This window comes from Lathyrus oleraceus, chromosome 4 (genome assembly GCF_024323335.1).
Source record: "Lathyrus oleraceus cultivar Zhongwan6 chromosome 4, CAAS_Psat_ZW6_1.0, whole genome shotgun sequence".
In the NCBI taxonomy this organism is placed as follows: domain Eukaryota; kingdom Viridiplantae; phylum Streptophyta; class Magnoliopsida; order Fabales; family Fabaceae; genus Lathyrus; species Lathyrus oleraceus.
This window is the reverse complement of record NC_066582.1, coordinates 5,054,306-5,126,394: the sequence shown is the minus strand read 5'-3', so window position 1 is coordinate 5,126,394 and position 72,089 is coordinate 5,054,306. Positions and strand designations below refer to the sequence as shown.

Below are 72,089 nucleotides of genomic sequence, written 5' to 3'. Positions count from 1 at the left end.
CTATTAGTAACTTATTAGTAAAAAAAGATATAATTATAATTAAAAAAATAAAATAAAATAAAAACATCAGATAATCATCATGTGGTTTGGAAAAATAAAAAAAAGTAAAAAATAATTTTAACATGAAAAATTGGGACTTTGTAATTCTCGGCGAAAGTGTCTAATTAAATAATTTTTATAAGAAAAAATAAAAAAGAAAGAGCCATCAGAAATTATCATATGGTTTGGATAAAATAAAAGAACAAACGAGAGAGAAAACAATTTATTTAAAAGAAAATATTAAGACTCTAAAAAAGGTTTGGGACTATGTAAAACTCTGTAAAAAAATTTGGGTAAAATTCTCTCTAATTGGTGTCTAATTATTGTTAAAATAACTTATCAAATAATTACAAGAAAAAGATAGAGCTATCAGAAATCATCATATGGTCAAAAGATTAAATTAAAAAGACGTAAAAAGAATTAAAACGTAAAAATAAAGTTTGGGACCCTTGAGCAAAAAGTTTCAGACTCTGTAAGACTCGTGTGAAATTTTGTGTAAAACTCCGTGTCATTCTCCCAAGTTAGAAAAATGTTACTCTATTTATAGTAAAATTTTAGGTCGATTCTAAAATGAATAAAAATTAAGATTAACCTAATAAAAAAATCAAAGCAAATACCATTTAAATTGAACTTTTTTACCAATCTTATTTAAAACCTTCCTAAAATTTATTTCTTGTTCCTTAAGAATGAAAAAATGTTAAAAACAAACAAACAAAATTGAAATTTATTTTTTTGTGAATTTTTATGACTCTTTTTGATAAAAATGCATGAAATAAATTTAAAATGATTATTTAAAAAATGCCTAAAATAGTAAAACGAAAATTAAACTTAAATAACAAAAAAATACAATTTTGTAATTTTTGAATAAAATAAAAATAAAAGTAAAGTTAGAAACAAATAAAAGGGAAAAAAGTCACAAGTGGTAAATGTTAGATTCAAACCAAGACCATGTGCTTATAACTCCATATACACATTTTCTTCATTTCATTTATTTGAAATAAAACAACATTAACAAGTATATAATAATAATAATAATGTTAGTAATAATATTAATAACTCCATTATAACCCTAATTAGATAATATATCAATTAATGATAATTTGATTAATAAAAAAAATAATTTAACTCTAACTAATCCCAATATTGATCTACTCCTAAATAATAATAATATAACTTAACATTAATATGTAAAAATGATAATAATAATAATAATAATAATAATAATAATAATAATAATAATATTATAATAATAATAATAATAATAATAATAATATTCTAATATTAATCTATCTTTATTTAACTAATGACGTTATTATAATTTACTCTACCCCTGCTATTAAAACAAACAATCTCCTTAATTATTATTTTTTACTAATGTGTTTTATTAAGATAAAATGTCCTAGTTACTAATGGTAATATCTCTCTAGTATAACTCCGCAAATTATTTCGTTTCAAGCAACATCGCTGAATTAAAACAAATCTCTAAGAGGGACTAAAAAGTCAAAATGGTCATCCTTTGACTTTTTAGGTCATTGGGATTGACCAGACGCCTTATAAAGGGTCCTGAGCATGTTAATCACCTAGATTCTAAGTCAAAAATAAGAAAGAAATAGTTGTTAAAAATTGGGGTACGGCACCTTGTTATATATCTTTTAATAAATAAATAAAACTAAAATTGTAGGTGTTAAGATTCAAACTCATGACCAAGCCACTTTTCACGACAATTGTAAGTTTCAACCGTGGTGAAAAGTGGCTTAAAAATAAATAAAAACAAAATTGTGTATGCTAGGATTCGAACTCATGACCAGGCGCCACTTTTCATTTTGAATAAAATAAAAATAAAAATAAAGTTAGAAATAAATAAAAGGGGGAAAAAGTCACAAGTGGTAAATGTTAGATTCAAACCCAAGACCATGTGCTTATAACTCTATACACATTCTCTTCTATCAAGTGTGTCATTTCATTTATGTGAAATAAAGCAACATTATCGAGTATATAATAATAATGTTAGTAATAATATTAATAATTCCATTATGACCCTAATTAGATAATATATCAATTAATGATAATTTGATTAATAAAAAATAACTTAACTCTAACTAATCCCAATATTGATCTACTCCTAAATAATAATAATATAACTTAACATTAATATGCAAAAAATGATAATAATAATAATAATAATAATAATAATAATAACAATAATAATAATAATAATAATAATAATAATAATAATCTAATATTAATCTATCTCTATTTAACTAATGACGTTATTATAATTTACTCTACCCCTGCTATTAAAACAAACAATCTCCTTAATTATTATTTTTTACTAATGTGTTTTATTAAGATAAAATGTTCTAGTTACTAATGGTAACATCTCTCTAGTATAACTCCGCAAATTATTACGTTACAAGCAACATCCCTGAATTAAAACAAATCTCTAAGAGGGACTAAAAAGTCAAAATGGTCCCCCTTTGACTTTTTAGGTCATTGGGATTGACCAGACGCCTTATAAAGGGTCTTGAGCATGTCAATCACCTAGATTCTAAGTCAATAATAAGAAAGAAATAGTTGTTAAAATTTGGGGTACGACACCTTGTTATATGTCTTTTAATAAATAAATAAAACTAAAGTTGTAGGTGCTAAGATTCAAACTCATGACCAACCACTTTTCACGACAATGGTAAGTTTCAACCGTGGTGAAAAGTGGCTTAAAAATAAATAAAAACAAAATTGTGGATGCTAGGATTCGAACTCATGACCAGGCGCCACTTTTCACCAGGGTTGGTACCTACGATCATTGTGAAATGTCTTTAGTAAATACCAAAAAAAAATCATTATCACAGTTAACAGGAAGACCATTGTAAAATAAGTGTTACAAAAGGTCTATTTTGTAATAGTGATGGTTTATGTGTAAAAATGCTTAAACTTAGAAAAAGTATAAGAAAGTTTAGAACGAAACCAAGAAGACGATGAGTGAAGCAATAATCCAAGCTTTTGACGTATTGTACAAATATTTAGGAACCAAGGAGGGAGAAAATCTATATATAGGCTGGTTAAGGGAAGAGAAAGAAAGACAAGAGCTTTGGATCAAATGAAGTGTGTTAAAGATGAAGATATGGCAAAGTTTTGGTTCAAGAAAAAGATATAAAGGATTGGTGGAAGATGTATTTCTACAACTTATCACCATACTCTAGCAAACTCAACATTATATAAGAGGAGTGAAACTATAATACTACAGTGGGATTCATAAACAAGAGGTAAAGGATGCGTTGAAAAGGATGAGTAACGGTAAGGTGGATGGGTCAGACAACATAATATATGTTGTATATTAGATTGCGGTAAGACTTGCGATGTTGTATGAGACAAAATATTGGACGCTTAAAAATCAACTCGAGAATAAAGTAAGTATAGCAGAGGTGAAGATGTTACGCTGGATGTGTGGTAAGACTAGACATGATAAGATTAGAAAAGACAATATTAGAAAAAGTGTTGGGGTAGCACTTATAATAGAAAAGATGGTGGAAAATAGAATTTAGTGGTTTAGGCATGTAGAGAAAAGACATATAGATTTTGTGGTAAGGAAAGTAGATCAGATAAAAAGGAGTCAGATAGCTAGAGGCAGAGGAAAAGCTAAGAAAACTATAGAGAAGTTATTAAGAAAGATCTTGAGATTAACAATTTGGATAAAAGCATGACCCTAGATAGAATATTATGGCGGAAGTTGATCCATATAGCGGATCCCACTTAGTGGTAAGAGACTTGGTTGTTGTTTTTGCTTTGTTATTATTTTTAAATTTAATAAAAAAATCTATAAAAAAATCAATTAAAAAGGTTGATTTATTTAATTAATTAATTGAACACAAACATTTCAAAAATAGATGGTAATATTTTTTTAACTTAATGACATTCTATGTTTTTATTAATTTTCTCCTAGAGTCTAAAAATGGCATTCTATGTTCTTATTAATTTTCTCCTAAAATCTAAAAAAATATAAAATATCTTTTTATTTTAAATAATAATCTCAAATTAAAAGAAATTTTAAAATGACATAACAAAACAAATTTGTTGAAATAGCTTCATTGTATATTTTATTTATTTTTCATGCACAAAACCATTTTAGATTTCAAACCAAAAGGAAGAATCTGATTAGAGAAGCAAACAGTCAATCTAATGACCTTAAATAGGAGTTTAATGGGATGCAACCCATCATTTATGGCTTTTTGCAGTTTTACTATTTTTCGGTTTGTGCTTTATTTTCCTTTTATATTATGATCCAAAGAATAGCACTTGCCAGAACTTGAGAAACTCTTTCCCTTATACTTTTTTTGTTTGAAATTAATAAACTTGTTTGCTTCTGATGTTTCTTTTAATTTTAATTTGCTAACTTACTAGTGTCAACATGAAAAAGAAAAGAAAAATCACCAGAAAAAAATGAACAAAGGAGATCAACAGTGAAGTACTCTTGTAGATAAAAGTTGATGAAGAAAAGGGAAATTGACTACTTATACTTAATCTTTAGATACCTCAGCTTGTAAGGTTTGAGCCAAATATTTCCATTGTTTACTTTTGTTTCTTATGAGAGTATTCGTACATGAGTTATTTTCTATAATTTTATTGTTTCTAATTTGAGTTTATTGGTCTGATAAATACACATTGAGGCAGTTGTTTGTGAAAATTCTGAACTTCTTTAAGCCGTCATGTTTTAATTTGGTTATATCCCTTACTAAACACTTTGAGTTTTAGTCATTCTTTCGGTGACATAGCCTTTATTATATAGTTATTTGATTTGAAATATAAATTTTTTCCACCCTCTTTGGAGTTAGGTAGAAATAATTGTTTTACTTGTCTGATGCAAAAGAAAAAGTTTGGGGTTGCTCTTAAAAGTTAACAACGAATAATTTTGGGTTTGGGATACTAGAGAAATTTGGTCAAAAAGAAATAAAAAATAAAATGAAAAACAAGAAATAAAAAAACGACTTCTTCAAAAAAAAAGGACCAACAAAAAAAATTCTCTAGTACCAAGCAAATTAGAAAAGAGTGATATGGATGGATTCTGGTAACAAAAAGAAAATAAGGTACCTAACTCCAAAGGTGTAAGCCTATTGTCCTAAATTAACCTACCCAAACATAAGTCACGTTACAACCTTGAAAAGACAAAAAAAAAATTATGTTTAGATATGACTTTGATTGATTTGATTAGAAATTTTACAAATTCATCGTTAAATACTTTTGTATGTTGATTGAGTGAAAACTATGTCAAGTTGAGTGCATATATATATATATATATATATATATATATGTATATATATATGTATATATATATATATATATATACATATATATATATATATATATATATATATATATATATATATATATGAGATGAGAGACAGGTTTAGTACTTATATGTTCGGAAGAATTTTTCCAAGTTATTTAGATTGAAGCAGTGAGCTAAAGTGTTGGCTAGAGAAAATAAAGGTGACATTCATTAGTAAGGGTGAGCATTTTAATTTTGACAAAATATTATGTGTGCAGACATGTCACTTGAGGACAAGCAACATATTAAGTTTGGGATTATGATTGAAGGTAAGAAAAACACAAGAATGGGGTTTAATTATGTTGGCCATTTCTTTCTTTCCATGCTCTTAAGTCTGATACTAAACACAAGTTTAGATGAAATTAAGGAAGCTCTTATCTTCTCAAGGCCAAAGCCTAAACCCTAAAGCCTCTCCCAGACCAAACATAAACCAGAAAAAGAAAGGAACCCCTAAGAAGTCGAAAATCAAGAAGGATACCACTACCTTGATTGTCGATCCCTCCAACGAGAAGAAGTAGAGGTATGAAAACAAAACAATAAGAAAGAAAAGAATCAAGAGAAAGCTTAAGATCTTCCTTCAACTGAAATTAAAAAACCAAACGCACCTCAAAGCGAACCGGTCTAAGAACCAGAAAAAGATGACTTTGAGGTACTTCTCAATTCACCCATTAATCTCCTTTTTGTACCTTATTTTAGGCTTCGACTCATTATTCTTTCCTTCTTTTCATGGAACAACAGAAACAAACCAGAATGAAGCAGAAAATCCACCAGATATCCCTCGTTAAATTCCTTGTGAAACAACATCTCATATACATTGGTCAAATTTCCTTGATTCCCGCATTTCATTTGTTCATCTAGACAACCAACCCATCAACAAAACAACAGACGTTTCTCCACAACCTGAAGTAGAACTTAACTTCGACTAGAATTCTCCATAATGCAATGACAATTGGACGACACCACTATATTTGTTCAAGATAACATGACTCAAAATGCCCCACAATCTGATAGCCTAACAAAAAATAAATAAGAGCATGTTATGCATAAAGTTGAAACTTCCCCAATCATAAAAAATAATCAACCTGCCACTAAAGAACCATGGCAAACTCATGTTGACATCCATGATCCAGTGTTGAACACGTCTTTGAGCCAAGAGGAAATCCTTGCTCTCAAAAGAAAAAAATCATACTAAATCTCTCAAGAGACTCCAAAAGCTTCGCAAGATGTCAACAGACTCCAGGTCAAGTCAATATTCTGATGTCTCGTTAGATGATACTGGCAATGAATTAATCAGCTTCCTGATTCAACAATTGAAAGCCAATATCTTCGAGGTTGACCTTCTCAACACCATCGAAGGAGATGCTCGACTTGGGGATGATATTCATCACTTCTTGGCTGAACTCAATAAGCAATGAATGTCTGATACCTTGGTTCAGTATCTCTTTGAATTCGAGGCTAACTTTGAGAAAGTATACAAAGACATTTATCTCAAACGAACTAACAACTCTCGGCTTCAAAAGGTTAAATACACCATGGCAGTAGCTTGTGATGCAAATAGTTCATCTAAACAAGAGGTCGACAAGCTCGAAGTCAAACTTTAAGAATACAATGACAAAACCTCACTAGAAAACCAAATTGCACAAAGTCGAGCCAAGATTCTTGAGCTAAACAAATAAATTGGTAACCTGGAAAAAGAGAAAACTGAGTTAGCCTGGGAGAAATCACTTCCCTCCAGGAGATGATTGATGAAGAAGCCACCAGAGGTGTCGAACATGGTGAAGTTTCTCTTAACTTAGGGCTTGAAATTAAATCCCTGGAAGAAATCTATGATCGACCGGTTCCCAGATTCGACTTCTCCAAGACCAAACTTGAGGAATTCATATCAAAATTTCCAGTTTAAATTGCATTTCTCTTATTTTCCTTGCTTTGACATTTTGTAACGACAATGCCATTTTGGCACCCTTTAATACCATTTTGGCGCTTTTTCTTTCCTACTGCATATTATTCTTTAGCAATTTGAATTTCTTGTAGCATAGGCTTATACCTCTTAAGGTATTTACCATTTACTCTTAAAATTCGTTTATCAACTGCTAATTCTTTAATTTCATAAGCATTATTCGAAAATGCTTGAATAACCTAAAATGGGTCTTCCCAATTAGAAGAGCACTTGCCTAGAGTTCTATCTTTTTTATCCATAGGTAATATAACCTTCCAAACATAGTCTCCAATCGAAAAATGCTTTCAACTTTACTTTCCCATTATAATCGTTGGCTACTCGTTCCTTTTTTCTTATTAAGGCATCTAACGTTGTCAATCTTTCTTCATCTTAATAGACCATTTCATCCAACATCATGCTCCAATAATGATCATATGGAATTTATCCCTGCCTCTGAATTTGAATTGATTGTAAATAGACTTCAACCGGCAAGACAACTTCATGTCCATAAGTCAATCGAAATGGAGTCGTGTTTGTTGCCTCTTAGGGAGAGGTTCGACATGCCCATAAAACCTGGTCTAACATTTTATGCCAATTATTTGGTTTCTTCCCAACATGTTTCTTGATCAAACTAATGAAAATATTATTAGCTTCTTTGACCTGGCCATTTTCTTGAGCATAATAAGGTGTTGAACTCAAGAACTTAATCCCCATTTCAGAGGCAAATTCCTGCATCTTCCAACCAATGAACACCAACCCTTGATCTGTCGTAATGGTATCAGGAATTCCAAACCTATAGATAATATTTATCTAGATAAACTCTATTATAGCATCTTGGTCAGTATTGACTAAAGGAACTACTTTGATCCACTTTGTAAAATAATTAATGCCTATTAAAATATACTTTTGACCTTCAGAAGACGTTGGTCGAATTTCCCCAATCAAATCCAAAGACCATCCTCTGAATATCCATGGCTTTACGAACGCGTGCAGTTCACTTGCAGGAACATGTTAATTTCCTGAATGGATCTGGCACTCTTGACAACCCTTAGTAAAGTCGATACAATCCTTAAGCATCGTAGGCCAATAAACACCTTAGCAACACAACAACCATCTCATCTTGTGCCTTACCTGATGAGCACCACATGCTCCACCATGGACATTCGACGCGACCATATATGTCTCATTTTCACCAAGGCATTTAAGTAAAACCCCATCAGGCGGTTTTTTAAACATTTTGTTTCTTATGACCACGTAGCTCAAAGATCTATATTTAACTTTTCTATCAGTTGAACATACTAGATTTTCTAAGTAGTTGACTATTGGCTTTCTCTAATCAGTGTCAACCAAATTTTCAATAGTCAGGATCTCAAAGTTCTCTGGATCTACTGACCCTAACTTGGTCATTGTTAAATTCGATGGGGATAATCTCTCCAACTTCACTCTCCCTCGAACTTCAATAAAATCCTTTAGTTTCTCTTTAGACACTTTATACCTTGAGGAAGCTTGCGCCAGTTCATATGCCTCTTGATTTTCAAGTCTAGGGACATGTTGGATATCAATAAAATTGAAACACCTGATGAGTTGATTCACTATAACAAAATACATGATTAAGTTTTCATTAATACACTTGTGTTCCTTCGTTATCAACTTCACTACAAATTCAAAGTCTCCTCTTATTTCGACCCGATTTGCCACCAAATATAACAAGATCTCAAGCCCAGTTATCAAAGCCTCGTACTCAGCTTTGTTATTTGAGCAAGGCCCCTCAGTTTTATATTTGAACTTGGTCGGAATCTTGTTTGGAGAAATAATCAAAATCCTGACACTAGTCTCATTCTTATGACTGGAACCATCGAAGTATAACTTCCAAGGTTCTGTTTCCAAATAGTTCAAAGGCATCTCGACTATCGCATGATCTACAATAAATTCAGCGACCACCTACCCCTTCATGTCCTTTAAAGGAACATATGTAACGGAGTATTATGTTAGGGCAAGAGCCCATTTCCCAATTCGACTATGTAAGATTGGTTTAAACAACATATGCTTGATAATATCAAAATGAGAAGATACATAGACATCAACTGGATTTATGTAATGCTTCAATTTCATATAAGAAATGTACAAACAAAGGCACATCTTTTCAATAAGACTATACCTAGTTTCTGCGTCATTCAAGACTCGACTGAGGTATGGCCCTTTCGACACCATTATCATCCTCATGTGCTAACATACTTCCTATAGTCTGAGGGAGAAGGGCGATCTAAAACGCAGCGGAATTTAAAATTTCTCCTTTAATGATCCTTACGAATGGGCATGATCAGTGATAGAATCGTTACCTCTTGTGGCGATTATAACCTTTGATGCAGATCTACGGAGCGATCACGAACGTTGAACGATGACAACGCCTCTACTCAGTCCACACGAACGGATTCCTTCAATCTCAGTGCTAGCTGCTGTCGCAACCTGAAAAAATACAGTGCGCGAAAAAACAACCGGCGAAAGAAAAAGACAGAAGAGTCGCCACCGTGCGTTATTTATCCCAAAGGAGGAAAAGGAAACGCTCGAAGTAAACCTGAAAAAGGAAAGGACATGACGGGGTCTCGCAACCAAATCTTGGGTTCGGGAGTCGGTTATGCGAAGGGAAGGTATTAGCACCCCTACGCATCCGTAGTACTCCACAGGATCCACTTTTGTGGTTCTTGTCTAAAGGGTGTGAGTTTTCCTAATGTGTTTATTTACTAAAAGGTTAAGGGAAATGACTCGCGCGGATGTCGCATCCACTGCATACGTATCTCATCTGAATATGAGAATCAGAGTCTTCGTAGCTCGGCTGGCCTATGGGTTGAGGGGATGTGTGCTCGCTAAGACATCGCGTCTTATGCCTACGTATCTCATCTGGAATGAGAATCAGAGCAAGCCGTAGTTCGGTTAACTACGGGGTTATGGATTGGGTTTTGGACGAACAACGTTACAACGCAATCTACCGGATGCTCGACCTTTGGAGACTTACTCACCTGTAGTAGAAGGAGTTAACGTGTTGCTTTGGGTTTTAGGGTTTGGGATGCTCGAGGGCAAACAGGCAGTCCTTGACGAAGGAACCGCGCTACCTGTGGGGATATGAATACAAAACACAAAACATGTATCTCAAAGTAAAATGCCACCAAGGGGCTGAAACATTGCCTCCTATCGAGGTCTTCCAGCTAAGAAAGCGGTAAAGTACGAGAAAGGGAAAAAATTACCACACGGATAAAGATCCGAAGTTACAGCAATTAAAGGATTAGCAACCCCGAGGTCTCTCCAACTAGACCATCAAAGAAAATCAATCAATACGATTAATCAGGATAAACCTCCGGATGGTATCCCTGCAAGAGTATGTGAGCCCTCACGAAAACTCAACAGAAAGGTTAGACAAACAAGATGAAATCCAGGGAAAACAACGCCATGGCAACACAAAGACAGGTTAGAACAAAACAGAACAAAAAGAGCGAATGCTGTCATATTCGCGACTGCATCGCCTAGCGAAAGCTTAGCGAAGCTTCGCTGCGTGCTCGCCTAGCGAAGCGGCTAGCGAGCGCCTGCGGGTTTCGGGTTTCTCATTGATAACAGTCCGATGTTAAGGATTCCAGACCCTATGGCATTCATCTCAGGAACGAAATTATCAAACATTCAAGGCATTATTCACATATTCATACACAAATATAAACCCGTGGGCAAAACCTGATGTTACCTCATACATTCATAGTATTCAAATTCAAGGCATAAAGTAATAGGAACAAAGGCATACCTGATGAGGGAGACCGATTAAGATTGAATGGTATGGCTGGATCTGCAAAGTAATACTAGGGCTTGTGTGAGGCGGCGTGAACTTCTCAGAGCTGCCTGAAGATTGCTGCAGAGTAGTTCCTAGGTCTCCTTCTCTCAAGTCTCTGGTCTTTTCTGTTCAGCCAGTGTTCAGGGTTTATTTCATTGACCACTCTGGTATTTATAGACCAAATTTCGCAGCTTGTGGGCTCAAATGAGGGCAACTCAGGCCCAAAATCCCTCTGATATTTTCTGAAGTGCGCGCCCTTCGCCTAGCGAAGGACCTGCTCGCCTAGCGAGCATGACAATACTTTTCGCTAGGTGAAGCATCTGCTCGCCTGACGAGCATGACAGCTCAGCAGCAGATTCTTGCTCCTTCCAGCTTGGCGATTTGTACGGTGAATAGACCCCATTTGATCCTGTTGGTAGTACCTCAAGTCTTTTCCTTGTGTTGACTGATCGTCTAAGTGGAACCCACAAAGTGTCCTGGATGATGTCTGAGCTTCTTGAAGCTAATTCCGATTGACATGATGTAATGTGGTATGAAATGCTAAATGACCTAAAAAGTGAATGCATGAATGAGGAGGGCAAATTTTGGGGTGTTACAGCTGCCCCTATTCAATCAACTGGAGACCCGGAAAGAAGATGGCAACGACTTTCGTACTTTCGAGGTATCAAGGGATTGAATACAATAAAAGCCCAAAAATTTGCACTGAAGTGAAGTGAAGTGACAATGCCTGTCAGAATCGGCAAAGAGGTGGACTTGAAAGAAGAATCCGTCTGGTACGGTGAGAGTCAGTCTGAATACCGAAAAAGAATGTTAAACTGGATACCAAAATAAATGGTAACACAGAAATAACCATGGCCTGAATGCCGCTCATCAGTCCGAATACTGGAAATGACTTCGATCTGAACATCGGAAAATTGGCCTGAATGCCACAAGTCGCATCGACCTGAACGTCGGAAACTTCTTCGATCTGAATATCGGGAAAACTGGCCTGAATGCCACTTCGATCTGAATATCGGAACACTGGCCTGAATGCCACTTCGATCTGAATATCGGAAATTGGCCTAAATGCCACTTCGATCTGAATATCGGAAATTGGCCTGAACGCCACTTCGGTCTGGATACCGGAAAACTGGCCTGAACGCCACTTCGGTCTGGATACCGGAAAACTAGCCTGAATGCCACTTCGGTCTGGATACCGGAAATTTCATGTCCGTCAGCATCGGCAGAAATAGGAAAGAATAATAGAGGTGGCGCATGGGCTAATGACACTTGCTGGGGATAATAAAGGTGAGTCATGAACAATCTTCAGTCTGAGTACTGGAAACAACTTCTAGCTTATCACTCGGGATACCGAGAATGTTTTATGCCTACATGCGTATGTTTGAATTTTTCAATGGCGTAATGCTCCATGAAAATGGAAATGCTACGCGATTTGGAAGGATGCAATGCAATATGATTCTACATGCAGGGATGCGAAATGCTGGGTAGAATGCCAAGCTGAGGCAAGGGGATCTGCTGGGGAAACGATCACCATCCTCTGGACCCTGGCAAGGCTGCTGGAGATGCACAGCGCAAAGAAATATGTGGGGAAATGACCCGCCACACGGTGTTCTAGCAATGATGAAATGCCGAGATTCTGACTAGAGAGAACGACACTGAAAACCTGTTGTTGGGGAAAGCGATGGTGGTTCTGGAAACCACGATCTGCGGGAGATGACTCAGCAGGGGAAGCAAACACTGATACGGTACCGAGGTTCTGCTTCAAGGAAAGAAATCATGGATCTGGCATTGGGATTATCGATCTGGCCTCGAACTCTAAGGAGCAGCCACTTCTGCTGGGAAGATACAGTCTGGCACTGTCAACTCCGCTGGGGAGTGTATGTCCTGAAACAAACGCTTGGGGAAGTACAGTGGTGAGAACCTGCTGGGGATTGAAGAATCCAACACTCTGATCAGCTCTGCAGGGATAAGACACCGAATTCGTCTGTTGACGACTTCATTGGAGAAGATATTCATGATCATCTACAGGGGATTGTAAGGAAATGCCCCGAGGGTATCTGTTCTGAATAGACAATCCAAAGCACTTAAAATTTACAGCAATTTTAAATGTTTATTAAGCATGTACCTGTAAAGCCCTTATGTGTCATGATGCAATGTTTATCAAAAATTCGGACGTCATTTTTGCAAACAAAACAGTAAAATGAAAATGGAAACAGAGATATGCTGAATAACATGATTTTATTGATTGAATGGCCTCTGAATAGGCATTTACATCAGGAAGCAATCCCTGGAAAGAGGTAATCGCATAAAAGATAAAAACAGAAATTAATCTAATGGCAATGTGAAATGGATTTCTATTGGGTTCCAATTCTGCTATGACTTGCCCGTCTTCAAGATCCTCCAGATGACCAGCCTTCTGAAAAGGTGATTGGACTGTTTCCTACCTTTCGAAAATTTCCAGTCATCGACATGAGATGAGATTCAGAACTAACTCAGAACGCAGTCATTCGCTTAATCCCTAACTTTTGCTTGGATCGCCCTTTTCGGGTTTTCAATCCACCGGGATACCCATTTTTGCATAAGTTGCCTTTTCAGGTTTTCAACTTACCGGGTGTACGATCTTTTCATTTTTAATCCCTAATTTTTGCCCGAACCTTTTCATTTTCTTGGTTCGTCGGGATGCCCATTTTTGCCTGGACTATTCTTTTTACTATCCAGCGGGTCTATTTTATGCGAAGTATTTTTTAACTGCGTCTGAGTTCACAGGGGAAGTGAAGTTTTCACCATCCATAGTTGCAAGCATTAAGGCCCCACCATCAAAAACCTTGGTGACAATATACGGTCCATCATAGTTAGGAGTCCACTTGCCCCTGTGATCTGTCTGAGGAGGAAGGATCCTTTTCAACACTAAATCTCCGACTTGGAAACAGCGAGGACGCACCTTCTGATCAAAGGCTCTCTTCATCCGACTCTGATACAACTGCCCATGACAAATGGCTGCCATTCGCTTCTCTTCGATTAGACTCAACTCATTGAACCTTGTCCGAATCCATTCGGCTTCGTCTAACTTGACATCCAACAAGACTCTTAGAGAAGGAATCTCTACTTCAACAGGTAGGACTGCTTCCATACCATACACCAGGGAGTAAGGGGTTGCCCCAATCGACGTACGTACTGAAGTACGGTACCCATGCAAGGCGAAGGGTAGCATCTCATGCCAATCTCTGTACGTGACGACCATCTTCTGCACAATCTTCTTTATGTTCTTATTTGCCGCCTCAACAGCGCCGTTCATCTTAGGGCGGTAAGGGGAAGAATTGTGATGCTGAATATTGAAGTTCTGACACAACTCCTTCATCATTTTGTTGTTGAGATTAGAACCATCATCAGTAATGATTCTTTCGGGAATCCCATAGTGACAAATGATTTCTTTCTTGATGAAACGGGCAACCACATGTCTGGTGACATTCGCGAACGACGCTGCTTCGACCCACTTGGTGAAATAGTCGATGGCAACAAGGATGAAGCGATGCCCATTGGAAGTTGTCGGCTCAATCTTTCCAATCATGTCAATGCCCCACATAGCAAACGGCCACGGCGAAGACATCACATTCAGAGGATTTGGCGGCACATGCACCTTATCAGCATAAATCTGGCATTTATGACACTTCCGAGCATACTTGAAACAATCTGATTCCATGGTCATCCAATAATAACCCGCTCTCAACAATTTCTTAGCCATTGCATGTCCGCCGGCATGAGTACCGAAGGAACCTTCATGAACTTCCTGCATTAACATGTCCGCCTCGTGTCTGTTCACGCATCTGAGCAAAACCATGTCAAAGTTTCTCTTGTACAACACATCATCTTTGTTCAAGAAGAAACTGCCTGCCAATCTTCTCAAAGTCTTTTTGTCATTGTTGGATGCCCCTGCAGGGTACTCTTGATTCTTCAGAAAGCACTTGATATCGTGATACCAAGGCTTGTCATCGACTACCAGTTCAGCAGCAAACACATATGCGGCCCTGTCAAGGCGCATCACGTCGATCCTGGGAGCATGGTTCCAACTAATTACTTTGATCATGGAGGATAGAGTAGCGAGTGCGTCTGCCATCTGGTTCTCATCACGAGGTATATGATACAATTTTACTGTTGTGAAGAAAGTCAACAGTCTTCTCGTGTAATCTCTGTAGGGGACCAGAGTGGGCTAGAGAGTATTCCAATCACCATTCACTTGATTGATTACCAGAGCTGAATCTCCGAAGATGTCCAGAGTCTTGATTCTCAGATCAATGGCTTGCTCAATACCCAAGATACAGGCCTCGTACTCAGCTTCATTATTTGTGCACTCAAAAGTCAATCGAGCGGTGAAAGGTATGTGGGCACCTTTCGGGGTTGTAATGACAGCGCCAATTCCACTTCCTCTGGCGTTGACAGCCCCATCAAACAACAAAGTCCACTTTTCGTTTGGATCAGGTCCCTCCTCAACAACTGGCTCTTCACAGTCCTTCATCTTGAGGAACATGATGTCTTCATCTGGAAAATCAAACTTCATCGGCTCATAATCATCAATCGGCTGTTGAGCAAGATAGTCTGACAGAATACTCCCTTTGATGGCTTTCTGGGATGTATACTGGATATCGTACTCTGTCAGTACCATTTGCCAACGAGCCACCCTTCTAGTGAGAGTTGGCTTCTCGAATATGTATTTGACTGGATCCGTCTTAGAAATCAACAAGGTAGTATGGTTCAACATATACTGCCTCAGTCGGCGAGCAGCCCAGGCCAAAGCACAACAAGTTTTCTCAAGCTGCGAATATTTGATTTCACAGTCGGTAAACTTTTTGCTAAGGTAGTATATGGCATGCTCTTTTCGACCAGACTCGTCATGCTGTCCCAATACACACCCCATCGAGTTCTCAGTCACTGACAGGTACATTATCAGAGGTCTCCCAGGAATTGGAGGTATAAGGATTGGAGGTTTCTATAGATACTCTTTTATCTTCTCGAAAGCCCTTTGACAATCTTCATTCCACCTGATAGCCTGATCTTTCCTCAGCAATTTGGAAATTGGCTCACACGTGGTTGTCAGGTGAGAGATGAACCTTGCAATGTAGTTCAACCTCCCTAAGAAACTACGGACTTGCTTCTCTGTTCTTGGCTCAGGCATTTCCTGTATTGCTTTCACTTTGTCAGGATCCACCTCAATCCCTTTTCCGCTAACAATAAAACCCAACAATTTTCCCGATCTCACCCCGAAAGTGCACTTGTTCGGGTTAAGTCTCAGTTTGAATTTCCTCAAACGCTCAAACAGTTTCTGCAAATTCACCAAATGTTCTTCTTCTGTCTGAGATTTGGCAATCATATCATCCACATAAACCTCGACTTCATGATGAATCATATCGTGGAACAGAGTCACCATAGCTCGTTGATATGTTGCTCCGGCATTTTTCAGACCAAACGGCATCACCTTGTAGCAGAAGATGCCCCATGGGGTTATGAAAGTTGTCTTTTCCATGTCTTCTGGTGCCATCTTGATTTGGTTATAGCCAGAAAAGCCATCCATGAAGGAGAATACCGAGAACTGAGCTGTATTATCCACCAAAACGTCGATGTGAGGTAATGGGAAATCATCTTTAGGGCTAGCTCTGTTCAGATCCCGGTAGTCGACACACATCCGTACCTTCCCATCCTTCTTAGGTACTGGGACGATGTTTGCAACCCATGGCGGATAATTAGTGACTGCTAGAAACCCTGCATCCAACTGCTTTTGCACTTCTTCCTTTATCTTGACAGCCATCTCTGGTCTTGTTCTTCTGAGCTTCTGCTTGACCGGAGGACAACCTTCTTTGAGAGGCAAGCGGTGTACCACGATGTCTGTGTCCAGCCCAGGCATGTCCTGGTAAGACCAGGCGAAGATGTCAACGTATTCTTGCAGCAATTCAATCAACCCCTTCTTCACATTGTCTTCTAAAGCAACCCCTATCTTGATTTCTCTCTTGGCGTCCTCGGTGTCGAGATTAATCACTTCAACAGACTCTTGATGCGGTTGAATAACCCTTTCCTCTTGTTTTAATAACCTGGTAAGCTCTTCAGGGAGTTCACAGTCTTCATCACCCTCTTCTTCAGCTTGAAAGATTGGATTTTCAAAGTCGAAGCGAGCCATAGCAGAACCATTATCAATAGGATCTGGTGACGTGCATCTGCACGAGTGATGGTATGTGCTTATGAGTGTGAAAGAAAAGTGAAAACTAAACAAAACATTGCCATTTTTATTTTGGAAAACTGCAAAAATAGAAAGACAGGGAACGAAATATTTGAATGCAAAAATACGTCCTTTATTTATGATAAAAATGCAAGTGTCACATAGATGGGCCCTACAATGAGTCATTACGCTCTGGGCGGAACGTAAGACTTGGATATGCATGAATAAACAAAGAAAATTACTCTTCAAGAAGAGTGACTTGGATAATCTCTTCAGAAGACCAATTATTGATGACTTCACCCGGGATCCTCGGACGCACCCAGTTGTCAATGTCGCAATCACTATCCCCATCTTCTTCGTTGACCGCAGAGACTTGGCCATACTGAATGATGCCAGCACTGGAGAAAGTGATCGGCCCCTGAAGTGTTGTAGAAGTCGGAACTGGCTGATACCTAATCCCGAACTTATCTTCTTTCATTGGTAATTCCAACAGACGCCCCCAACCGGGAGCAACACCTGAATCCACCACGGCCCGTGCCTGCTTAAAGGATGAGATGGAGGCACCCGCCTTAACCTCTTCCACCGGCGCTGCATCCTTGACTTGAACTGACTCAAAGGCCTGACACAGAGTCTCATGAATTTCACCCTCTACTTCTACATACTTGAATATAGACAGGTTATTGACCAGGATGTCCTCCTCACCACAGACGGTGATAATTCGTCCGTTGACCGGAAACTTAATCTTCTGATGTAGAGTTGAAGAGACTGCCCCAGCATTATGGATCCAAGGACGACCCATCAGGCAACTGTAGGAAGGACTGATATCCATCACGTAGAAGACAGTGTTGAAGGTTTGTGATCCAATCAGAATTGGCAATTCTACCTCTCCAAACACCGATCTCTTAGAACCATCGAAGGCTCTCACAATAAGATCTGAAGGTTTCAAGACCAAACCCTCTACTTCTAACCTCGACAGGGCTCTCTTGGGTAGCACATTGAGAGAGGAGCTTGTATCCACCAGAACATGCGATAGCACGGTGTCTCTGCATTCCATCGAGATGTGCAGAGCCTTGTTATGATTGCGTCCGGCTGGTGTCAAGTCAGAATCGGTAAAACCCAACCCGTTGCTTGCATGCACATTGGCGACGATCCCTTCTAGTTGGTTTACCGAGATTTCTTGAGGTACATATGCAGCATTAAGAACCTTCAGAAGTGCCTCCCTGTGTGCCTCCAAACACAACAGGAGTGAGAGAATGGATATCTTGGACGGAGTCTGAATCAACTGATCGACTACCTTGTAGTCGCTTTTCTTTATGATTCTCAGAAGCTCGTCCACATCCTTTGCAAAAGTGGGCTCATAACCATCCTGGGGTGCAGAGGTACCCTCATTCACGACTTGCTTGCCTTTGGTTTTCGCCATAGCCTCATCATTATCAGCTTGGGTAACCGGTGGTGAGAACAATCTACCACTCCTGGTGAATCGGCCGATTCCACCGACATTATCCACTGCGGGACCGTCAAGTTCAGGCTTCTGACCCTCTTCTACTTTCAGTGGTCGTTCCACCCTATGATCGTGCGTATACACGCTCCCCCCGTAATGCCACGGAATGGCCCTTTCACTGGTGAAAGGTAAAGGACCAGGGGTTGTGATGGTCATAGTAGATTGTCGCACCAGTGGCACGGGTTGCGCTTCTGGCACACTGATCTGATTAGTTGGGTAGAAAATAGTGATAGTAGCAATATCACAGTCGTACTCGGAAATCTCCTTCATTAAAATGCAAGCATCCGAAACATCGGGATCAAGTTCAATTACATCAGGATCATCCACATTGGAAAAAATAAATACATCATCATGGATTACCGAATCAGTAGGAACAACATCTGCGAATTCATCAGTAGCATCTTCAAACCCTTCTTCCACAACCCCTTCCACAAACTCTTGGACAGACAAATATTCAACCTGGAGGATATCTTTGTCGAGCAAGGCCTGGATACCCTGCTGTAGCTTCAAACAACCTCCACTCTAAGTGGCACAATCCAAACAACCCTTCCCACAACCGGGGAAAACATCGGCCTTCAGCAAGCATCCTTTGATATCCAACAATGGAGTCTTCAACTTCAGCACATCTTTGACGGATCTGGCTTCCCCTTCCATCATATTAACGTTCCCACCACCATCACTACAACAAACAAGACCTTAGACAGCGCTTTTTTTAGCCTTAGACAGCGCTTTAAAGCGCTGTCTAAACCTCCGCTGCTAAAGGTTTAGACAGCGCTTTTTTAAATCTTAAAAGTGTTGTCTAAGCCCCCCCCCCCCCTTAGACAGCGCTTTGGGCAAAAGCGCTTTATAAGACCCTCTTATTTTAAATTTTTTAGGTATACCTTAGACAGCGCTTTTCAAAAAGCGCTGTCTAAGCCCCCCCCTTAGACAGCGCTTTTTACAAAAGCGCTGTCTAAGGTATACGAAAATTTTTGAAGCTTTTGTTTTAAACCACATTTTTTCCAGGTTTATAAACCAGAATTTCTACCTGTTTTCAACCAGAGTTTGACAGACAATTATCACATTTTATATATGCCATTTTGGCTTTTTTTCTACCAATTTTTGGCTAACAAATATATATATATATATACCAATTCAAACCAATTTTGCCTTAAATGTATCAAAATATATACAAATTTATAATTTTATAAATAAAATCAATTTTATAAAATTGAATAATTCAAAATCAAATTTTACTATACATAGACTACAATTACAACTACACTCAGGTATCTATTTCTCACAAATCAAAAACTAACATAGACTTACAACCAGTACTTTGGGAGGCCACAATTGTCACACATACTTGTGTTGTTGTAAGGCCCGAATCATCAAAGAAGCTGCAGAGTTCTCTGCATCCTTCACCCGAGATTTCTCATCTCCAGACATTTGGAGTGTGGCAGATGGAGTAGCTATTTGTACAGCAGTGACAAATTTCTTATCTTGAGGAGTACCTTCATCTTTCACAATGCTGTAAAACATCATAGAGAAGCAAGAAATCAGTTTACAAGCTCGACACAAGCAAATCAACTTAAATAACAAGGAAGATTAATTAGATAGTAGAAAATTTCAACTCCCCAAAACAATTATTGTTGAGTTTCTCTTTGTAGATGTATAAAACTAATAGCCCAAAAGAGGGCAGAGGCATAACTAAATCTCTCAGTCATGGATAAGGATGTAGAGAACCAAACACCCAGCCACCAGGATCCAATTAGGATTACACCTAATAAAGGCGTTATGTAGGCCAGGCCAGGAGCATCAGAGTACAAATTGTTTAGGAGAACCTCCTGTATATAACATTTAAGGTAAAGAATAATTGAATCTTGTTTATATAGCTTACAACTACTTTGATTCGGATTAAAAAGGAGTACAGACTTTTCTTATGAATGAGTTCAAAATATTAGGTTGATTGGTACTCAAGTTATATATCGGGCATGACTAAAGTAATTTCTCTCAGTGTTAAGCAATATACTCAGAGTAAAGAACAATGTAGCATTGATCATCTATTACAGTTAAGAACTGAAGAAGGAAAAAAATAGCATCAGTTATATACATTATTGTTGCATATATCAAGTTTCTTATTTACTTTTGAATACTTAGAAATCAACCAAATTTATGAAGAATTCACTATTGATCCTATGATTTAAAGTTTGTCTCCTTTTGGTTAGATGAAATAATATCTGATTTTTCTTATAATTAAGGCAGATTTTATAAATGGATGTGAACCATTCACCGGAAGGGATCAATAATATTTCAATTTGAGTTGTATGCCACAGGCAGGTTTCTACTGTGTCCTAGACCTTGTGACTAGGTATATGAAGGCAATCTTCAAATGCAAGCAATAACTTAACTGTCCCAGCTAACAAAAACACTATTTTAAAAAAAATAATACACTCTTCATCCTCGTCATTTTTTGGTTTCTCAAACCTGCCATATAACTTCAAGTTATTCTAGCAAGGAAACCAGAAGACAGGTAGACACACTTTTATACACAGAAAATGAAATCAAGACTATAAATGAATTATAGTGCCAGGCTAGCCGTGTTTACCTGTATACTGGTTTAGGCCACTTTTTTATCCCACAAATTGCATATAACTTCTGCTTTGCAGCTTCAACTTCAAAGGTACCATCAATGCCGACATAACAGTCACGTATCATGGTAGTGGCAGGCAGTAAGCGTTCTAGTTTATGCAAGGCAGCCTTGGCAGCTTCAAGCCTTGCAATATCCTTTTGGTCTGAGGAAGCGGATGCAACCAACTCTCCGTCAACATAGACATTGGCCGTGCTTTTGGCACCATTTTTTCTGTTGTTCTATGTCAACTTTTTTACCATTCTTTTGGCAGATCTCGTAAAGCATTGTCACCGGTTGCGGTTTTTGTTCCAGATCTTGCAAAGTAACTATCGGCTCCAAAACACCTCTTATTATCTGCCAACAAAAATTACAAGCATTTATCAGGCAGTGACAAAGTTGTTGGGTCAAAACAACTACACGATTTCATATTGAGTGCACAATATTAAGCAAGAATAGGTTCAAGTTTAAACAACAGGAATAATGCATAAACTCATCATGTACCAAACATAAAATCATCTAACATATTTACAAAATGTGCCTAAAAAACATGGTCATTAACTCAAATGCACCAAACATATTTACCAAACAATGCCTAAAAAACATCAGTTGCATACTTGCAATGGTCATGATAATATGTCATCGTTGACTCAACCAAAGACAGAATATGTTCATGCACACATTCAACTCCCACATCATGAACTCCAAAGCCACAGCTTTGGGGAGCAACAATACACCCCAATCCAACCAACCAAACCCAATGTACAAGCTATAACAAACATCTGTAAATCTAATCATCATAATCAATTAATTAGGTCTAAATGTATCTTAGTTTTAGGAATTCCTAGTCATTCCCTTTTCTAATAGAGTAAATCTGGTCCAAAAATTAATGTTACTATCCAGGTAAACTTGGATTGCAAGTTTGAACAATGCCATTGAAATTTCACAAACTGAGATAACAGAAGCTTTTCTTGCCAAAATTTCACATAATTTTAAAAATGCTAATAAATCTTTCATATCATCATGCTCATTTTAATTGCTAAGATCCTTTCTACTATCATCAACAGTTCAACACAGTGAAAAAAACAACAATTGAAATGCTAACAAAAAAAAATCTAGAAAGTTCAGAAATAGCCCTACCACCCATAATTTTTTAAGATCAAAACCAACATCAACATAAACAGCAGCAGCAATAGACTCGACAATATCAGCAAGAATCTTCGGAGCTTTCACCGATCCACCATACTTAACAACAACACAGTCATCCTCACAATCAACCGCTTCAACAAACTCGTTAATCGCATCAACAATTGAAAATGTATTGTGACGTACATAACGGTGCAGACCGTTACGCACGGCAGCGCGAGCGAGTTTCTCGGTGCTAACATTAGCGGCACGGAGGAGGGAGAGTGTACCAGGATCAACGGAGGAGTAAGCGAGGAAGAGGTGATTGCTGATCGCGAGACCTAATACGGCGTCGCCGACGAACTCGAGACGCTCGTATGAAACGGCTTCAGGGTAAGAAGTATGGGTTAGGGCTTGTTCTAGAAGCTTCTTGTTTTGAAAAGTGTAACCGATTATTTTCTCCACTGCTGAAACTGAAGCTTCCATCTTCATCTTCTCTTTACGTGTTGTGTGTGAGATTCGGAGATTGAAATAAGCAGAAAACAAAAGTTGTGGCTTTGGAGTTCATGATGTGGGATGATTATGATATTTTTTTTTTAATTGAAAGACTTTAAACAGCGCTTTCTCAAAAGCGCTGACTAAGGTCTGTATTTAAAAGCGCTTTCTAAAAGCGCTGTCTAAGGGGGGGTCTTAGACAGCGCTTTCTAAAAGCGCTGTCTAAGACCCCCCCTTAGACAGCGCTTTCATTATTTTTTTAGAACATTTTCCGTGTTTTATTTTTATTTTAACCTTAGACAGCACTTTCTTTTAAAAGCGCTGTCTAAGATGCGCTGTTAAAAAACCTTTTTGGCGTAGTGCATGCTGGGGCATGGGATTGTTAACGACATTCGGAGCCGGTGCAAGGTCGATGGCCTTTGAATCTATGAGGTCCTGAACTACGTGCTTAAAAGCTTTGCAGTTCTCAATATTGTGGCCAGGTGCCCCAGAGTGGAAGCTACACCTAGCGTTGGCGTCGTAACCCACCGGAAGTCTACCAACAGGAGGAGCCAGAGTGCGCAGTTGCACAAGTTGTAGTTGTTGAAGACTAGAAAGCAACTGAGCGTACGACATTGGAAGGGTGTCGAAACGTCGGTCCATCATCCTTTGCCTCTGTTGATAGGCGGGTCTGTTACCCGGTTGTTGCTGTTGTTGGTACTGAGCTGGTTGAAGTTGTGGTTGTTGTTGTTGTAGTGGTGCTGCAGCTGGAATGGTCACAGCCGCAACATACGGTTGTTGATGATAATTCTGAAAGTTATTCCTCCGGTTATCCCTGTTCTGATAAGAAGATATGGCATTTGCATCCCCTTCTCTCCTCTTCTGTCCCTGAATGAACGGCTTCTTCACCCCTGATGAGGATCCACCTCCACTCTGGCTCTTATAGGTCTTTAGGTAATTCTCCACCCTTTCTCCAGTAGAGACCACATCAGCAAAGTTGGAAGCATTGCAACCTACCAGACGCTCCAAGTAAGGTCCGGGCAGAGTGTTCATGAACATGTTGGCCATTTCCTTTTCCAACATCGGAGGCTGAACACGGGAAGCTGTCTCCCTCCAGCGATGAGCGTACTCCCTGAAGCACTCATTGCCTTTAAGAGACAGATTCTGAAGTTGAGTTCTGTCCGGAGCCATGTCTGCATTATACTAATACTGCTTCACGAAAGCCTCTGCCAAATCCCTCCAGCAACGGATGTGGGCTCTGTCCAGCCTCATATACCATTCCAAGGATGCCCCAGCCAGGCTGTCCTGGAAGAAGTACATAAGTAGCTTCTCGTCATCAGAGTATGCAACCATTTTACGGAAATAGGCTTGCAAGTGAGTTTTGGGGCAAGAGCTGCCATTGTATTTGTCAAATATCGGGACCTTGAATTTCGGTGGCACCCTCACACCTGGGACCAGCCCCAAGTCAGCAACATCTACTCCCAGAGGATTCTGTCCTTCCATTGCTTTCAACCTCTCTTCCAATCTTCTAAACATGGGGTCCATGCCAAAGTCTTCCTGAAGCAAGGGGAACTGATCATCCTGACCATCCTGAACGGGTTGTTGATCTAGGTTGACACGCGGGATCGGGATAGGCCCCGGTCCATTGGGACCATTAGCCTCTCCAGCTGGAGGATCAGCCAACGTCTCCGGTTGAGTAATAGGGGGATCCCTCTGCACCAATAATCTAAGCTCCTGCTGTCCTTGAGCCACCCCTTGAACCAAATCCATGAATTGATTCATGCGAATCTTCATCTCGACGAGCTCTGCTTGTAGGCTCTCCATCGCTCTCTGTTGATTCCTTCGGGTACCGTATCGGTGAATGCCTGAGTCAGCTATCCTGCTAGTGGGACACCAAACAATATGAGAACACTGCAGCGGTACCTGTTATGCAAGATATGACAATGAATATGTAAATGCAATGCCATGTTTATCAAATCCAAAAGGTATTCTACCCCCTTGATTCCAGTCTCACATCAGGCGAATAGTGCAAGAAGACTGAGTCATGGATAAACTTCTGAGATCAAGATGCAACAAAGGGAAACCAACATACAAATGAGTTCCAGGAAAGGGGCCTTAGCCAAAAGTACATCAAAAGAGGATCCCCACAACAAGCCTGTGGATTATCACTACACAGCAACAAAACAAAAAGTAAAGGGAGGAACATAATCCAGGAATCAGCCTCCTGTATACGACCCATAAGGACTGCTCCTCACTTCATCCAGTAATGCCATCGTGTCGGGATGATCTGGAGATTCTGTCAAATGCCGGATAAGCAGATTCCTCTTGTGAATGATCCCATCCAGTTCGTTGATGTGCTCTCTGTAGTAATTCCCATCATCTTCTCCGAATACCTCTTCAAGTCTGGATTTCTTCAAACCTGCCAACACCTTGAGTTCTTCAATCTGTCCTCGAGCCTCATGGAGTTGATCTGTGATGTAGCCATTAGTAGAACGGGCGCACAGAAGCTCATTGTTCTTCCCCTTCAACAAAGTCGTCAATTTCTCTATCTGACCAGTCAGTTCGGCTACTGTCTCCTCCTCCTTTGCCTTCCGAGAAGTTGAAAATGCATCCCATTGCTCCTGCCACCCAGCTAATTTACCATGAGCATCTACTAACTGCTGCTTGACTCGCCTCAACTCAGAACTGGATGATCTCAAGGCTTCGTCTGTTTTCCGAAAGAAGTCTGCCTCCACAGCAAATCTCCTCTCTACTTCCTTTTGCACTCTGACGGCTTCCCCCTTCTGATATTCTGCCTCCTGGAATTGATGCATACAGTCTTGCAACTTCTCACTTAACTCTGAGTTCTTGGTTTGAAGTCCCTCCATGGCACTCTTCAACTTGTCGTACTCCTCTCGGCTCACCATTGTTGACTGCTCAGGAGTAGGTGGATACAAAGGTTCTTCAATAGGGAACGGCAGACCAAACTCTTCGACTCTTCCTTTAAGCCACTCTTCATACCGAGGGTAAATTCTACAATCTCCTTTTCCAAGGACGGTTCTTCCTCTCTTGATCACCTTGAGCCAGGCCTCAGCTGCCTTACGGGATACCGTCAAATCAGGCGAAGAATGGAAAATAGAGATTCTTCCACATCCTTTTCCAAAGGCGGAGTTCTTAAAGCATATCCAAACTGTCTAACTGCTAGAGAAGGATTATAGTTGATTCCTCCTCTTCTTCCTACCAGCGGAACATTTGGGAAGTTCCCACAACTATGAATAATATCTGCCCGAAGCAAGCTCCGGTCAGACCACCAAGAAATATCTTCAGCTCTCAACCCCATCAATCTCTTCGACCAACTCAACGAGTCCTTGACATTAACGAACACTTCTGATTTGGGTAGGTGAGAACTGAACCACCTATAAAACAAAGGCACATAATAATTCAACAATCCCCCTTTTCTATTCTTATTTCTGTGGTGCACTGAATGAAAGAAATCTCCTAGCAAGGTCGGTACTGGATTTCTCAACACGAAGAGGCGTATTGCGTCCATGTCCACAAATTTGGCAACATTAGGGAACAAGACAATCCCATACACACAAAGAGCCAACACAGCATTGAAACCCCTCTGATTGCCGTCTTCCAGCTTCTTCTTTGCTTCTCCCAGTAAGAAACTCAGATGAAAACCACTAACTTCTCCCTTCTGACACATATTAGCCTTCCAGACTGATTCCTCCAAATATGTGGCTGAAGCAACCATGCTGAGATCGGGCGGAAACTCAGAACTGTAGAACAATAATTGTGACCTGATAGGAACTCTGAGAAAACTGGCAATCTCCTCCAGAGTAGGGACCAAAATATAATCCGGGAAAGTGAAACATCTCAGTGGAGGGTCATAGAACTGTAGCAGTGTGAATAGAGCGTCATGTTGATCTTTGGAAAGAACCGCGATGAAACTTAGAATCAGACCGTAATCCTCTCGGAATCCTTCTAGAGAACCAGGATCCATTAACTGCATCAACCGTTGGATGGGCTCCAGACAGACCATCGGAAACTTGTAGGCGACAAGTCTCTTTCTGCCAATATCCATCTTAAGAGAACCAGAAAAACTTCGACTGGAATCAAGAAGAAGATGTAAACCCCCTTGAAATGGATAAACATGTGTTAAATGATATGAATGCAAATGATGTGATGATGTGAATGCAATGCAGTGGCATGTCAATCAAGATTGCTGTATCTGCTTGAACATCTGTCGGGTTACACTATCTGAAGAGAAAACCACTGAGGAATATAATACAAGATCAAAGCTCTGCTCCAGAAAACCGGGTTGGTTGGAGGTTAAGGTTTCCTGAATTTAGCCCGCCCCTCACTGGTAGGTTCTAAGAACAGAAGTTCGTCAACTTCAGCCCTTCAGTCACGAATAATACGTTTACCACTGAAGGTTTGGCATTATTACGGGATAAAAGACCTCCACTGACTCCCCTCAACAGGACATCCTAAAGCAAGTTCCCAGTCTCGGGGTCCTCGGATTGATCAGCGAGAATGCGCCCACCAGAGCTAACATAATCACGTCTCGGAGGAGAGGCCTCGACTGGGTTCTCGGGAAATGGTCACCAGAGTCGACGATTTCTAAAGGAACATCATGTCGTTACGGAACATCTGTAGGACATAATATATCCAAAAGAAACCTCGTCTGGGCGTGGTTCTTCACGAACGACTTAACGTAGCAACATGCCACGCAAGCCTCATGATCATCCACTCTAAAACCTGTGTGTACACTCAAGTCTGGGTAATGGGCTTATCTCTCGTAGAACATCCCATCCCAACAAACAAACAACAACTCCAACAGATACAGCAGATGAATGCAAGCAAGTAAGTAAATAAATGTACAAAAGCATGAACACCCAATAAACAAGAAATTGCAAAAGCTAGGAGGGACTCGCTTAGGGAAGATGGACCAGCAAGAGGTCAACTTCTTAAGTCCCCAGCAGAGACGCCAGCTGTCGCAACCTGAAAAAATACAGTGCGCGAAAAAACAACTGGCGAAAGAAAAAGACAGAAGAGTCGCCACCGTGCGTTATTTATCCCAAAGGAGGAAAAGGAAACGCTCGAAGTAAACCTGAAAAAGGAAAGGACAAGACGGGGTCTCGCAACCAAATCTTGGGTTCGGGAGTCGGTTATGCGAAGGGAAGGTATTAGCACCCCTACGCATCCGTAGTACTCTACGGGATCCACTTTTGTGGTTCTTGTCTAAAGGGTGTGAGTTTTCCTAATGTGTTTATTTACTAAAAGGTTAAGGGAAATGACTCGCGCGGATGTCGCATCCACTGCATACGTATCTCATATGAATATGAGAATCAGAGTCTTCGTAGCTCGGATGGCCTATGGGTTGGGGGGGGTGTGCTCGCTAAGACATCGCGTCTTATGCCTACGTATCTCATCTGGAATGAGAATCAGAGCAAGCCGTAGTTCGGTTAACTACGGGGTTATGGATTGGGTTTTGGACGAACAACGTTACTACGCAATCTACCGGATGCTCGACCTTTGGAGACTTACTCACCTGTAGTAGAAGGAGTTAACGTGTTGCTTTGGGTTTTAGGGTTTGGGATGCTCGAGGGCAAACAGGCAGTCCTTGACGAAGGAACCGCGCTACCTGTGGGGATATGAATACAAAACACAAAACATGTATCTCAAATTAAAATGCCACCAAGGGGCTCAAACATTGCCTCCTATCGAGGTCTTCCAGCTAAGAAAGCGGTAAAGTACGAGAAAGGGAAAAAATTACCACACGGATAAAGATCCGAAGTTACAGCAATTAAAGGATTAGCAACCCCGAGATCTCTTCAGCTAGACCATCAAAGAAAATCAGTCAATACGATTAATCAGGATAAACCTCCGGATGGTATCCCTGCAAGAGTATGTGAGCCCTCACGAAAAATCAACAGAAAGGTTAGACAAACAAGATGAAATCCAGGGAAAACAACGCCATGGCAACACAAAGACAGGTTAGAACAAAACAAAACAAAAAGAGCGAATGCTGTCATATTCGCGACTGCATCGCCTAGCGAAAGCTTAGCGAAGCTTCGCTGCATGCTCGCCTAGCGAAGCAGCTAGCGAGCGCCTGCGGGTTTCGGGTTTCTCATTGATAACAGTCCGATGTTAAGGATTCCAGACCCTATGGCATTCATCTCAGGAACGAAATTATCAAACATTCAAGGCATTATTCACATATTCATACACAAATATAAACCCGTGGGCAAAACCTGATGTTACCTCATACATTCATAGTATTCAAATTCAAGGCATAAAGTAATAGGAACAAAGGCATACCTGATGAGGGAGACCGATTAAGATTGAATGGTACGGCTGGATCTGCAAAGTAATACTAGGGTTTGTGTGAGGCGGCGTGAACTTCTCAGAGCTGCCTGAAGATTGCTGCAGAGTAGTTCCTAGGTCTCCTTCTCTCAAGTCTCTGGTCTTTTCTGTTCAGCCAGTGTTCAGGGTTTATTTCATTGACCACTCTGGTATTTATAGACCAAATTTCGCAGCTTGTGGGCTCAAATGAGGGCAACTCAGGCCCAAAATCCCTCTGATATTTTCTGAAGTGCGCGCCCTTCGCCTAGCGAAGGACCTGCTCGCCTAGCGAGCATGACAATACTTTTTGCTAGGCGAAGCATCTGCTCGCCTGGCGAGCATGACAGCTCAGCAGCAGATTCTTGCTCCTTCCAGCTTGGCAATTTGTACGGTGAATAGGCCCCATTTGATCCTGTTGGTAGTACCTCAAGTCTTTTCCTTGTGTTGACTGATCGTCTAAGTGGAACCCACAAAGTGTCCTGGATGATGTCCGAGCTTCTTGGAGCTAATTCCGATTGACATGATGCAATGTGGTATGAAATGCTAAATGACCTAAAAAGTGAATGCATGAATGAGGAGGACAAATTTTGGGGTGTTACAGCTGCTACGAATGAAGGCTTTGAGTGTGTGTGTGTGTGTGTGTGTGTGTGTGTGTGTGTGTGTGTGTGTGTGTGTGTGTGAGAGAGAGAGAGAGAGAGAGAGAGAAAACAAAATTGCAACTGCTCCAATGCTTCTACACAAGGGTTCTATTTATAGAACCACTTGTGTGGGCTGCAAGCTAAAAAGCCCACTCAAGTGTATATGGCCCATATCTTATAATATGCCAAAATCACTTAAGTGTGTGGTACCTTACTATATTTCGTATTCTACTTAAGTACACCGTACCTTACGATGTTCTATAATTCACTTAAGGGCACCGTACATTACGGTATTCCTTAATTACTCTATCTATCATCAATCTGTCCTTTGTGTGTGACCCTATAGGTTTTCGCGGCATTGGCAATTATATTAAATCACGTATTTAACATAATAAATAGTGAGCGGTATCTAGCAACACATCATTGCTACCCAAGACACGAAAATGTCATGTGATCTGACAAATCCTTCTGTGATAATAATTATGTGTATAATTACCTTTTTTCCCTTATGTCTATATTGAACACAAGGCATAGACCGTGTCATCCTTGTCTAGTTCAATATTGGGCCCATAGACATTTATCCTCTTACGCAGGATGGGCAAATTCCATCTAGGTCACTCATGTCCCTTAGCATGCTTCGTGGAGTACCCATCAACTGTCTTTATGGTCATCCAATTACGGATAATGTTTGATCAGCAATAAGGCACTCGACTCTACATCTAGGGTCCATAGTGGTTTCAGGTCGAAGGGTGGTATACACCATTATCACCATGAGAATAACTTATGACACTTTGCATAACATTCTATATAGTATTCTCATAGCGGGTCAATCCAGTATAAATATTACTCTTAATATTCATACCTATGTTTAAGACTTGATAACTCCTTGTCCATGATCCATGAGATGTGATCATCAGTCTATAAACATAATAGTCTTCATGCTTTAATGTTATCCCACTTCCCAATAAGGCTTGACTACGAATACTTTAAGAATAATGTCCTTATGTTTAATGTGATCTCATGATTAAGTCATACTTGATACATTAAACGGACTAGCTATTCTAGGGACTTTATTAAACAAACATAATAAAAAGAAAAAGCCTTTTATTATTAATAAATATTTCGATACAAGTATCAAAAGTATTGGCCACTAGGGCTTACACCAACATAGTCAAGTCTGGGGCAGATATGTACAACCTTATGCATCTATTTCTAATTGGAGGGTATAAAATTGAAGGATTTACTAATTACTTCTTTATTTCGTCGAACACCTTTTTATGCTCTGACTGCCATACAAACTCTCCCTTCTTCAGACAAAGTAGTGGAGAGAAAACTCGAACCTTGCCACTAAGGTTTGAAATGAACCTCCTTAGAAAATTAACTTTTCCCAAAAGAGATTGAAGCTCTTTTTAGGTCGAAAGAGGCTTAGTATCCCTAATACCCTTCATTTTATTCTGGTTGATCTCGATTCCCTTTTTATGGACTACGAAACTAAGAAAATCTCATGCATGCACACAAAAAGCACACTTAAGAGGGTTCACTTTCAACCCATCTTTCCTCATCCTTTTGAATGACTGTCGAAGATGGTCAAGATGACCATTTCCTGACATAGACTTAATGACTATATCATCAATATATATATTTACGTAAATGTTTCAATATAGTCATGAAAGATAGAATTCATCACCCTCTAGTAGGTTTCCCCAACATTATTATAGCCAAATGACATCACTACCCACTCATAGGTGCCTAAAGCTCCTGGACATCGAAATTCCGTCTTCGGCACATCTTCATATGCAATGAAAATTTGGTTATAAATAGAATAACAATCCAACATACTAAGATATTCGAAACCAGCTGTTGAGTCGACCAACATCTCGGTGACAGGCATGGGGTATTCGTCTTTTGGGGTCTCAGCATTCAGATCTCTAAAGTCAATGCAAACCATTAACGTTCCATTTTTCTTAATTACTATAACAATATTGGCAGGTCGTTCAACATACCTTGTCATTCTTATGAACTTGCTTTTTAGGAGTCTTTCGATCTCCTCTTTTATTTTGAACATAATCTCTAGGGTAAACCTCACAGGCTTCTGCTTGAATGGTTTATTCCCTGTCTTTATTGGTAGTTTTAATTCCACCAAATCCCTGCTCAAACTTGGCTCATTATAATCCCAAGCAAAACAATCCTTAAACTCATGAAGTAATTTAATTACCTCTACCCTTAGATTTGGATCGATGTTGGCATTGATGTACGCCAGCCTTTTGATATTTCCATCACCAAAATTAACTTCTTCAAGTGGATCTTGAGGTTGCATCTTTGTAGTAGACATAACTGGATCCTTCTTGAAACCCAAAGGCTCATTGTCATAGATGCAATCGAGCCTCTAGTCTTTTTGACCATCATCTTTTAAGCATGTTGATCGCAGCTCTTCAATTGCTGAGGTCCAAAGTTGATCCTTTGACTTACGTCGAACACTTATATCTCATTGGCTTTGACAGCCATATGTGGTATGTCGACTTCCAAAGCCGCTTTTAATCTGTTCTCGACTATGCAAGCCAAAATCCGCTTCAATGCTTTGAATTCAGACATTATCATCAAATTCCTCACCCCAACTATTTGATCAGATTGTGTCTGAATCATAAAATCTCTCACCCATGATCTCTTTATCCCATGTGAATGCCTCGTCTAGAGGCATGTAAGCCAACCCTGCTGGTGTGCAAGGTACAATATTGGCTAAATTCTTATCAAACTTTCTTTTGTCTACATGGTTCACCTCTGCCATGTAGTATCCTTGGTCAACTTTAACATTCTCGATTATCCCATCATCTCGCTAGATCGTTATCCTTTAATACAACGATGAAGGCACTGCTCCCATTCCGTGTATCCATTCTCGACTCATGAGCAAATTTTAGCTAGCCCTCAATGCTATGACCATGAAAATTGTGGGTCTAGGTATATATCCTACTATTACATCCACTTGGATAACTCCCATAGTTTGAACTGGATTTCCTTCATAGTTTGAAAGCACCATGTTATGGGGCCTTAAGTTTGTATCAAATTTCCCAATTTTTCCAATAATAAGTGAGGCATTAAATCCATAGCTTCCCCACCATCCACCAAAATCTTGTTCACCTTCGCCTTTTCCACCTTCGCCTTTATAAATAGGGGCTTCAAATGGCTCTTCATCCCCTCATGGGGCCTCTCAAAAAACGTGTTTTTCTCTTCTATACAACCGTTGTTCATCACGAAGTAACATATCGGCTTGTGTGTCGCCATTTCCTCTTCCTCACAATCTTCAGGCTCAGAAACTTTTGTCACACAATCTTACTCCCTAGGAAGTACAAATACCATGTTGCACAAAACATCTAAATCATCTTCCGACCCATAGTCAAAATTGTCTGTTACTAATTCGTCATCTTTTGACGGTACCTCCTTTTTCACATTTTCCTTTGACTAACTTGTCTTAGAAGAAAACAATTTCCTCCATACTGGTTTCTTCACCTGCTCATTTGTTTGATTTTGATGTTGTTTATTGTTGCTTGATTATGCCGCCTCCCTCACAACTTTTTTCTTTCTCTGAAACCTCCTCCATTTTGACTTTGATATAAGGTTTTTTCCTTTGTAATTACTAGGCTCATATGAGGGCCTTTCCGACATCAGGAAGTTCTCTCGATAAGTCAATGAGGAACCTCGACCCATCTCAAAGTTTCTCCACTTAGAATTTCTACCTTGCTCCTTGGCAGCAAGTTTTGTCCATCTTTGTTGGGGAGCCTTGGACGTAGGTACATAAGTGTTAGGTCTAGCTTTCTATTGAGCAGGGGCTTGTTCCTTCTTTTGGCTCTCTTATTGAAATAAAATTGAGGCCTATTCTTCCTCCAACTCTCCATTTTCTTTGCCTGTTGGGCGCTTTCGACATTCTCTACAACTTTCTTATCAAATACAACATTGTATCAGGGACACAACATCACCTCTGAATCTTTAGCTTTGCACCTGTAGAAGAATTACACAAGCCCTTCACCAGCCTTTGGGTACACAACTTCAATCTGATTTTCACTATCCTCGAATTTTGCCATGTCGAAATCCTCAGTAGTTTCAACCATATTGATCACCACAGGCTCCATATAGCTGGCATCTCCGACTTGTAACAGGTCATAGTCGATCTTCATTGGGGTTTTTCCCTTGGCAAACTTCAACCTACCTTCATTCAGTGTGTTCTGAACAAGATCCCTGAAAAGAAAGCATTGTGAGGTTTTATGCCCTAAAAAATTATAATATTTACAAAAACCTTGTTTCTTCCTTTGTTCTAATGGTGGTACTTTTGCGCCTGGTGGCACTAGCACTTGCCCATCTGCAACCAATAAGTTAAAGATTCCATCGCGTTTGGTTACATCACAGGTATATGTCCTCTTAGGGAATTTATCATTTCTCTCAGACTTAAAAGGCGTTTTCCCATTTACAGGCGTAAGCAACTTACACACATATGAGGGGCCTAGTTCTAATTCATCCACATCAACCTCAATCTCTTCGACATGGTTGTATTCGACATCATATGCCAAGTCAATCTCTTCCAAATCGATGTAGGCCACACTGTCCTTTTTACCCTTGTTTGCTCTGGCTTTCTTAGCCTTCACTCTTTCGACCTGTCGCACCTTATCAGCCAACTGGGTCATATCTCTAAGATACTGCATATCTAGCTTCTTCCTAATAGAGTAATCTAATCCCTCAGCGGCCATCTCAACTAACTTATGCTCAGGCACTTGAGTAAAGCACCTCGTTTTCAATAGACGGAATGGATTTAAGTAATCATCAATTGATTCAACGAACTTTCGTTTCACGCTCAACAACTCCTTAAGACTAATCTTGGATTCTCCATGTAAAACTACTCATGGAATAACCTTTCTAATCGAGTCCAATCATTGGTTGAATGGGCAAGAATGGTCGTAAACCATGTAAAGGCATTCTTTGTGAGAGAACTGGGAAAGTTTCTCATCCTCAGATTCTCAATGTTAGATATGGCTCCTGCCTCGGTTAGATAATGGGTAACATGCTCGACGGTAGACTCATTAGTGTCGTCAACAAACTTTATGAACTTAGGGACTTTCTATCCCTTTGGCAGTTCAGTCTGCAACACGTATTCTGATAGAGGAGGTGTGTAATCCGGCCTATGCAGAGCCATGTTCACCTCATGTTGAGCCATTATTCTTTCGACAATGGTTGTCAGTTTATTCTCTCCTAAGAGATTCCCTTTCAAACCTGATGAACGACCTGATCAACATCTTGGTTTCGATTAACCATCATGACAAGTGGACACTCTAATTCCCTATGTATCTCTTGTTCGACCACTTGGGGCACAACTTGTTGCCCCTGATTTATGGTATTTTCCTCTAAAACTGCCCCTTTGTTTCGAACCAGCCTAACGATTTGGGGTTGTATAATAGGTCAAACTTGCGCTGGGGGAGCACCCAAAAAATCAGCAATTCAAATCATTTGGGTTGCCAACTGTTGGTAACTCTGATGCATATTTTGAATCAATGGGTTAAGTATCGCGCCATATGTTGGGTAAGAGTATTTACCATATCATGGTTACTCTCGTTTATCTGTTGTCTCATTGACATTACGAAATTCATCGTGAATGTTTGCATTGCTTGAGAAACAAATCCCATTCCCAACTGGGGTGGCATTTTTGATCGTGGTTACCTATGGCTGCCCCCGCCGCCATGATTGGCGAATACGTATTTGCAGCATTATCGGCAAATATTAAATGTCACAGGATTAGTATGTAGGTTTTTCATCACCGATGTTGGCATCCCATAAGGTTGTTCACGTCCTAACATGGGTATTGTGAAACTTGTGGCGAAAGGCCTAGCCTCTGTCGCCATAATTGGTCTAGGAGTCACGGGGTGACTCTGAGCTATTGGAGACAAAATCATTCCTTCTGGTATAGTTGATAGTGAGACCGTCGTCAACGGTATAGCTGTCGTGCTAGCACTCGAAGGGATTGGTTTAGTCGATATTGTAGCAACCGTGCTAGCCCCAATGTTATTAGAGGGTTATTCTCCATTGTTATTTCTGGGAATAGCCATCCTCCTGGCGTATCTCCTTATAGGATTTCTAACTTATCTCTTTGTTATTTTACCACTTCTTAGTCTCATGCACACTCAGAAATGAGAAGTTAATGAAAATTAAGAACTTTATAAATGATTTTTTTTCGAAATAAAATCAACAATTCATCCAAAAAGGGGCCCATTGGACGTGTCAATTTGGTTATTGGTAAATTTGGTAAACAAAACAAGTTTCTATTAATACTTAAGGGATCAAACTCGAAAACTACCAGAACATATTTGTGTAAATTTAAACCTTTTAACATCATGTTATGATTGAAATCGAAACACAATGTGAAAATAACAATGTGAATTTTGACAAGACTTGGAATGTAAAAGTTTTTGAAATAAAAGTAAACTGAAGTCGAAATGCAAACTGAAGATAAAATGACAAGAATCAAAATGTAATTGAATGCAGAGACAGACTTGAATGTAAAAAGTGCTTGAAATTTATAAATGTGGAACTCATACGTACATTTTCTTCACTCATTTCTCAATTACGCAGATACTTTGAGTATGTAGAAATATGAGTACAATTGTGAACCCCTATAATGCAAACAGACGCCCCCTTATATACTAATCTAAAATAACCATCTATAAACGGTCGACTAAACAAATCAAGACATGTTTTACTCCCATGCAGTCGTTATCTTCGACGAGCCTCCACGTGTCTTTGAGTAACCACTTGTTCTAATCAAATTCTCGCTCTTTCAATCGGGCCAAATAACCAACTAGAACATTTGAAATTTCTACTAAATTCACACACTCTACCAACGCTCTTCGACCTTCATCTACTTCGACCAGACTTGCCAGATACATAACCTTTCCACATGTTCAAATCATATTAACTCAACTTTGATTTAATACATTTGATTTCTAGCTTTCATCATGGAACACTTATTTTCACTTGCCACTTATAATCAGGTCAAAAAATCTGAGATAACAATTATACATAAGTGTTTGTACATGTGGCAAGACTTGACACTGTGTGGATAATATTATCTTTACAGCTCAATGTGGATGGGAAGTATTTCAACTTGACATGAAAAGAGCTTTTCTACACGGTGAGCTCAAAGATGAAGTATTTGTACATTAGCCAGAAGGATTTGTGAAGAAAGAAAAATAAGACAAAGTCTACAAGTTGAATAAATCACTATATGGCCTTCGACAAACACCTAGAGTTTGGTTCAACAAAATTTAGGCATACTTTGCAAATGAAAAATTTGAAAGGCGCTCTAGTGAATACACTTTGTTCACCAAGAAAAATGAATGTAACATTTTGATAGTTAGCTTTATGTTGATGATTTGATCTTTAGTGAAAATAATATAAGCATGTGTAATGAATTTAAAAGCACAATGAAATTAGATTTTGACATGACTAACTTGAGAAGAATGAGATGTTTTCTTCGAATAGAAGTGATACAATGTGAAGCTAAGATTTTTATTTGTTAGAGAAGATATGCTTAAGAAGTTCTAGCAAGGTTCAACATGGGAAGCATCAATCCAGTAAGGAATCCAATTGTTCCAGTTACAAATTCATTAAAAGATGAGGATGGCACTGAAGTAGATGTTATGATGTTCAAACAAGTAGTTGGAAGCCTCATGCATCTAACGGTAACTCAACCGGATTTGATGTTCAAAGTGAGTTTGATTAGCAGGTTCATGGAGAATCTAAAAGAATCATATTGGACTACAACCAAAAGACTCTTTAAGATATATAAAAAAAACCACAAAGATAGGATTTTCTACAAGAATGAAGGAAGAAAAATAGGTCTTATAGCTTATTCTAATAACAATTACACAGGAAATTTAGATGATCAAAGAAGCACTTTTGGTTTTAGTGTTTATGATGGGATATTGAGTTGCTTCATGGGCTTCGAAAAAGTAACATATTGTGAGCTTATTCACCACTAAGGTGAAACATATTGTTGCTGCACTTTGTGCTTATAATGTATTTGACTTAGAAAAATCTTGGAGCAACTTGGAGCTGAAGAAAAGAAAGAAACTGTGATTTTATGTGACAATAGTTCCACTATTCAATTGTCAAAAAATTCAATTTTTCATGGCAGAATTAAACATATTACAGTAAGGTTTTATTTTCTCAGAAACAAGGAAAATGATGAAGTGGTGAGACAGTTTTTACTACTCTGAAAAATAAATTGCAGATATAATAACAAAGTCATTGAAGCTTGAGCACTTTGAGAAGCTTTGAAGTATACTTGAAATAATGAAGGTCACTTAAGCTAGCTAATCACATAATCATTAGCTTAAAGGAGAGAATATTACTCAAAAGTCAGTTTTTTAAATTAACCCACGTTTGTTAATAAATCCTGTGTTATTGCCATCTAAAAACTATCTCACCAACCAGTAAACATATTTGGATATGTTATGTTAAAGATGCAAACTCAAACAAATGGGCATGTAAAACTATGTACACAGTTTCTTTATAAAACTCTTTCTCCCAACAAGATCAAAAGACTTCTTTATACTAGCAAAAGTTAAATTACAGGATAATGATCACAAAATCTCTAATAAGTGATGAAAACCATACCCAACCACAGAGATGACGGAGACGCTAAAGATGAAAATGAAAATTTGGTGGACATGAACCGCAAAATAGCTTAATCGCCTAAGTGTTGTTCCATCTATCAGTGATGAGAAGAACACGGGAATTATTTTATCCTTTTGATCACTCAATCAAAATTTCTTGACAAAAGTATATCATCAAATATGTAAGAATCGAAAATAAATTATCTGATAAATGCCCGTTGAACAATTGCATTATACCCGTACAATCTTGACTTTATTGTAGTGGTCTTGATGTTAATGACGGTGGCCCATCTCATTGTGTGAATGATTTACGTCTGCAAAGACTTGTAAAGCACCACAGTGACATATTTGGCCAGATAACGATGTGTTGTACCAAGGGCAACCACTGAGTTACTACTCTTTTCTTTCTGCATGTAAAGATGATTGAGCACTCCATGTTGAGGTCTTGGCATAGGAGGTTGGATGTCCATGTTTGTTGTCCGCACATTTAGCAGGGTAGTTGCAAAGTGGGGAGGAACTAATGGTGGTTCCTTCGCGTAATCTTCAGAACTAAGTTGTGAATTATCGTAACTTGAGGTTGGTGATTGAGGAGGTTCAAAACCAGAAATGCTTCCAATGTCTTCAGGAACATAATCCTACAGATATCAGAAAAGCATTAGTGTCAATTTAGATGTCAACAATGGCTTCTAGCAGTAAGAGAATGCAGACATACTGACTACCAAGTATCATGAGAGTATTTGAAATCTATATAATGTAGTAGAAGAGGAGCCTTGGTGCAACAGTTCAAGTTGCCACTACATCACTATTAGGCTGCAAGATCAAGCCATGAAATTAGCATCTCACAAATGCAAGATAAGCCTTATCCCGCCAAGTGGACTCGACTACATGGATCAACTTTTGCCATGATGTTAGATCCATGACCATACTTCTATCCAAATCGTTCATCTCGAGATCTTTCTTAATAATTTCTCTAATAGTTTTTCTAAGTCTACCTCTAACTCTAATTCTTACCACAGAATTTACAGGTCTTCTCTCTACATTAAAATATTTAACTGATTAATTTTCAAATGTTTAAGAACTTTCTTTAGTAAGGTGTGTGCCTTTTGGTGTTTCTCATCTCCAGCCATGAAAACCTCCAGCATCTTTCACCTTTAACCGCTCTGGCTAACATACACGGACACATTTATATAATTGAAATATTGGAACCAATTCTAATTTTATTTACTTCAAACCTGATTTTTGTTACCACCCAGAAAATTGTCACTGTCTATATTCACACGTGCTGGGAAAATAAACAGGACTACCGAGTTTAAAAGCTTGCAAAATGTTCAAAACATGCAAATGACTCCATCTGTGTTTACTAGGAAAAGAAAACTTGAAATCTCTGTCCCCTTTATGCAAGATCAAACACACAAAAAGTAGCAAAAATTCAATCAATTAGTATGAAGAAGCATCGTTTAGCAGTGCAAGAAAAAAGTGCATAGAATCCCAATGTACTAAAAAGTAATCCTCAACAATGAATCCATTCTATGCACAGGCCCTTTATCATGTAGAATGTAGCAAAATCAATGCTCCTTAACATATACTATATTTTAATATCAAAAGTTCCACCCTTTTCTCAACATAAAAACAACTCATCATATTAACAATCATATAATGACTTTCACCATTACAAATTTTTGGAGGTCCCGTCTAGACTAATCACAGTTTAACCTTTATAAATAAAGTAAAAAAAATTGATACCCTATTTAACTAGGTTTAATTGTGACAAACATTTTATCACACGCCCTCAAAGACGGCTCTAACTTTCACATAGTATCAATTTTGTTCAACAATAAAATAGTACCTGCAAGTCCAAGACATTGTACGAATTCCCAGCTTCATCTCGTTCCCAAGGCAAATCCGGAGCGTAACTGCATCTTCCATCAACAACAAATCTATACTGGTAAACACCAGAGGGAAGTACCTTCAATATTGTGAAGTCTTTACCTGATCTCTGCAATGGAGTTCTAACAAACAAAACAAAAAAAAAACATTAGAATCTAAAAAGCATGAACAAATTTTCTAAGATAGTGAAGTTTCAAAAAAAAAAAAAAAAAAAAAAACCTTGATTTCCAATTATCCCAAGATCCCTCAACAGAAACATGTTTACCACCATAATTCCAAGTAATCAAAGTTGGAATAGTGTGTTGAGTGTAAATATCTTCATAACCAGAAGTAGTTTGAGTCCATGAATGAGTGTGATGCATCTCGTCAGGTCTTTGTAAAGGAACAACAGGAACCTAATAATAAAATTTTCAAAAACATGTTTTAGCAGAGAGAGAAAAGAACAAGACAACAAGAATTATGAAGGTAACTAAAATGTCAAAATCAAACAGTAACAACATCGTGTGTGTTTGTCTACAATGGAATCAAAAAGTGGGAATAAGAATAATGGGAGAGAGAGAGAGAGATACTTGAGGAGTGAAGATGAGTGGAGAATGAGTGGCTCTAGGGGTTGTGGGAGGAGAGTGAGTCATCATGGCGTTATCGGTTAAATCTCCGTTCACCGGCGCGGTGGGGGAAAAAGGTGGTTCATCTTGTTCGGAAGGATTAGCGTTCACATTTCCCATTTTTGAGAGAAAGAGTAACAAGCAGTGACTCACTCTCGGTCTCGGGAAGAGACCATCTACTTGTTTAATAAACCCTTAATTTAGGTGCGTGTTCTAAGTTTTTTCGATTTTTTCTTTTTGTTTAAAAAAATAAATTGGAAATGTTTGATTGATATATATGGTTAATTTGATTTACTTTTAATTTTTTTAAGTTATTCATTTATAAATATCAATAGTTTTTTATATTAATATAAAAAATAAATAATTTTTTTGTTAAAATTTTATTTTAGTTTTAAAATAGTTTTTATTTAAATATCAAAATAATAAATGTCAAGAAACAAAAAAATCTTGTATTAAAAAAAAATATAAATTATAAATTTTTTATAAAGTTAATATATAATTTTTAGAAAAAAATTCTAGATTTTACTCTTAACTTGTATCATTAAGCAAGTTAGCATCACCTTTTTTTTAGTGAGAAAGGAGGTCAAGGTCCAAAAACTAATGATAAATGGTCCTCGATATCGGGTTATCTATTGTATCGGCTGTAAAACTGATGTAAATCTCCATAGGATAATCTTCTAAAATACACAAGTTTGTGTGATTCCTAACACCTATCCTTGCTAACTTGTTAGCACATGTGTTTTCTTCGCGATACATATGGAAAAGCTGATAATATTCCAACTTCCTCATCTCAAGACAGATATGCCTGATAAGATTGCTCTCTGTCCCCCTGTTGTGCATGTTTGAAGTGATTTGAACATAAACTTCTCTAGAATTTGTTTGGATATTCAGCTTCTTAATGTCTTTTTCACAAGCAAGTTTCACCCCTTCAAGGATCCCTCATAGCTCAGTTATGATTGGGCTGCAGTTGCCAATGCCCTTGAAGAAGCACGTGATCCAATGCCCTTTATGATCTCTTATCAGGCCCCCGCTACCGGCTATGAGGTTAGCCAAGACAACACCATCGGAGTTAAGTCTTTCAAGTGCTATCATGGAGTTTCCATTTAAGTTAAGTAATAAAGTGTTTTTTTATCATAGTTTTTCTTGTCATCAACATGCTTTTCTAGTGCTAGAAGCACCTTTCTCTGATGTATTCAACCAGATTCAAAGGCATAATGAAGTTCTTATCAAACAGTCTTTTGTTGCTTCAGTTCCAAATAACATGACAGGCAGTGGCCCAAGTAGCTGGCCATTTGCTATATGTATGCTTGCGATTATTGAGCTCCAGGTTCCACGTTAACCAAACTTGTGTGTTATAAGAGAAGAAGTAATCTCACTTAGAGGGATGCACCAGTTCCTGCCAGATGGTCTGGACGTTTTTGCAGTCTCTAAAGGCATGAAGCAAGGTTTCTTGAGACCCCTCACAGTACGCACACTTGGCATTGCAAATTTATCTTTAGGCTACTGCCTAGTCTTTAACTCATCTTGATTCATCAACTAAGTAAAGATTTTGGCTCTTTCCGGGACTTGTAGTTTCCAGATAGTACTCCATTCTACAGTGCATATATTATGCCCCACTATTGGTAATGTCATTGTAATCAGGGAGAAGTTCCCATCATTGGTGCCTCCTCGCACATATTCATTTTTTCCTACTTCTTTGTTGGGAGGATGAATAGCAACAATTTTGGCAATCCACTCTTGAGAGCACCATCTTCTTAACATATTCCAGTCCCAATTATCTACAGAATCCACTAGATCCACCACCCTATCATTCTCATGCTCGTTTAGATTGGTGTTTAAGTGGCCTTTAAGCTTGATTCAAGCCTGAATAGTCTCTCCATTCCCAACAGTCCAGATAATCTTATTGTCAATAGCATTCTAAGAATGCACCAACGCTTTCCAAAAACCTAAGTCCTGAGGTTTCACCTACAATCTATCCACATCATTGTTATTCCTTCCATACTTCCCTTTGAGGACCTTGCACCACAAGGTATTAACGTTCTTGATGAAATTTCAGCCTAATTTTGCAAGACACTCAATATTCATAGTATTCAACTGTCTCAATCAAAGACCCCCCAACTTCTTGGGAGTAGCAATTTTGCTCCATTGGACTATGTGAAGGTGTTTTCTGCCATCGAAGTCCCCCCAAATAAAGTTTCTTTGGCACTTCGAAATAGATTTTAATAAGCTTTGGGGCATTTTATTACTCGTCATCGAGTAGGTAGGCAAAGCCTCGATGACAACTTTGGCAAGAGTCACTCTGCATGCCATAGAAAGGTGATTAGTTTTCCATATTGAGAGCTTTCTATTAACTTTATCAACAATGTGGTTATAATCCTAGGCCTTGGGACTTCTTCTAGTAATGGGGATACCTAAGGATAACTCCGTCTTGGTAATTTTTTTTTTATTTTATAATATATGAAATGCAGTGTGATTAAAACCACTATATGTGAGACAAATGATCCGAATAAATATATCCATTCCAATGGAAAGAATTGCCACAAAGATAAAAAAAAACATCAAACTTATCACAAAAACCCCACCATAAAAACCCAAAAAATATCGAACGTACTAAAATAATAAAACACATTAATTCTAACACATCATGTTTCAATAACATAAAAATTTCATTAACACAAATAAGTACCGACAATTAGTTTTACTTTCCTATTCATGGTTTACTCAAAATAAGTTCTAACTCATCCAAATATTTGTTATATGTATATGTTATTCACCCAACAATATAACTTATAACCATGTAGAGATGTAAACTTAACAATGTCGTCATTTTCCAACCACTATTTGCGGAACCAATCAGAGCATACATTTCATTACTATGATTGAATTTTCATCTTTTATTGATGCTACATAAGGGCACTAATTTAGACTATTAAAAAAATGAAGTTGCTTAACTAACAATAAATATCAATATATATATATATATATATATATATATATATATATATATATAGATAGATAACAGTAAGATCATCCTAGTGTTCTTAGATAGAAATAAAAATATATTAGCACCACTAAATAATTACCAGTGTTATTAGATACACTAAGTTGTTAGTGAAATTTCAAAGTAGAGGTTAACCGATTTATTATATTGTGTAAATTTATTCTCATGGAAATTACACAGTATTATAGAAAGTAGATTTGGGTACCATTATTTAGTGTAAATACAAATTGAAAAGTAGCGAGTAAATATATATTAAATTGATTTTGAGATAACTTCAATCTATTATTTAATTTTAAAATGAAAATATATAATTTAATTTAAAATTATTTAAATTAAAAATTTGTTAATCATTAAAATGGTCAAATTAATTAAAATTTATAATTTTAAATTATGCATTGAATTATGATATATATGATATCTGATTTGTTTTTGTTCTGTGAAATTTATGATTATAAGGCATATAAAGATCATTCAAAAATAGATCATGACTTATATAGATTTTTGAATTTGAAGTCTAATATAACTTATGAATCATGGATTGTGGAATTTTGAGAACCTAATCACGAAGGATAAGGAAGTCGAGATTCCCACAAATGAAAAATCTCGTGAGAAAGGTTCTCCATGGATTGTTGAAACATAATCCATAAAAAATTTCATTAATTGTTGAAACACAACTCAAATTCATGATAAGCAAAAGTCAACAAGGTTAAGGATCTAGGACCGAACAAAATCGATTATCGACTTATTTCTTTTATCTAGTAGAAGGAAATAATGAGAATTTGTTTTCATAAGATTCTTATTATTCTTCAAGTGGAAGATGATTCTAAGACTTATAAGGAAGCAGTAGCTTCAAGGGAATTCTCTTTTTAGAAAGATGTTACCCTATACGAAATGGATTCAATAATTTTAAACCATACTTGTGAACATGTCGAACTACCTAAAGGATCAAGATCCATTGGATGCAAGTGGATATTTAGAAACAAGTATCATATTGATGGTACACTAAACACCTACAATGATAGATTAGTAACCAAGGATTTTAGACAAAAGAAAAGTGTTGATTATTTCGACACATATGTATGCACTAGTAGCAAACACAACAAAAATAGAGTTTATTTTGCATTAGCCTCCTTGCATGACCTTATAGTTCATCAAATGGATGTCAAAATAAAATTTCTAAATAGAGGTCTCGATGAGGAGATTTACATGGAGCAACCAATAGGTTATGTGTTTCCTGGTGATGAACAAAAAGTGTGAAAACTTGTCAAATCCTTATGGATTAAAATAATCACCAAAACAATGACATTAAAAGTTTGACTTTGTTATTATAAAATTCACCAATTAAAGAGGGATACACAACTTAGGGGAGATACTTTTCAATCATTATCAAAATACAAATTCAAAGAGTTTGTCATCATAAAAAGGGGGAGATTGTGAAGAATACATCTTATATCTAGTTCACTTTTGATAAAGACAAAGATTACCAAAGAAGAAAGGAATCAAAAGTTTCGTGCACATCAATGATGAAATTGATTAAGAATGTTAAACATAGAAATTTAAGTGAAAATTTGAGACAAATGAACATAACTAAGGTGCTCATTACAATTCATAATATACTATTTAAAATTTCTTAGAATTTCATCTCTCACTTCATCTAAAAATCTTTTGCATCATCACACATGATCATAACTAATTCTTGTGACAAGTATTTATACACAAATTTGTGTGAGAACACTGTGCAACAAGATGCATGGAATTTTAGAAACAAAGAGGTTTCTAACTTTCATATTTCAAAATGAAAGATCTTAGACTAGTTGACACAATTTTAAGGATCAAAGTAAAGCGAAATAGTGAGGTTTATGAACTTAGTCAAACATACTATATTGAGGAAATGCTTGATAAGTTCAAACACTTACACTTAAGGAAATGGCCACTCTATTTGATCGTAGTGTCAAATTTCAAAAGAATGATGAAGAGTTGTAGCTTAATTGGAATATACAAATGCATTTAATTGTCTGATGTTCTTAATGTAATGTACCAGATCTGATATATCATTTACAATTAAAAAATGAGTAGATTTAGTAGCAATCCAGATAGAGAGCACTAGAAAGCCATCACTAGGATTTTTGACTATCTTCTGAAAACTAAAAATCTTGGCCTTAATTATGGAAAGTTTATTAGAGGGATATACCGATGCGAGTTGGATATTATAAATCCACAACTTAATGGATATTTACACTAGCTGGAGATGCAATTTCTTGGAAGAGAAATAAATAAATATTTATTACTCTTTCGACCATGAAATATGAGTTTGTGGCTCTCGCTTCCGCATGTTAAGAAGCTAAATGGTTGAAGGAACTTCTATTGGAAGTTCCATTGGCAAAATATAGTGTTTAAAAAGTGTTGATACAATATGATAGTCAAACCATTTAGAGAGTTCAGCGATGTGTATAATGGAAAGTCTAAGCACATATGACTTAGACATTATTTCATAATAAAATTGATTAAAAATATAATCATTTCACTCACATATATATGATCGAGCTATAACTTGGCTGATCCATTTACTAAACCATTAACTATAAATTTAGTAAAGACTACCTCGAGATGCATGAGATTGAAACTCCTTGAATAAGAGTTCTAACAACGGTAGCAACCAAATCTGAAGTTAAGACAATCTTAAATATTGAGTTTTTAAACTCTTAATGAAGTTCAATGTCGAGAATATGTATCTCAAGAAAGATATATACAATATGAAATTCACCTATTTGAATTTCAAGATGGTTCCGTCTCAAAGAAAGATAGATACAATATGAAATTTACCTTTTTTTATTTTTTTTAATTCCATATAGACTATATTTACAACAAAGATGCCTCTCCACTAAGCCACTTATGTTTATTATTTCATATTTGCAACACATATGTATATATTACATAATACGAAGGACTAAATCAAAAAATGAATTGATTTTGTAATTTGAACTTCTTCTTCTTCCTCTCCTATAATTTGTATTCTTCTTCTTCCTCTTCACCTTCATCCATGGCTACATATTTATTTGGTAACTTTACTCCGTTCCAAATCCTCAATACATAACTTTGCTATGTTTCATTTAATTCAATTGTTGTTTCTAATGATGGGATATGAGTTTGCAAGCTTTATCACCTAATAGAATTGATGGTGAATTTTTATTGTACAATGGTAATCTTTGGTCTTGATAGAAGTGTGAGAACATATGTGTTTGTTTATGAGGTATTCATATCTTCATGTCCAACCTTCATACAAATCTATAATTTTTTTTAGATCGATGAGAACATATGTGTTTGTTTATGAGGTATTCATGTATGTTTATTTAGTGCTCCACCATTTCAAACCATAATCATTTTTGATAGTTTGATTATGTAACTTTATTATTTACCTTTTCTCTCACAATCTTCACCATCATCTTCCGTTAAAGTTTCATCTTCATGTTTGTTTATGAAGTAAGGTTTGGATTCTTAGTTTCTCAAAGTATCAATGTTATTTTTATGTATGCATAATGGTGAAGTATTTTTCAAAACAAATACACTCATGCATCTATATACACCTATTCAAGCGTACTCATACATTTTATATATGTGATTATCATTATCATGCTTCTATTTCATGAACATCAATTAGTGTAAACAAGGGTTGGAAGTGCATGAGTTGAAACACTTAGTGGAATATTAAGTAATTTATAATTGAAATAAATTAATTAATCATAAATAGTTGAAAAATTAAGTAGTTTATTAAATATTGAATCACTTATGAAATATATATTTTTGTTGCAATGTTTCTATTAAATGGAAATTACTCCTACATATAACAGACGGTCCCTTCCTGGATCCACAAGGAATGGGCCCAGCCCAGCCCAGTGGGCCCATAATTGAATGATTGATATCCTATTGGGCTAAACGCCAAAACGTCCTTTCCATTTACATGTAGAACGACAAATGAAGAAATAAGGATTAAGAAATCACAACTCATAACACAGAAAGAAAGAAAAAAAAAGAGATTTCAAGATTGTGAAGAAGCGTTTGAGTCTCTCTGTTAGGCAAAACATCAAACACGTAGCCGACAAGTCCAATTTCGTCGCTTTATTGGAAAGAATCTCGATTATTCACTTCGTGAGTGCTTATATCTTTCTTTATGTCTTGTTACTGTTTTCTGCTACTTTTAGTGTATCTCTTCTGGTTTTGGGTTTTGCTTTTTCCAATTGGTTTTTGATTTCTGGTTTTGCTCTTGTTGTTGCTAGTAAGTTGTAGAATTTTTCTGATTAATGATTATGCTAACTTGACATTGACATTACTACAATGTTTGGATAAACTACTTAGGGCCTGTTTGGATAAACAGCTTATTTAAAGCCTATAGCACAAGTGCTTATCAAAATAAGCGCTTATGTATAAGCTTGCATAAGCTATTTTTATAACAAAAGATAAAATAAATTTAAATTGGTTTTATGTATGTTATAAGTTGTTTTCATTAGCTATCTTGAAGAATTTATAAAAATAAGTTCAAAAAAATTAATGTGTTTTGATTAAGTCTCCCAATATCACAAAACTTAAACTTATGGTAGTAGCTAAGCTCAAATAAGCACATCTAAGTAGGTCCTTAATTAAATGCTGATCATCTTAGTTCTTGTGTATAAGCTATTAAAGGATTCAATAATGTCAAAGTGGTTATATATAAGCTAATCTTTATAAGCTATTTTCATAAGTTGTTCTGGAGAGCTTATGAAAATAAGCTGAAAAAACAGTTATCCTGGACAGCTTTTGAAAATAAGCTCTCCGAAATAGTTTCATAAATGCTTATGTCAGCAGATAAACTTTTTTTAGCTGAACCAAACAAGCATCACAAACTATGTTGGTCGTCACCTACTAGTGGCTAAACTTAAATGAGAGAATCTAGTGCTTATGCCAGTGCTTAATACATTGACTGTATAGCCCTGAGACAATCATTTGAGAGCATAACCAGAGTGCACATCTATTGAATTGTATTTGAAATTATGAAGAAATGTGTTTTCACTTGTCCTCGGGTTTCACCCATTATATTGTAAGTAAATCAGAACCATTGAATGAATATTGGGAAACTCATATTCTTACTTCAGACAATTGGATTCAAAACAAGATGCTGGAATGTGAATTATTTGATCTTCACTCAACAGTTCTTCTGGCTGAAAGGAATCTGATTCGTGACTTAAATCAACAATTAAAGAAAATGACCGGATCTTGCTAGTTATTTGTATCTTGTGATTTTCTGCTTGTATTTCAATTAGTTACCTCTGTAATGGTCAATGATCGAATGTAGTACAATTTCATTTGCAGATTTCTCAAATATGCAAAGCATGAAGAATTCTATACTGAGTCATGTGAATTTGAGAAGGTCAACTGAAAGATGGTTTTTGGCCAAGGACAATAATGTGCTTATGTGCTTGAGATGCTGGTGCTCTTCAACCGGTACCAGTTCGGATCCGATTCTGGACCAAGTAATCAGTCTGGTCAAGAAGTATGACAAAATTGATGCAGCAAAGGTATCAAGTAATAGTCAATAAGCAGTCCGTGATTCTATTTCCGTATTCAAATGTGTAGACTAAGTATTGGTAGGATACTTTTGCGTAGGTTACCGAAACAGCTGATTTTCAAAAGGACTTGAGACTGGACAGCTTGGATAGAGTTGAGCTTATTATGGCTCTTGAACAGGAATTTTCCCTAGAAATTCCTGACGAGAAAGCGGATAAGCTTACTTGCTGCAAGGATGTTGCAAAATATATAGCCGCTGAAGCTGACCAAAAACTTTAGGCGAGCTCTGACTTTTCAGTTGTTTTGCTTTTATTCTTTTGATTGCGGTATACAAAGATGTTTTTGTGGTTTAGCTGTATGAATCTTTGTCAAGTCAGCTTGATTAAAATGTATTGAAATCGCCAATTTTATCATCGCACCAAATCAAAAAATTCTCAAATTTTTGTTGCTGTCAAGTTATACTAGAGGCTGTTACACACAACTCGTAAATTTAACAATCTCACACAAGCAGGTCTCAAATTTGAGCCACTGCAGAAGCTTACAAAGCAATGTCTGTTGTATACACTATATTGTAATTGTATTATGTACTTTATGAAATGTAAACCCATGCAACCCAATACTGCGACTTAAGCGCCTTCCAAGTGAGTCATGGTGTAATTGATGAAGTGGTTTCAAACCTACTCCTTAATTTCCCCTATGTCTTTGCGTGGTGCTGCGCGCCGAGGCTCAGAAGTTGAATGCTGGATCCTTATGTTTCCGGTGTCATAGGTGCGGATGCCATTCCCAATGGAAGAGAGCTTAAACAGTCCATTGTGTTTTTTTACATGACGAGTTGGTCTGCAAAGTGATCCCTTTGGAATTTTATGAACTTTAACCCTGCATATTTTTTCCAAGTTGGGAATAGCATGAAGATAGGATGGGAGGTCCACCATAAAATCTCCATACTCATCAGTTACACCTTTTGCCACCATTGATTTTCCTTTTCTTTCACTGCCATGGCTTTGGCAGTTGACAGCAACCAAAGCTCCTGCATTAGTTAATCTTAAATTAGCCATATTTGGATGCAAATGAACATTCACATGTTTTTTTTTGAAAATGTTGAGAAAATATTGAATGCCTGTTGTTGGAGTCAAATTTCAAAGACTTCGTTAAGAAATTGATTTGAATTCTCTCATTTTCATTGGCAAACAATGAAATACTCCCTTCATCCTAAATTATAAGATGATTTTGAACATTTTACATGAATTAAAAAACATAGAAAAGTTTAAAGATATTATATTAAAATCTTAAGGTAACTCATAATTTGACACAATTAGTTTTTTTCATAATGATTTAGAATGTGATTTGATAAAAAGATTATTTATGTGATTAAATCTCTAATTAGATTTAAAATAATAATAAAAAACAAAAAACTACTAATGTCAAATCAATTGGTTGGATAATGATGGGGATTTGTCGGATTTGATATATTCGTAAATGAATAAGTTCGGATAATTTATGAGTTTATTCAGTTTCGATCAATAGGTTTTCGGATGATTTATGAGTTTATTCAGTTTCGATCACTAGGTTTGCAGTCCGGCATGAACACCCCTAAATTAGGTTTGCAGTCCGGCATGAACACCCCTAAATTTTGATATCTAAAATCGTAGAATGTTATCATATTAGTCATTGAACTAAAATATATATTGAGTCATTGAACTAAAATATATATTGAGTCCCCAACATTTTAATCACTGGCCATTTTATTAGTCTATCTTGACCTTACCCTCTTTCAAACTAAACCCTAAAGTTAAATATGATCAAGTATATCCTTAAATACCAGCACTTTTGAAAACTATATAATTAATTTGACAATTAATTTTAAAATGAAAGATTAATTTAAAATATTTAAATATAAAGTACAATTCAACTTGAATGATTGAAAATTGACAATTTCAAGATTTTTTTTATCTCTTATTTGAGGGTTATATATATATATATGGTAGTTCACCAATGTAGGGGACTAAACATTGTTGTCAACTGAAAAAAATTCTCCACATCATAAAATAAAAAACCACAAATTGCAGTTATATGCGTTTGTGTGTGTGTGTTATTCATGTTTAATTAGTTCTCATATAGTAATAAATCTTTCATTACATAATGTGACTTACTACTTTTTATTTGCTTCTCCCTACTTACCATGCATTGACAGGAAGGTTAAAAATCATTGTCAATTTTTATTTATCAAGAACGACATCTTATCAATAATATTCAATGTCATTTAGTAGTAAATTTGAATCAACTTATATTATTTTCCGAAATAGAAATTTCACCTAAATGTGAAAGCAAGCTATTGTCACCAAACAATGGAACAACAACAACAACAATATATAATTATTGTAAATATTTATATATTAATGTGATACTAATAATCTTGAAATCACTAAAGAATATTAATAACACATTAAACTTGTTATTTAAATAGAATTAATTCGAGATATGTATGTATATACCTGGTATTGGCCATGCATGTGGATGATGATGACAATGAAGTGAACCAGTAATAAGAACAGTTGATAGCTTCTCTTCTCCATAACCAGCAATTTCCACCACTTCTTTTCTGCTAGATAATGAATCCAACAGAGAGTGATCATATTGTTCAACTTGTGATGATACTGAAAATCCAGTCACAATGTTATGAAGCAATGATAATAAAGAGAGGAAAAACAACATGACAAGAACGTTGTTGGCATGAAAGTAGCTCATGGTTTTTGTGTTTGTTTATCAACCTACGTAAGATATAATGAGTTGCTACTTTCTCTGCTTATATATATATAAGCCTCCGAGATTATCCTCAAATCTTGCAAACTACATTTTGCTTGCTTAGGTTTGACTATTTTGTACTCGGATTAATTTGTGTTATTAATTTGTTGATCAAATTTGTGTTTCAAATGTGAAATAACAAATTTGCCCATCACGTCATGCCCCCGTGTCATATTTTTTGATAATTAATAATGCCGAATTATCTACTCCTAAAATAGCTATTCATTGTAATAATAGTGGTTGATGTTAAATATTAATCAATTACTTACAAAGATCAAAGTGATATATACATTAGGAATATTTGCTTCTTTTCTTTTTAATTTTATAAATCAGCTCAATTGATAACGGTAGCATTTTAAAAATGAGTTCAATCAACAAATCAACGAAGATTTTGAATCATTTATTTATCAATAGAATAATTGAATTGAAGATCCTGAATCATTTATTTATCAATTGAATTATTGAGTTATTGATCAATCTGCATGATTAAATAAGATTAAAACAGATTTTTCTTAAATAAATCTATCTCTATAACCACATTGGCCTAGTGAGAGACTCTGTTAAGAATCCAACATATATAATAAATGGTTCGAACATTTGTTTAGAGAACAATCATCACCCTACAAGTTGGTTATGTAAAATTGTGTTAGACTCAACCTTATTTTTTTAATAGAAGTGGATGACTGTCTCTAAAAAATTAGACACCTTCAAAATTTCAAAATTTTAAACATAATAATCACACACAAGAAAATAATACAAAATACAAATTCAAATAAATTTTGAACAAAATTTAATCTGAGCATAAATTGAAGAACTACTATAATGTCTAATAAATTTAATTTCAAAAAAAAAATTTAAATAAGTTTTTGAACAAAACCTACTTATATTTTAATTTTTTTAATTATAAAAAAAATAAATTTAATTTAGATGTATCGTTAGACCAACTCTCTCTTAGTATATTATCATTTTTCTATTTATCATTTATAATACTTTTGGTGTCAATATTTTTCTATTTATCATTTCCACTACTTCTGGTGTCAATATTTAATACAGTTAAAAAAACATAATTAATAATGTATACCATTTTGAAAATTGAAAGCATAAATTATTTTCATACACATTTTAATAAATATAATAAAGTATTTTAGATTGGATGAAGTATAACATTAACATAATATAAAGTTGAAAACAAGTGAATACGAAAGGGCAACATGCATGAGTATATGAGAAGCTAAGAGGGTAAATTGGGTATTATAGAAAATGAAGGAATGTTATGCAAGTAAGAGAAAGAAAAAGTTAAGGTATTATAGTTTGGTAGCCTACTCTTATCTTCTACGTATCCAATATCTTTCTTAATAAATTCCATTTAACACATTAAGTTATGTTTAAGTTTTAAACCATACACTTTTCAAAATAACAAGGACATGCATGATCTTTGCATGGTGCCAAAATTTTGAGGATTTTTTAGGTTATGAGACTTTATTAATATATTGTAAGATATACTATAATCTCTTCTCTTTTTTCAAGCATGTCTCAACCAGAAGCTATTCTTGTCTTAGCTACTTTCTGATTTTTTTTCTTCTTCTTCTATTCTAGGTCTCCCCTACCCCAACGTCCTCTTAGTACGTGTCATGAAAGAAATTATGGACTTTTCATTTGACTCCCAAAAATTATTTATATAATAAACTCCAAATTTTAAAATAGAGACCATTATGGCATGACCTTGTAAATCGGTGGCGTTTTTAATAAATATTTTTAGGATTAATGCCTCTTTTTTCTGTAAATTTGTTTTATTCAATGTTTTAAAATCGGATCGAATCATTTGGTTGGATCGAAAATCGGAGATAAATCTGATTGATTCAATTTTTCAAAATCGCGAGTGGATTAAAATCGGATTGAATCGTCCAAAACCATCCGAATCAAATAATCGTAGTTGATTTCGTAAAATCGTCTGACTCAAAAAATCATCAAATTAATCATTTTTTTAATTTAAAAATAAATTAATATGTTAATATCAAAACTTAACATACATTCCCCAATCATAATTTTTTTTACAACCCTAAAAACTTTAAACTTTTTTACTCCATTATAGTTTTTCTTTTAACAATACTTCATTATCATCACGCTGTCTCTTAGAAACATAGTCACCTTGTCCAGCTTAATATTAATTATCGTTTAAATTAATATTGTTTGTTGTTGTCAATTATAACTTATTTGTCGTAGTTCAATTCGAATTTGCTTTTTGTTGTTCAATTAAGTATTGCCTTCGTTTTTAATTATAAGTCGTTTTAGACTTGTTGTATGAAAATGAAAAATTAAGAAAGTTTTTATAAAATTGTCCTTCCTTAATGATATAGGGAAGATAAATTTAGATAATTGAAATGAGAGATAATAATAAATTTTTAAGAGTATAATAGAAAAAATAATATTTATTATTCACTGTTAATGTAAAGTAACTTATATTGTGCTAAAACTGTTTTTCTAAAATGGTTTATAATAAAAACAGAAGGAGTATATTGTATTGTTTATTTTTGGTATTGTATCTTATTTAATTAAGATATTCTTAAGTATGAACTTTATTTTAGTTATTATGTTCTATTATTTTAATTTTGGTTTAAATTTTTTTAATTTATTTTATTATAATTCTTTAATTTGTTCAAATTATTCTTAAATGAAGGTTGAAATAAAGTGTATAACTACGTTATGTTTTTATATGTACTATCGATAATATTGTATTAAGTTTGTAATGAATTTTTTAAAATATTTATTTTATTAAGTTGTGAACATATGATTATGTGTGACATATCTATGAAATTTAGTCTCATATTGTTAGTTCATTTAATAAACGGTTCGACCGTAGGTTTAACCGGTTGAATCAATTGAACGTTAAACCGAAAGTTTCACCAGTTCGATTTTCAATCCGATTTTTAAAACATTGGTTTTATTTGAAAAATCTCTGTAAAAAAAATTAGATTCTCTCCTTAGCAAAAATAGATTTCTCTATTTGGCCTCCTCATTAATTCAATCAACAAAAAATCTGATGTGACATTAATATGTTATAATATTTATACATTTTTCATTTAAATTTTTAACAGGTGGTAATTTACCATTTTAAAATGACCAAATTGTCCCTTAATTAATGAAACTTAATCCAATTTAAAGTCAAAAGTCTAATTTCAACTCACTCTTTCCTTCCTCTTCACCGTTTTGTCTGCTCCATCCATCCCATCTTCATTGTTCACCGTTTTGTCTGCTCCATCCATCCCATCTTCATTGTTTTTGTTAGCCATTGTTGAAGAAGCTTCAAAGTTCAACATTCCTTGCGCCATTCAACCTTCGAAAATGAAAATATCAGGAAATTTCAAGACAAACATGTCATCAAATGGAAGAATCACTATGAAATATGAATATAATCTCTCTATGAAGATGTTTGTTTTAAAATCTAGTGTTAATCCAAGGGAAAAATATTGGAAGTCTAAGGGCCTGTTTGGATCTCTTCTCAATTTTAATTTTTAAAATCTGTTTTACAAATCTATTTTGTAAATTTGTATTTGAGAAAATAAAATAAAAAAAATTCATTTGGTTATTCAATTTTTAAAAACTGTTTTTACTAATATAGGATAATATAGCTCGTTTGATAATCTATATTTTAAAAATCTATTTTACTAAATAAAAATAATTGTGATATTTTTTTTGAAAATATTAAAATTCAGCTAATATACATTTAAGTTTATTAAAATAGTTTTAATAATTAATTATAAAATATACAATTCACTTAATGTATAAAAATTATATTTTAGTATTGGTTTGAATATATATACACAATTCATTTAATGTATAAAAATATACTATTCACTTAATGAAGATTAATTAGAGAGAGAATAATTGAGAGTGGGGATTTTAATTTTCATTAACAATATATGAGGATTAACAATAGATTGAGAGTGAAATATTACAATTAAAAAATATTACAAGTAATTACTATAATCCGATTAATGAAACCGTATTTTTTTTCCAACTTACCTTAATTGAAAATTAAAAAGTAAAACTGAAAATTGAAAATCAAAACATATTTTGATAGTTTCGTTTTTTAGATTTTAAAACACTGAATTTTAAAAGTGTTTTTAGAAATAGTTTTGAGAAACAAATATATCAAACAAGTTTTTTGTTTTTCAATTTTAAAAAATCATAAAACTGTTTTTTAAAATATTTTCAAACGGGTCCTAAGTATCGGGGTAAAGAAGAAGATTATGTGTTATTCTATTGGGATGATGAATTTTTTGGTGCAAATGAAAGAGATTCAATTCCAAAAAAAAAGATGATGATGGATGCAATACGCGTGAGATGATGATAAATCACTTGAGGAAATTTGAGAAGTATTTTGAGAAAGAATTTGGAAAAGAGTTTGGGAGTCAGATGTATTTAAAAGATATGGAAGAGATGGAGTAAAATATTGAGATCATAAGAAAGAAAATGAAGTTTCTCTTAATAGTTGTTGTTTGTTCTTGGGTTTATTTTCTTTTAGTTTTAGGAACATGTAATAGAAATAGAAAATGAAGTTTCTCTTAGTAGTTGTTGTTTGTTCTTGGGTTTATTTTCTTTTGATTTTAGGAACATGTAATAGAAATTGATTTAACAATGTAAGTTGATATAACAAGATTGAAATTTGATTCTTGAATGAATGAAAATCAAAATTGTGGAAAGTTGTCAGTGTAGTATTTTTCTAGTTTTCCTTAATAATTGTGTAGTATTTTAGGACACTAATAAGTTGATTTAAAAAAGGTTAAAACTTGTTCTAGTTAAATACTTGTGTTCCAACACTTTGTGTTATTTTCAGTTGGACATAATTAGAACATTATTTGGACATTAGTTGGAAAAAAAGTTGTGTATATTCCATGACATAATTAGGACATTATTTGGACATTATCTGGTTCACACTACTTTTCATATAACATGTATGTTTCATGATAATAAATTGGTAGCATATTTGATAAAAAAATCCAGTAAATTAATAACATCAACCTTCCCAAAATAAGCACATAATGTGCATTACAAAGATGTTTCATAATGAATACATGTTGTACTTAACAAAGATGTTCCAAAATAAACACATAATGTGCATTACAAACAATTCCTAACTAAGCACACCTTGTGCATTACAAACGGTTACAAAATAAACATTACATTGGAAATTAGTAAACTAGTAATTATTGAGTCAGTTTTCTAGAAATTTCACCACGTGACTTCATTTTTTCGCACACAACACAAGTCCATAATTTTGGTTCAGCTGAAGTTTCAAATGGTTCAGCTGAAGTTGATCCAGGGCCAACATTTCTTTTTGACCTACAAACACTTTTTAGACTATCACTTATCCTCTCATGGGTAGGATTACATTTATTTTTCTTCTTATCAAGTTTTTTCTTCTTCACCTTACTTGGAGTGTTTGACTTGGAAATTTCTTGGTCAACAACAAGGGTATGATTACAGAACTGAGAATGTGGCTCTTGGGAAGGCTGAACTTCAACTATTGCAATAACTGCCATAATTTCTCCAATCGCTGCATCTATTTCTAGATCAATCCAAGTGTCTTTAATAGCAGGGGTATCTTGAGACTATGACTCATGGGAAAGTTTTTTAGAAACCCCTTCATTTTTACTCTTGATTCTTAGGGTTTTCCTTTGCACATTTAGTTTACAGTATATAAAATGAGCACAATTAGATATAATACACAATTAATTTGCAACAAATAAAATATCCATAGTCAGATTAAAATTGACACTTTAATCCAACATAAAATGAAATTTACCCATTAATGGTGAAAACCTAAGATTAACATTGACACTTTGATTCGACATTAAACATTTGGGAATCCTAGAAACCTAATTAGATGTACATTTAAACACAAATGCAATTGGGACCACTAGAAAGTAAACAATATTATAGTATAGAAATCGTGCCTTTCTTACAAGAAAGCTTGTCTTTGACACGCTTTAAGACAAATCATGTCCCCAATGTTAGAATAAATGAAAAAAGAAGTGTCAGCAACGAAGGACGAAGGAATAAATGCAATGTCAGCAACAATAAAGGTGTAAATGTAGTCTCAGCGAAAAAGAACGAAACAAGTTTTTTTTTAGGGTGTAGAACGAAGAAGAAGGAAATATTCATAAATTAGGGTTTTTATGTTTAATTGGATTAAGATTCATTAAGGGCTAGTTTGGTCATTTTAATGGGGGTAAATTGCCACCTGCTAAAAATTTAAATGGAAAATGTAAAAATATTACAACATGTCAATGTCACATCAGATTTTTTGTTGACTAAATTTAATGAAGGGGCATAATAGAGGAATCTTCAAAAACCAATAAGGGAATTCAAACTTTTTGTTTACAATTTTCCCCCCAAATATGTCAAATATGACAAGAGAAAAGAGGTATTAACCCATATTTTTATAATGGTCACAAGTCTTTTACACAAGAGAAATGTTAGCACCAAATTATAATATTATTGGATATAATTGATTTTTGTTTATGTTTCTTTTTCTCGAGAAAAGTTGATTTTAGTCTAGTTCCCAATTTTAGAGAAGTTAACATTCAGGATTGGAGGTTACTTTTGTCAAGTACCCTTGTAAAAAGTTAAAAATGCTTCTAGAATTCGGAAATACACATTCAGACGCACCTCAGTCCACACCCAATCCATTCGTAAGTGAGTCACAACCTCACTTGTGACAAAAGAAAATGCATTTTCATAACAACTTACAAAAATATACCTCCGAATGCGGTTTTAATCAAATACGCGCCAAACTTTCCCCCTTCCTCACTTTCAGCAAAACACTCTAAATCACTCTCAAGCTTCTCTATTTAAGTGAATTTTTAACTCCATTCAATCCAAGTGATTATCTACCCATTCAATCCAAGTGGTTCTCAACATCCATTCAATCCAAGTGATTCAACTTCCTTTGCATATTTGGTAAGTTTTTCAATCCAAGTTTTTGATTTTATTTACATGCATTATAAAATAGGAACATTAGGCTGTGTAGCCCATATTACTATATAGGTAGTTACGCTCATTGTTAGGTTGTTATACTGAGCATTTCGTTTTATCCCATTTTCGTACCCTGCATATTTACCATTTTTGATTTTCTAAGTTGCAGGAAACTATGGAAGTGCACTTCTGTCTTTGTTCAAAATTTGATCTTCCAGAAATACGAAAGTACAATTCCATATTTTGTCTTTCATAATTGTTTGGTTTGATTTTGGATGTGTCTCATCTCGGTTTGATTTTTTCTGCTTTGTCTAGTTTAATCATAGGTAACATGGCTGACAACCAAGAACGACTGAGACACGATAGAGTGTCCTAGCATGAATTTGTTCATTAGGAAAGAGCTAGACACTTACGACCATTGGTGAGTACTAGTTAATTTGATGCGGAAGCGTCAACTTCTGGGGTTCAGGTGTCTCCGACTTCGTCTTCCCAAAGGCAGGTGTCACTTGGTGCTGCCCCGGAAGCCCCACCAGTTCAGGCTGATGCATCTGCTATAGATGTTTTCGTTCCTAAGAAATTTAAAGGAGGTCCGTATGACACATCACTGCTGCCTCTATATGTGGATCATGTTGTTAGGCATATGTGGGATGAAAAGGTAAAATTTGTATGTATTTATTCTTTGGAAGACATTATAATATTCAAAATTTATGAATATGATATATTTTTTACAATACCGTGATGCTTTAAAATGCATCAACTATGGTAGGAATATTTTGCGGATGCAGAAGCCTGAGGAGCAGTGGTGTCATATTGTCGCGACATGAAAAATTACAAGGAGCGCTCACACGCTCAAGGTGATAATAGAGTCGTCATAAAACTTTATTTTTATTCAAAAAGAAAATGGAAAAATTTGATAAAACCCTTAAAGAAAAAAATAAAATAGTCATCGCGATAAATTCGGGTTCGGGAGTCGATTATGCAATGGAAAAGTATTAGCATCCCTCACATCCGTTGTACTAAATGGGAGCCATTTAGTCAGATTTGCAAATAGAATGTTAGTGTATGTCATTTGTTTTCTTCGAATGATCAAAAGTTCAAAAAGGAAAAGAAAAGGGGTCGCATAAGGTTTTTATTAGGGTGATTGACAAGATTGCGGATTTTGCTGATACGTATCTTCAGATGCGGTGATGAATTCAAAGCTACATAGTTTTTCCGTAGAAAACTATGTATAAGTTGGTTGGTTTTATTGAACAAATGTTTATATATCATTTTAGCAGTTAAACGTTGCTTGTGATTGCAATTGGAGGTTTTAAGTGTTTGTCTATATCGCGGTGGAACAGACAAAACAATGTTCTTTTATATAAAAAAATACGATCACGCAGGGGCGAGAAAATATAGGTTTGATGTGTTGAATTGTTTTTTAGGAGGATGAAGAACGCTCGATAAGACCAAGGTGTGTGCCTCGGGGCCGATTATTCGAGGTTGCAAGGAGTGTGTACTCGTATGTACCTTTTTCATCAAAAGTGTTATGAAATTTATTTACAGAAGACGAACGTTCGGTAAGACCAAGATGTGTACCTCATGAGTGATTATTAGAGGGTTTCAAAGAGTGTAAACTCTCATGTCCGTTTTTCATCCAAGTTGGATTAGGTATTTTAGAACGAAAGAAGAATACTTGGTAAGACCAAGACGTGTGTCTCGGGGCCGATTATTCAAGGTTTTCATGGAGTGTATATTCTAATGTTACTTTTCTTTCCATTTTATTAAGAAAATATTTTGATGAAGCAATTAATTTGGAAAAAAGTTTGATATAGGTTAAATGTTTCGGTTTGCGCTTGAAACGCGTTTGAATTGGATTTTTTGAGAAAAGAAACACTTGATGTTGTATCAAAGTTTTTAAGCTATTAAAAATATTTATTGATTTTATATTACTAAAATAATTTTCAATTAAATAAATTAATGAAAATATTATAATAATAATAATAATAATAATAATAATAATAATAATAATAATAATAATAATAATAATAATAATAATAAAGCAATTAACAAAATAAATATGCCAAGGTGTGCAAGACAGTATTATATGGGCATGGAAATAGCAAAGTAAGACAAAATAATGGCCCAAGGCCCAATCAACCATCCAAAATTAAAAAAAAACTGTAGTGAAATAGCAAAGATGAGGTGCACAAATAGTGAAGGCCCAAGGGGGGAAGAGGCCCAAACACTGGTCCAAGGGAGGTCTGAGGGAGTCAACCTGGTTGACTCAACCTCAGCCTCATGATCAGATGCCAACACATCAAGAGGCGGACTTAAGAGGGGCACATGGCATGATCAAATTTGAACATACATGGGCCTAGTCAACACAGGATTAAGTTAACACGTTAAAGGGTTTAGGGGAGCCCACGTGTGGCCACACGTCAACCAAGGGTGAGATCAGAGAGGGGTTAATGAGAGGGTGGTCCTCATGTGGGAAATGATTTTACCATTTTCATTCTCTCTCTTCCCCCATCTTCTCTCTCTCTCTCTCTCTCTCTCTCTCTCTCTCTCTCTCTCTCTCTCTCTCTCTCTCTCTCTCTCTCTCTCTCTCTCTCTCTCTCTTTTCAGCCACCGTTCAAACACCTAAAACAATATCTCTCACCTCCAAAATCGATCAAACACGGTAGTTCTTGATGATTCTCACATGAACACCAAGAATACACAAACCTCAAACCTAGATTCTTACAAAAATCGTCCAAACATTAAAATACTAAACACAAACCTAGCCTAAAAAACCCTTCTCACCATGAATCTACCACAAGAAACTACAATAAACCTCACAAACTCTCAAATCGAAAATCACAGTGCAAGAACCCTAAAACAAAAATCTCACATCATAACCTCATACAAACATCAATTAAAATGGGGGTAAAGATTATTCAAGCATTCAACAACAACATATGAGCAAGAAATAAAGGGAAAGCGAAAGATAGAGCCTTGTCGGAGCCTAAAACTCCGACGACCAACCTCAAGTAAGTTTTCTAAGCTTTCTCTACTTTTGTTTCTGATTGTTGTGTTATCCTTCTTCAACTCCTTCTTCTGTTTATGTGCTCCAGCGCGGGGTAGGCTTTTCTCTGGTGAGGGTAAGTAGGGGTCTAAACTCAACTTACTTAAACTTCAATAAGAGGTTTAAGAAGTTTGTTGTAGTGAGCTTTAATGAAGGAGAGGCACGAATTTTAGCAGAGCTTCAGTAATGGTTTTCTTGGGATTAGAGAGTGGGAAATGAACTCAATTTATAGGAGAAATGTGGGTGTGATGAGAGGAAAAAGAGAGGGAAAATATGGTTAACACTGATTTTGGGGGGAAGATTGGTAGTGAACTGTGTGAGATGATTGAGGGAAGGGTTGAGATGAATTAGTTAGGGATTGTGTTTGTTTGATGATGTATGGGATGGATGTGTCATGTATGTGAATGTGAGAGTCACGAGTTTGTTGCTACTTTGCCAATATATTATATTTTTTTGATTCATTTTCATGTTAATATGTATGTGGATGCATGTTAATGTGTGTTGGTATACTATGATGTATGAATATGTTGAGCACATGTTTTACTGAGTCAATTTGTTATTTATATTCTTCAATTTCATTTGGTTTTGATGCATTTGATGTTGATGAAATTAATGTATATTGTGATATGAATATATATATGGGGATGAAGATGAGCATTATTTGTTGTGAATGGTATGCATAACTCGTGTGTCCTTTTTTTTCAATTTGATTTTCATTTGGTTGTTTGGCATATAGGGTGATGTTGGTGTGTTGTATGGTGATGGCATAAAGGGTATGGTTGATGGAAGGGTGAAAAACATTGAAAGTGTAAATGAGATGATGATGATGAGCTCAATGCATGAGGATGAAGATAATGGCATGAGGATGGTGCAAAGGAGTGTAGCAGCAAGGGAAGGAAGAAATCGTGTGGGCCAAAACTTAGCTCTCTTCCTTTTTTTTGTTGATATTTTTTAATTTCTCCTTTTTTGTATTTTTAACTAGTTATTTTTATTTTTTAAAATGTGTGTAATGTAGTTCTAATATGCAAACTATGTGAATATAATAAAAATGCTCTTTTTTTAGGCTTAATTGCAACTTTGATCCCTTTTTTTTTTTTAATTTTGGTTCCCCCATTTTAAAAACCACGGTTTTAGTCCCTTTTATAAGTTTTTGTGTTGGATTTTAGTCCCCAAAAGGGACCAAAATCCAACACAACTTAAAAAAGGGACCAAAATTGTGATTTTTAAAATGGGGGGACCAAAATCCAAAAAAAAAGACAAAATAGGGGGACCAAAATTGAAATTAAGCTATTTTTTAATTATAGAGGCTTGCTCAAAAATAGTTCCCTTTTAAATTTTAAATTTAAGTGTCATAATGCTTTCACATTCTTTAAAAGTAGAACTAACACTTAGAACAAGTTCCCTTTATTCTAAATGTATGGTGGATGCCTAAAAGGAATTGGTGAATGCAATATTGCAATGTCTTAGAAAAGGTATGAGTGAAAGTGCCATAATAATTCCAATGAAACCATAAACAAAGCACACAAATAATGATCATTTACAAGTCTTTCTAAAAGATAAAACATTAACCCTAAAGATCTTCAAGTTTTCACTTAGAGGATAATGACAAACAAAATCAAATCATGAGTGACAATAGCCATAAGCCAAATGACTTATTATGGATGGTAATGCAAAAAAAAACATGAATGCAACTAGTATGGTTTAAGAATGATACAATGTAAGGAAATTATGAAAACTTGATAAGATGGTTCCTAAGTTCTAACTATATCTAGGTCTAAAAATGCAAAAGACTCAATGCAAAATAGGTTAAGGAATAGATATACAGCAGGGCAAAGTTGAGGTGTGACACATGATGCCATGCAACTATCTCGGCTACAAGATTTATGAATGACCGGTTATTCAACTATTAACCAAGGTATGTTATTAGCATTCATTGAAAGATGACACACTGAGATGTCATTTTTTCATCTTTCACATAGTGAGATGCCCGTCACATTGGATGATGTGTCACCCTTGCTACATCTTCCGATCAAGGGAAGATTATTAGACCATTCCAGGATGACCATAGTGATGCATTGGAGATGATGGTAAACTATTTGGGTGTTGATCTAGAGGATGTCCTAAAGGAGCTGGAAGAAACTAGAGGGTGTTATTAGAACAAGATTTGGTTATGCATCTAGCCTTTAGTTTTAATGATAACAATGTATTGTTTCTTAGAGAACTGTTTTGGACAATAATGTTTTTTTATCTAGTGTGTAACTTTTGCTAATAGATTCTGACTCTGAAGCAATGATGTGTGACGTCATCAAATTCTAGAATCAACACACTCTGATTATAAGGAGATTTAAGTGCTTTACAAGATGATTTCAAGTTCTAGAAATATCTTAGGAAACAGTCATGAGGAAAGTTCATGTTAAAGCTTCTGACTGAGACTCTAATTAAAGAGCCTCTGAAGGTTTGTCTGCCTTCAAGATTCTGTGCTCAAGTTCTTAAGATTATGAAGAACAAGAACTGAAGACTCTGAAGACTCTGAAGACCAGGTTCTGAGGAATTGTGTCAAGACTCTAAAGACCAACGTTCTGAAGATTATGTCAACTTGTCTCTTGATCCTTCTAAGCATGCTTCAACATAATTTCATCAAAAGCCTCTAAAAATTAGAAGATAAGATCAAAAGGTTTTGCGTCAGGAAAATAATACACAGTACAAGATCACCCTTTCCTCAACTACCCTGATTCTATGGACTAAGGACAATACTATTGTACCATTTTGCCTCCCATATGCAAACTGTTATGAAAGAGATTTGCAATTCAGTATTCCAGTTCTACCCTCCAACGGTTATTTTATATGCCTATATAAAGGATACTTGAAGATTAGAAGAAGCTGCTAATTCACTGCGCTTATAACTACGCTATTACACACGCTCTTGCTGAAATCATATTATTTTTGTGTATAGTTTTGTAAACACACAAGAGTTTTTGCTCGTTACTGTGTAAGTAATATTCATTATAATAACTTGTGTTAATATTCTTTCTTAGAAGCATTCTTTGTAAACGCAACTTGTATATCTCAAATCTGTTTGAGTAGTTTTTGTAACACCCTTCTAAAATACCCCAAATATTTAATCAAAATAACAAATATGTATCTATCAGAGTAAATATGCAATTAAGGGTGTCACACAATATTTCACACTGTTCATCAAGTAGCTTGTCATGCTCATTTATTTATCAAATAAAACAGTTGCATAATACGCAGCGGATAGAGATCAAATCGATCATTTAAAACATGCAACATACTACATGTAAACTGGTTCAACAATCATCAACAACACAATTAAAATGTTCCCTCCCGATGTTACATCTATCAGAGCATGACCCACTAAGGAGACTACACTAGACTCCAAGCATTAGCTTCTACTCAACTCATTGCTCGTTACCTGAAAAATAGTTGTAAGGGTGAGTTCCTCAATCGATATAACAAGCATTATAAAATATCATGTCATGTTAAGTAATTCAACACATTAATCACCCTAATCATATCACACGTTCAGTAACGGCACGTCAACCCGATTATCCTACTCAATACCAACACAATTCATACTCATACTCAATGTCAACACAACCACACGTATAATATTGGAATACATCCATTCATATTATACGCCATACATACATTATGCAATGAGACTCCACACATGCGGTACCGACTATTCTTGAACATATAGTTCAAGCTCATCGATCAATCCAGATACGGCTACTAAGCTCACTAGTCCCACTCATTTGAGACCTAGTGACTCACTCACTAATTCCTCACCATGGGAATCAGCTACAGCCCCAAAGGCTATGCTATGCACACTAATCACCTAGCATGCAAACATCAACAACAATCCACAATGATTCACTCACTAATTCCTCACCATGGGAATTAGCTACAACCCCAAGGGCTATGCTATGCACGCTAACCATCTAGCAATGCAACACCGACAACAATCCACAATGGACATATGCTCACACTCTAAGCCATACAACAGTCCATTCACAAATACATGCATAATATATACATTCACAACATTATGCATATCATCATACATCATCAACACATGTATCAAACACCATATCATGTCAAATAATTAATCACAGTATTAGCACACTCTACTAATACCCTTACTACTCAAAACAACAGGAACTAATCCCTATTACATCATCCGCCAACATATGGCAACCATCAATTAAGTACACAACATTTAAAACACCAATTTTCCACTCTGCAACAGTGTTAACCGGTTAACGCCCTGGGTTAACCGGTTAACGCAGCACAAACACGCTTCCTGCCCAAAACTTAACAGTGTTAACCGGTTAACACCCTGGGTTAACCGGTTAACGCAGCACAAACAACAATATCTCAGCAATCACAACAGTGTTAACCGGTTAACACCCTGGGTTAACCGGTTAACGCAGCCAAAACAGCAATTTTACACAATACAACACAGTGTTAACCGGTTAACACCCTGGGTTAACCGGTTAACGCAAGACAGAAAGCTGTTCCTGCGCTAACACAAGGCAGAATGCAGAATTCTCCGCATTTTCCGCCGTTGGAGGACTTCCGGACCTCCGATTCCAATTCCGTAACAAGCTATACGTCCAGCAAATTACGACTCACACGACTATCGATTCAATTACAGTTTTTAACACAGTTTATCCAACATAATTTTCAGCATTCACAATCCCAATTAGGGTCAATTCAACGGTTTATCACTACCCATTACATGCTAATCCATAATACCCATTAAACGACGATAAACCCCCCTTACCTGATTAATCCGGCAAATCTTTGAGCTCCAAGCTTTTCTCTTCTCCAACCTTTGCCCTTGCTCTTCCTCTTTGCCCTTTCTCCACTTTCCACTTTTCAGCCGCTTCTCTGTTTCACGTAAAACTCTTTTTACCAAATGGGATTCTTTTCCTTATTTCCAACTTATATATATATTTTCCAATTTATATTATTATTCCAATAATAATAATAATAATAATCCAATAATTACAATTATTTAATTAAATTAATAAATATAATATTAACTTAAATTAAATAATTATCTTATTTTTATCGGGGTGTTACAACTCTCCCCCACTAAAAGAGTTTTCGTCCTCGAAAACATACCTCAAGCGAATAACTCCGGATAAGACTCCTTCATCTGACTCTCAAGTTCCCAAGTCACATTGCCACCTGCTGGTCCTCCCCAAGCTACCTTCACCAAGGCAATCTCTTTACCCCGCAACTGCTTCAACTCTCGATCCTCGATCCTCATAGGTGATGTTTCAACAGTCAGGTTATCTCTCACCTGTACATCATCTATTTGGACTACATGCGACGGATCATGAATGTACCTCCTCAACTGAGACACATGAAAAACCTCATGCAAATTCGCAAGCGACGGCGGTAAAGCGATACGATAGGCTACCTCCCCTATCCTCTCCAAAATCTGATAAGGACCAATAAATCGAGGTGTCAACTTCTTCGACTTCAAGGCTCGACCAACCCCAGTTATCGGCGTAACACGAAGGAACACATGATCTCCCTCTTGGAACTCAAGTGACTTCCTTCTCTTGTCGTGATAACTCTTCTGACGACTCTGAGCAATTCTCATCTTCTCCTGAATCATCTTAATCTTTTCCGTAGTCTGTTGAACAATCTCCGGTCCAACCACAGCACTCTCACCGGACTCATACCAACATAAAGGTGTCCGACATCTCCTACCATATAAAGCTTCAAACGGTGCCATACCAATGCTCGAATGAAAACTATTGTTGTAGGTAAACTCAATCAAAGGTAAATAACAATCCCAAGCACCTCCCTTTTCCAAAACACAAGCCCTCAAAAGATCCTCTAGTGACTGAATCGTCCTCTCAGTCTGACCATCAGTCTGCGGATGATATGCAGAACTCAATCTCAGCTTAGTTCCCATAGCCTTCTGCAAACCTTCCCAGAACTTCGATGTAATTCTAGGATCTCTGTCCGAAACAATACTCGACGAAATACCATGCAAACTTACAATCTTCTCAATATACAACTCAGTTAATTTCTCTAACGGATAATCCATTCTGATCTGAATGAAATGAGCCGACTTTGTCAATCTGTCAACAATCACCCAAATAGCTTCACAATTCTTATTTGTCCTCGGCAAACCAGACACAAAATTCATACTGATACTATCCCACTTCCACTCTGGAATAGTCAACGGTTGCATTAGCCCAGACGACTTCTGATGCTCAATCTTTGACTTCTGACAAGTCAAACAGGAATAAACAAAACTCGCAATTTCTCTTTTCATTCCCGGCCACCAAAATAACTTTTTCAAATCATGATACATCTTCGTAGCTCCAGGATGAATACTCAGGCCACTACGATGTCCTTCCTCCAGAATACTCTTCTTAAGTTCGGTAACATCCGGAATACACACCCGATTACCAAATTTCAAAACACCATTCTCATCAACTCTGAATTCACCACCTTGACCTTGATTCACTAGAGTCAACTTATCAACCAAAAGCACATCGGATTTCTGACCCTCTCTAATCTCATCCAGAATACCACTCGTTAATTTCAACATTCCCAATTTAACACTATTGTGAGTACTCTCACACACCAAACTCAAGTCTCTAAACTGCTCAATTAAATCCAATTCCCTAACCATTAACATAGACATATGCAATAATTTCCGACTCAATGCATCAGCCACTACGTTTGCTTTACCCGGATGGTAATTCAAACCAAAGTCATAATCCTTCAGAAATTCTAACCATCTCCTCTGTCTCATATTCAGCTCTTTCTGATCAAACAAATACTTTAAACTTTTATGGTCACTGAAAACCTCAAATCTTGATCCATACAAGTAATGCCTCCATAACTTCAGAACAAATACCACAGCTGCCAACTCTAAATCGTGTGTCGGATAGTTCCTCTCATGAACCCTCAGTTGTCTCGAAGCATAAGCTATAACCTGCTTATTCTGCATCAACACACCACCCAAACCCAACAATGAAGCATCACAGTAAACCTCAAATGGTTCCGACGGACTCGGTAATATCAGAATAGGAGCAATAGTTAACCTTCTCTTTAACTCTTGGAAACCTTCTTCACATTTTGAGTCCCAAACAAACGCTTGCCCCTTTCTGGTCAACATCGTCAACGGTAACGCCAACTTAGAAAATCCCTCAATGAACTTCCTATAATAACCAGCCAATCCAAGGAAACTTCGAATCTCAGCAACAGACTTCGGAGCTTCCCACTTAGACACCGCTTCTATCTTAGAAGGATCAACAGCAACACCACCTCTTGAAATCACATGACCAAGAAAACTAACTTCTTCTAACCAAAATTCACACTTAGACAGTTTAGCAAATAACTTCTTTTCTCGTAGAACTCTTAAAACCATTCTCAAATGCTCAGCATGCTCTTTTTCAGATTTCGAATACACCAAAATATCATCAATAAACACCACAACAAACTTGTCTAGGTACGGATGGAAAATCCTATTCATATACTCCATAAATACTCCAGGCGCATTAGTCACACCAAAAGGCATCACAGAATACTCATAATGTCCATACCTTGTTCTGAAAGCAGTCTTCTGAATATCCTCAGTTTTCACACGTATCTGATGATACCCAGATCTCAAATCTATCTTGCTGAACACACTCGCACCAACCAATTGATCCATCAAATCATCAATCCTCGGCAAAGGATACCGATTCTTGATCGTCACTTTATTCAGTTGCCTGTAGTCCACACACAACCTCATAGTACCTTCTTTCTTCTTAACCAATAACACTGGTGCACCCCACGGTGACACACTCGGATGGATAAATTTCTTATCCAATAGATCTTCCAACTGACTCTTCAATTCAGTTAACTCAACAGCAGACATACGATACGGAGCCATCGATATCGGTCTAGTACCAGGTACCAAATCAATCGAGAACTCAACTTCACACTCTGGCGGTAATTCATTCACTTCTTCTGGAAACACATCAGGAAAATCACACACCACTGCTAGATCACAAATCGCCAGTTTATCTTTAGCCTCCAAAGTCGCTAACAGCATAAACAACTCTGCCCCATCTGCTACTGCCTCATTCACCTGCCTCGCTGATAGAACCAAACTCTCTCCTTCCTCAATCTCAGGAAAGATCACAGTCTTATCAAAACAGTTGATAGAAACCCGGTTAGACACCAACCAGTTCATACCCAAGATAACGTCAATCTGCACTAGTGGAAGACACACAAGGTCCATCCCAAAGTCTCTACCAAAAATACTCAAAGGACAATTTAAACAAACTGAAGTAGTAGTCACTGAACCCTTCGCAGGAGTATCAATCACCATACTACCATGCATCTCATATATCTCTAACTTAAGTTTCACAGCACAATCCAAAGATATAAAGGAATGAGTAGCACCTGTGTCGATAATAGCTACAAGAGGAAAGCCATTAATATAACACGTACCTCTGATCAAACGATCATCTGCAGAAGTCTCAGAACCCGATAAGGCAAAGACCTTGCCTCCTGACTGATTCTCTTTCTTCGGCTTAGGACACTGTGGACTGATATGACCCACCTCTCCACAGTTGAAACAAGTTACAGTCTTCAACCGGCACTCTGCAGCCAAATGACCACCTTTGCCACACTTGAAACACTTCATCTCAGCACTGGTACACTCATGGACACGATGTCCAGCCCGACCACATCTATAACACTTAGCAGGGGCGCTAGAGTCTCCTCCACTAGGCCTCTTCATCCCACTCTGCTTCTGAAAACCTTTGCCAGCTGCATACGGTTTTCCACGATCATTCTGATTCTTGCCTTTCCTATCAACCCTTTGCTGATAGCTCTCTGCTCTGGCTTTGGAATCCTGTTCAAAAATCCTGCAACAGTCAACCAAGTCAGAAAACACTCTGATCCGCTGATATCCAATAGCCTGCTTGATCTCGGGACGTAACCCGTTCTCAAACTTCACACATTTCGAAAATTCTCCAGCAGCCTCAGTATACGGAGTGTAATACTTTGACAGCTCCGTGAACTTAGCCGCATACTCGGTAACAAACCGGTTGCCCTGCTTCAATTCTAAGAACTCTATCTCTTTCTTTCCTCTGACATCCTCTGGAAAGTACTTCCTCAGGAATCTCTCTCTGAACACAGCCCAAGTGATCTCAGCATTCCCAGCAGTTTCCAACTCAGTGCGGGTAGCAACCCACCAATCATCTGCTTCTTCTGACAGCATGTGCGTACCGAACCTGACCTTCTGGTTATCGGCACACTCAGTCACTCGGAAGATCCTCTCTATCTCCTTCAACCACTTCTGAGCGCCATCTGGATCGTATGCTCCCTTGAACATTGGAGGATTGTTCTTCTGGAACTCACTCAGTTGACGAGCAGCTCCCATTCCCACAACATTCGGATTCCCTCCAATTACTCCAGCTAGCATACCCAGAGCCTCAGCAATCGCAGCATCGTCTCTACCTCTTCCAGCCATCTCTATTCTGAAAACCCAACAAACTAAAACAATAAGTACTGATAGGGTTACACAACACCTAT

General features: G+C 36.5%; 3 protein-coding genes and 1 pseudogene across 5 annotated transcripts; 1 reads left to right on the top strand and 3 right to left on the bottom strand.

Moving 5' to 3' along the window:
- Positions 1–20,000: 20,000 nt before the first annotated feature.
- Positions 20,001–23,095, bottom strand: LOC127138290 (ribonuclease 3-like protein 2; annotated as a pseudogene).
- A 15,422-nt stretch (positions 23,096–38,517) lies between these two features.
- Positions 38,518–41,344, bottom strand: LOC127138289 (SNF1-related protein kinase regulatory subunit beta-2). The gene is made up of 4 exons (XM_051064705.1): positions 41,104–41,344; positions 40,754–40,929; positions 40,494–40,656; positions 38,518–39,282 (listed from the first exon to the last, which is right to left on the bottom strand). The coding sequence occupies exons 1-4, from the start codon at positions 41,257–41,259 to the stop codon at positions 38,956–38,958; spliced, it is 822 nt and encodes a 273-aa protein (XP_050920662.1). The 5' UTR covers positions 41,260–41,344; the 3' UTR covers positions 38,518–38,955.
- A 6,753-nt stretch (positions 41,345–48,097) lies between these two features.
- Positions 48,098–50,091, top strand: LOC127138287 (acyl carrier protein 3, mitochondrial). Of its 3 annotated transcripts, none has more exons than XM_051064704.1 (3): positions 48,098–48,286; positions 49,484–49,689; positions 49,778–50,091. In XM_051064704.1, exons 2-3 carry the CDS (start codon positions 49,495–49,497, stop codon positions 49,955–49,957), a joined length of 375 nt encoding a protein of 124 aa, XP_050920661.1. In that variant the 5' UTR covers positions 48,098–48,286; positions 49,484–49,494; the 3' UTR covers positions 49,958–50,091. The 3 variants fall into 3 exon arrangements, with proteins under 3 accessions (XP_050920661.1, XP_050920660.1, XP_050920659.1); XM_051064703.1 differs by lacking the exon at positions 48,098–48,286 and adding an exon at positions 48,293–48,413; XM_051064702.1 differs by lacking the exon at positions 48,098–48,286 and having other exon boundaries at positions 48,486–49,689.
- A 72-nt stretch (positions 50,092–50,163) lies between these two features.
- On the bottom strand, positions 50,164–52,551 carry LOC127138286 (uncharacterized). Its single transcript, XM_051064701.1, has 2 exons — positions 52,171–52,551; positions 50,164–50,705 (listed from the first exon to the last, which is right to left on the bottom strand). The coding sequence occupies exons 1-2, from the start codon at positions 52,421–52,423 to the stop codon at positions 50,356–50,358; spliced, it is 603 nt and encodes a 200-aa protein (XP_050920658.1). The 5' UTR covers positions 52,424–52,551; the 3' UTR covers positions 50,164–50,355.
- Positions 52,552–72,089: the final 19,538 nt, after the last annotated feature.

Bases quoted from the DNA above. Each gene is read 5' to 3' on its own strand.
- LOC127138287 (XM_051064702.1), top strand. From the start codon at position 49,453: ATGATCGAATGTAGTACAATTTCATTTGCAGATTTCTCAAATATGCAA. The intron at 49,690-49,777 runs GTATCAAGTAAT...ACTTTTGCGTAG, and splicing joins ACAAAATTGATGCAGCAAAG to GTTACCGAAACAGCTGATTT.
- LOC127138286 (XM_051064701.1), bottom strand. From the start codon at position 52,423: ATGAGCTACTTTCATGCCAACAACGTTCTTGTCATGTTGTTTTTCCTC. The intron at 50,706-52,170 runs GTATATACATAC...TAACTAATGCAG, and splicing joins ACATGCATGGCCAATACCAG to GAGCTTTGGTTGCTGTCAAC.
- LOC127138289 (XM_051064705.1), bottom strand. From the start codon at position 41,259: ATGGGAAATGTGAACGCTAATCCTTCCGAACAAGATGAACCACCTTTT. The intron at 40,930-41,103 runs GTATCTCTCTCT...TTTTATTATTAG, and splicing joins CACTCATCTTCACTCCTCAA to GTTCCTGTTGTTCCTTTACA. The intron at 40,657-40,753 runs GTTTTTTTTTTT...TTTGTTTGTTAG, and splicing joins TGGGATAATTGGAAATCAAG to AACTCCATTGCAGAGATCAG.